At 44.6% G+C, this 71,794-nt stretch overlaps 2 protein-coding genes across 2 annotated transcripts in view; both read right to left on the bottom strand.

Moving 5' to 3' along the window:
• The window catches only part of NUP42 (nucleoporin 42), a 13,143-nt gene extending 1,510 nt beyond the window's left edge, over positions 1-11,633 (bottom strand). Inside the window, exons 1-7 of the mRNA XM_036759357.1 lie at positions 11,300-11,633; positions 9,539-9,779; positions 7,843-7,937; positions 3,835-3,911; positions 3,085-3,171; positions 1,748-1,832; positions 1-111 (exon numbers count right to left, since the gene is read on the bottom strand). The exon at positions 1-111 is cut by the window's left edge and continues 1,510 nt beyond it. Coding sequence (XP_036615252.1) covers positions 1-111; positions 1,748-1,832; positions 3,085-3,171; positions 3,835-3,911; positions 7,843-7,937; positions 9,539-9,779; positions 11,300-11,435 — 832 coding nt within the window. The 5' untranslated portion in view covers positions 11,436-11,633. The remainder of the gene's footprint in view (positions 112-1,747; positions 1,833-3,084; positions 3,172-3,834; positions 3,912-7,842; positions 7,938-9,538; positions 9,780-11,299) is intronic.
• A 1,798-nt stretch (positions 11,634-13,431) lies between these two features.
• On the bottom strand, positions 13,432-66,029 carry KLHL7 (kelch like family member 7). The gene is made up of 11 exons (XM_036759356.1): positions 65,786-66,029; positions 49,530-49,632; positions 48,671-48,764; positions 48,134-48,258; positions 43,057-43,232; positions 41,087-41,261; positions 33,486-33,628; positions 24,008-24,248; positions 21,973-22,174; positions 16,444-16,541; positions 13,432-15,028 (listed from the first exon to the last, which is right to left on the bottom strand). Exons 1-11 carry the CDS (start codon positions 65,903-65,905, stop codon positions 14,745-14,747), a joined length of 1,761 nt encoding a protein of 586 aa, XP_036615251.1. The 5' UTR covers positions 65,906-66,029; the 3' UTR covers positions 13,432-14,744.
• Positions 66,030-71,794: the final 5,765 nt, after the last annotated feature.

Genomic DNA, 71,794 nt, shown 5'->3' with positions numbered 1-71,794 from the left:
GAGACCCAAACACTGATGTGCTGCTGCTAGAAGGGGCAGAACCAAAGCCCGAAGCTGGCTTAAAACTAAAATTCTGAGCACTGCTACTGCTGTTACTGTTCACTGGGAAACCTGCAATGACAGAAAAGAGAAAAGAATCCTGCTAAGTCCAGAAAATCTGCTGGCCTCTTCAGCTTTTCCCCTGCTTTCCTTTTGGCGAGAGGACCTGGCCCTTTGGGGGTCCTGGAGCCGATGCTTCTTGGAGGGGTCACTGGGGGAGGGTCACTTCACCGACTCCAGACTGCTTTCTCAGAGAAAACACTGGGAAGAGGGGCCTGGTGCTATCCACCCCCAGCATTGTAATGATGAAAGTGCTTTGGGAAATCTTAAAGCACCACAGTGGTGGGAGTAATTAAGGGGAAGGGAAAGAGCAGACAAAGGGCTGGGAGGGGGAGAGAGAACAAAGTCCCTTTAAACTGTTAATTATGTCCAGTACCACGGCTGGGCATCTTCGCTAGGAAAGTAAGTTCATACTGAACAATTCCGAAAGGCATGGGATCTGACCACACCTCAAATGCCTGTGTCCCCAGCTCTGGGCTAGGCTGCGGGTGGGCTTGGGAGCAACAAGGACCATGATCTCATCCCAACACAGACCCATGTGCCACAAAGATGAGGCATGGGGATTGACGGGGGATGGGGTGGATGCAGGGCCTCCCAACCTAAACTAGTCTCACACCACTTCTTAAAAAAAAAGTGTTTCCCCCTCCACACGCACAAAAAAATACCAACACAAAAACCCAAAGAACTAAACAAACAAGAACTCTTAAGTCCTGTAAACAATTGAGCAGAGAGCTGTTGACTGAGCAGTGGGTTTATGCATCAGCCCACTTCCCTTTATCTGGCACACCTGCTGGGGCCATCAGCCACCACTTTTATTACAGCTGCTCCCCAAAGCTCTCTTCTCCAGGATCCCGTACGCTTTCTTCACCTCACCAGCCCACCGACGTTAGCCTGTCACCTGCTGCGGCTGTGTCCCTTCTCTTATTCTAACAGACACATCTGGTCTTCTACCTTGGGGGGCACTCGGGGGGGCAGCTTTGAACTTTCAGAGTTCTACAGAGTCAGTGCGAGGGGCAGGAAAAAGCATTTCCCTTGCACAAAACCCTCCACACAGGGGAGTTTGTTAGCGCAGCCATTTCAGGAAGACTGGAATCCATCTTTCCCTACACACGGCGTTTCAACTTTCAAAAAGGGCTGTGGCTGCTGCTCATGTGGGTCTGATTAAGTCAATCCCCAGAGCCGTGGCAACACCAACCTCTGCTTTCCCAATCACTCCTCAGCTTGTTTGTAAGGCCAAAACCTGTCAGATCCTATAAACGCTCTTTTAGAATGAAGGAAAGCCCTAGTCTGCATCCCCTTCATGGCTGTCTGCTGAGATGTTTAACGGAGCCGGGATAAAGGGAGTGGCACTTGCAAGTCTGGTTTGAAATGATGCTAAAACTTCCAACTGCTCTGGAGAGAGGGCTTTAAAATTAGGCTTTAGGTGCTTTACATGTTATATTGTGTGAGCCTCACCCCAGCCCTGTGAGGAAGGAAAACACAGGCATGATCTTCCCCATCTCACAGACAAAGAGATTTAGGCAGAGAGGGAGAGTACCTTGTGCCATAGTATTGTTATCTCCAAATCCACCATTCCATCCACTTTGCCACACTCTCTTCTCCAGTGTGAGAATGATGACAAACTTGTGCAGACTCCTTGGGAACTTACCTGGTGAACCAAATGCTGAGGTTTGCTGACTCTGAAATCCAAATGTAGGAACTGCTTGACTCCCTTCATTCTTCAGTTTAGAAAGCTTAAATGCAAAAATGCAAATACAATTTTCAATTGTTAATTTTGTGAAAGACTTTCTCCATACAAATACCTAGACAGGAACCCTTCACTTTAGTTAAATACAAGTAGAAAAAGGCACATTTCAGCATCTATTTTTGACTGCTCTACAAACGTAGATACGTATCAGGCAACTCAGGTGCTACATTATAAAATACTGAGTCATGATTAAAATCCATTTAATTAAAAAAAAAAGAACACCAAACTCATTAGTTTCATGAGAGGCTAAGTCCAGAAAATCCAAAAAACAGTCTAATGGATAGAGAGCCTCAAAAAAGCCTGGGTTCAAGGCCTCTCTCGGACAGGGCGTGGCCATGAGAACCCCGGACAAGTGGCTCAACCTGAGGACTCCTGCCTCTTTCCTTCTTTTGTCACAAAGTTTTCCTTTAGGCCTGTTAATCAGGATTTGCTTCTTGGTATGAGTTCCTTCCATATTTCTCAGTACGCTTCTTACTATTTTTTTTACAGTATCATTATATTAATATACCATAATTTATTCGATCACATAATTTCTGTTCTATTAAGACGATTTTAAAGAAAAAAAATAACATGAATGACAGGCTATGTCCTATACAGTCTATCCTAAGTGTTATTAGAGACAAATGGGTCAATTTGGAACCCTCTTCTACTAATCAGAATCATTTTTTCTTGATTTTGATAAATGACCAAGAATACATGCATTATCAAGTGCGTTCAGTTATAAAAGACTGCTATTACGATGAATAGATACTTATAGCTAACCATTTAAAAAACCAATTTCTATATTTCTGAAGTACTGAACTTGAAATTCTTGGAATTAATCTAACTTGTTCCAATTCTCAAAAAGTTTAACTAACATTAAAACTGAAAACTTAAGTTTCCTAAGTATTCTTAGGAAAGAAAAAGAGAGAGAATAGACATTTATTAATCACTCCTCATGTCAAATGCTGTGCCAAGAACTGAAGATACATAATTATAATAATAAATAAATAAAATAATATAATAATACAATTATTCTTTAAGATGAGACTAAAAGTTCTTGACTACTAACTTTAACTCAGAGTGCTTTTCTCAAAAACAAAACAAAAACCCCTTTTTGGACAACATTCCTGTGATAATTTCTAACATGCACACTTGTTTAGGGGGAAATCTATTTCCCAAAAAGAGAGGAAACCTTTTTCTTTTAAGGGCAGGCCAAAAGCACCACCCAGGAAGAAAACTCAAACCCCAGGCCTCACCAATGCTCCTTTGGTTGCTGCATTTATGTTTTTCAGCTCAAGTAACCTGCTCTTCCACAGGTTTACCAACTGCTGGACGGAATTTAGCTGAAATGAACACAATGGATAAACATGCTTGTCACTCTTGAGTAGTTTGGGGATATTTTAAATGCTAAACATTAACAAAGGCAAAATCTCTCTGTTATTTAAAGAACTGTTCACGTCAATCCCATTAGGTATAACTTTCTCCAATTACAAAGCTAAACAAAATTGGATCTGCCAGTGCAGCTTTCAAAGGGGTTATAAAAAGCATTTGTGGCCCACCCACAAATGTGCACTGACCCTGCACAGATGTCCCCACCCTCTTCACCCCTCCCTGTGCTAACAGGCAATAGAAGACAGAAACAAAGTTCATAAAATTTTGAAGGCTACTAAATCTCTCAAGGCCTCGCCTTATTTCTTTGAGGTCTTGGACACATCAGGATGTATTCATTTGCATAACATATAGAAAGGGCTTCAAGACTGACATTAATGGGTTTTCTCAGTAAACTAATGATGTTCCAAATTAATAAAGCCACGGTTACCGGAATTTTATGTAACTGGTTCATCTGAAAAAGTTTCTTAAGTAAAAGTTAATAAATAAATCAAACTATCCCAAGGGAAAAAAATAACTAAAATTCATCAACTTTACAAACAAGCAATAATGAACAGAGGAAAGTCAGATGCCTGGTCACGATGTCTAAATACAAAGTGAAGAGGAAATAAACTTACATAGCTTTGTAAGGCATTGCTGATTATACAGTTAGAATATTCCAGTCTCAATTCTTCTGGTGAAATATCTGCAAAACCTGCAAGGAGAAATCAATTGGAGTCTTAAAAGGGAGAGAATCTGAGTAGAACAGCAGGCATTTCTAATAGAACTAGCCCCCCGAAAGATCTCATGAGTTACTAATCAACTTGAACAAAGGTACAAACAAGTTGTCGATTCAAGGCAGTGTTTGTTAAACACGCTGAACATGCAGGCCCTCGGGCAGACGGAGGCCCAGAGGCCTCGGTCAGAAAACCAGGATGGCTGACGGCTGCCCTGGAGAGCGTCCTGCTACTGGCGCAGGAGAATGGGTGCCGGGTGCAGTGCTGGGAATCCCGGGCTTGGATCCTGGCTCCCACACTTGGAGAATTGGACCCTCAGTTGGGTGGGTTTTTTCCAATCAGTAAAATGGGAAGGAAGGATTATGAGACCTCTAAGATCCCTTTCATGAACCTTCCAGATCATTCAATCCAATCTTCACATTTGATTATTATTTAGGTGACCCCAGCGCATGATGTTATGACTTCTTGAAGGAGCAGCAGCCTGGAGAGCAGGTGCGAGCTAGTTACGACTTGCCTAGGAGGCTATAGGGGGAGCGGCATTAATGAGAGAAAATGCCTGAAATGTCCGTGTGCCCATGGGATCTGTGCTGGGTGGGGAGGCGAGGGGAGCAGACAGAGGAGTGGCAGGCAGGCACTTACAAAGGGCCAGGTCAGCAGGAATGAGGCACCAGGCACCGACCAGTGCAGGAGGAGAGGCTGGGGTCAGAGATGAGGATTTCAAAGCCCCCTGAGGTCACTGATGGTGACAAGGGCAGGAAGATGGCAGGGTGGGGGTGGGACAAGACTCTTTTTCCACTACTGGCCTGGTCTCCCACTCCCATTCCCATCCCTGAGCCTGGGTTCCAATGACTCTCCCTTATCTCAGAGCTCTGCTCCCTGAAGGCAGCTCACTGCCCTTTAGGTGACTCCAACAGCAAATCAAAGAGGGCAATTGTATACTTTAGGTCTTTTGGGTTGGTCCTGGTTCTCCAAGCCAACTTCAGGGAGCTGGGCCTAGTTCTTTGCTCCTTCTAGACAAAAGGCCCTTTCGCCTAGGTCTGTCCTCTGAGAGCCCAAGCTGTTTCTGCTTGATCTAGGTATTAAGTTGCTGATTTACTGCCGATAGTGAAGTTGGCCAGTCACCTAGGTCACAGGCTAACAGACGCAGAGCCAGAAAGGACCTTAATGGTCTAGTGTAACCCCCTCATCTTATAGAGGAGGAAAACAAGCCCCAAAGGGCTGTGTGCCTTGCCCAAAATCTCACGGGCAGGATTTGAACCCAGGTCCTCTGACTCCAGACCATAACCCTTTTCTCTGTACTCTGCTGCCAAGCTGGCATTCTGGGGTGGCATCTGAGTTTGTGGCCCCCTGCTCACCAGCCCAAGAGGGCTATCTTTGTTTCCCACGTGAGAAAGCCCCTTTGCTAGCTGGTCTCCTCCTAAATGTATTTTTTCTTCTGCTCATGCAGTTCTCCTAAGGAATTCCTAGGTCAGTGGTAGAGTGGAGAGGACTTACTGTGGACGCCAAAGAGTGACTCCCTTCCCTGGCCACCATGCCCCTACCTCCTCTATCCACGCTACCTCCCTCCATTAGGACACAAGTTCCTTGAGGGCAGTGATTGTGCCTCCAGGCTGAGCAAGGTCTGAATAAGCATTTACCAAGTGCCTACTTGGTGCCAGGCCTTGCATTAAGTAAGCAAGGGGGATGCCTGCCCTTGAAGGGCTCCAGCCTAACAGCTACCTCAACATGCAAACAGCCACCAAGAAGCCAGACAGACCCAGGAGACACCGGAGAGAGTCACCACAGGAGGCTCCTCGTGGAAGGGAAGCAGGATTCGAGCTGCGACAGAAGTCTCACTCTAGTGTCTCTGGATCTGAAGAGTGTGAAAAGCCTGCAGTTCACCAAATGGGCCAAATGGGGATGGGGTGGGAACGACACAGTCAGACCTGCATGGAGGCTGGACCAGAGTTGGGAGGGAAGAGGCAGGGAGGCTGAGCCCAAGGTGTGGGGATGGGCTGATGAGGGCCCATGCCAGGCTAGCAGCAGTATCAGAGAAGGGGACATCTGTAGACAATGCCAACAGACTGGACACAGAAAGTGCTAAATAAATGCTTCTTCTTTCATTTGTGCCTGATCTCCCCATTAAAGAGCTCATTAGGATTCACGGTCAACATGTGAAGTATCACAAGAGAACCCTCCAGAAGGAGAGGACATGGTCCCGATTGCCTGTAACGTAGATGAGCAGAGAGTGGTCAGGCAAGAGAGGCCTGAGTGACTGACAACACTGAGAAAGAGGGGTCAATGTAAGAGTCAAGCATTAGAGGATGGAGGGAAGGCACGACCTAGATGATCTCTGTGAAGTGCTGAGCACAGGGCCTGGCACGCAGCAGGAGCTTAATACTTGTTCCCTTCCCCCTTATCAACTGACAGTGGAACAGGTCTTAAATTAACATTGTGATATTAACTACATTTCAACACGACTGGTTTCATCTGTATCATTCTGAGCTGGGGTTCAGGACACAAACGAAGGGAGGATGATGGGAAGTGAGGAGTAAGTGGTTTCCTACTCCTGGTCCTGTGAGGCTGGTGAAGGGAAAGAACTGCTTTCCCCATTAAATTGGAGCAAGGTTTAGGAGAACTTGCAGAGAAAGCAGAGCCCACTGGGAGGCCAAATGGGGAGAATGGGCTTGAGAAAGGGGTGGGAAGCTGAACAGAGATGAGGGGAGAGGTTCTGCCCAAGGCTGTGAGTGTGGATAACAAAGATGGGAGCAGGTTAGGAGACAGGCTGGGGAGAGATTAGTACTGGGGAGACTTTAGTCATTAACCAGGCCCAAAGAGAAGTGGAATTCACAAGCTAGGAACAATAAGCTGGGAGGTAGAGTCTTTGAGGGAGGGGTTGCCCTCGACCTTGGGTGTTACTGAGGCTGCGGAACAGAGGGCAGAACAGGGCCCTTCCAGCTCCTGGCTGGCAAGAGGGAATGAGCTGAGTGTAGTTGCTGACAGGTCTGCCCCTGAGAAAGGGGCCTCGCCGCCGCTGGGACACGCACAGAACCTGGCAAACTCTCATCCCTCCATAGCCCTGAGCGTCTTGCTCTCTTGATCCTGCTTCCCCGCCTGGCTTACCCCACCTCGTACTTGTCCTGCTTCTGTTCTTACTTGCCCCAACCCGTGGATTGCCTTGGCATGAACTTCAGGCCTCCTGCTTTGGATGACCCCACTGGGGCCACGAGGGGCCAACTAGGGAGACCAGCCTGAAGAGCAGGAGAGCCTTGAGGTCTCACCCTTTGTCTGCCTGAGGCCAGAGGGTGAGTGGCAGGCAGGCGGGCACCCGGGAGGCCTCCAGGAAGCTTCCTAGAGCCAGACCTAGATCAAGGACTGCAGGGCTGCTTCCTAGGGGTAGGTACTGGGGAGAACAAGGTCTTCAGGAGCTGGGATGGGGCCCAGTCTCTCCTGATTCTCTCACTCTTGAAGTTTGTAGTCATTAGTGTTCTGAGATCCCAGATAAGTGATGGCAACAGCAGAGGCAGAGCAGGACAGCAGTCCCACCCAGCCCACCAGGGACCACCAAGCACCATTCCTGTCCCAGGGGAGGAGCCAACTTACCTCCCTAGTTCTTCAAGATAAGCAATAAAGGCAAGCCAAGGCAGCACAAGAGCAGGAAGCACACTACACGGAGCTAGTGACTGTACTTTTTTTTGCTCTCACCCGACCAAAAGACATGGGAAGGGGAGAGATTTCCTCCATCTTTGGCTTGTGACACAAATGTACCCTCACCGACACATTCAGTAGTTGGCCCACAGACGGATACAGAGAACTTCCAAATGAGGAAATTTCCTCTACTGACGCAGGTTGGCACCTTTTTGGCACCTAAGAGCAAAACTGTCAGTAGCAATGAACAATGTATATGTGTATGGAGAAGTCCTCTATTACCTGAGATATTTGGCTTTTCTTTCATCGGTGAGTAAACAGAGAACATCCACTGCCCTGAAGACTCCCACATCTCCATGTCTTCCACTATTCCTTCACTGAGGGGGAGAGAGCAATAAAAATACTTCAGAATGCTGCACATGAAAAAAAATCTACTCTGATAATTTAATGACTTCAAAACACTGAAAAATGCCAATCTATTTAAAACACATATACACATCTTTAGATTTGTCCTGCTCTTTAAAACACAAAGATGTCACTGTCTTCAGGTGGTTGAGCTGAGACAAGGTCTTTGGGAAGGTCTGCAGCCTGCACCCGTCCATCAGGACTGACGTAAACACTCAGCCTTCAGAAGAAAGCAGGCCACCTGCTAGAGCATAAAGGGCCGAAGGGGGGGACGTCTTTCGCTCAGGCCTCTGCAGGTGCTGCTGCCTCCCCATGCTGGCCGTGCTCAGACCTCGTGGGTATTGGGATCAACAATGGACGGAGCGTCCTCCTCATTTCAAATGACAGGAAATTACCATTCAGCAGGCAGGGAACCGAGTGCTGGGGCCGATCAACACATTCTAGTTACCATACACACACTCTACCCTGATGACACATGTCTCGAAAGAATTACAATGTAACAAAGGAAGCAATCCTGAACTTCTCTTTCCCTGTTAGTTTACTATGTGCCTCCCTTACTGTCAAGAATATTATTATACTGGGAAAGTGTTAATGTAATAGCTCATAGAAATGGGAAAAAATGAAAGCTGAGTAACAGGTTACTGTACTGGATTTGGGATTTTATTCGCACCTAACAAAGCATGCAAAGGGGTTGGGCTCAAAATGACCCCTCAAAGGCTGCTGGTGCTGGTCACTAGACTTTCTGGTTGGGCCTAGGGAGGAAAAGAGCCTGTAAGAAAACAGGGGCTTATTTAAGCTCCTCACTGGGGTGGGAGCCTGGTCTGAAGGAAGGCAGCCCCTAAAGCCATCCTCATCACTGACAACATAAAATTCTGCTTCTCAAAAATGTCTTCAATCTCTTTCACAAGAAGCAAGTTATGCATTTTACTACTTTGAATAGGACTGAAAACCCGGCAACAAAGGAAGTGATCACAGATCCAGAAGTCTAAAACTTTTCAGTTTCTTAACAAATTGAAGCACATAAGCAAGTGGTTATCAATTTTAACATTAGTGTCTATAAAAATAAACACAACTAGGTTCAAGCATGGAGATAGAGCGCTGTGCCTGGAATCAGGAGAACCCGAGTTCAAATCCAGCCTCAGATACTTCCTAGCTGTGTGGCCCTTAGCAAGTCACTTCACCCTGTTTGCCTCAGTTTCCTCATCTGTCAAATGAGCCAGAGAAGGAAATGGCAAAACCACTCCAGTATCTGCCAAGAAAACCCCAAATGGGGGTCACAAGAGAGTTGGGCAAGACTGAAATGACTGAACTCCAACACCAAAAGTTTCAATCATCGAAGACGCTTTAAAATGAAAGATGCTTCAGAGAGCAAATCTGAAGACTTTGGTTCTGGTGTGGCCTAAGGCAAACTGCAGCCCCCCACTGAGACTAAAGTTGTTCTGGAGGTTAAGTCAGATAATACACGTGAAAGCTGTGCTTAAAATGTGAAGCACCCCAGAAACATGCGTAATCACTGCACAAATATAAAGAAAGGATTATCACTCTGAGTAGTCATTTTCCCAAAGCCACTTACATCAGTTTATGCTCATCATCTTTCTGCCCATCCAGTTGGTTAGAGCTCAGTGTAGAGAATTTATTCTGAGAAAACCCAGCACTTCTGCTTCCACTACTTGATGCCCCTGAGTCAAAGGACCCAAAGGAGGTCTTCCCTGGATCTCTGCTGCCCCCCCAAGCTGTGGATTTGGAGAAATTAGATGGCTGGATGACATTAGAATATCTTTGAGAACTGTTGCTCCATGCCCCTCTGCTAGAACCTAAAAGAAAAAAGAAAACCTTAATACTATTTTATTGGTCATTCCTTTTTATTAAAAAATCTTTACATAATGCTTACATAAATAGAACTATACACTGTGTTTCATCTAATTGAATCTCTAAGAACATTAGAGAATATGGAAGGATTCAACAAGCATTACATTTCCAGTTAAGTTTTTTAAGTGACAGTGGCAAATTTTATCATTTGCAGACTCAAAGACAATACAACTGATTTAAGCATAATTATCAATAAAGCAAATAGCAAAACTCTGTTTCTATTAAACAGAATTTAAAGTACTACAATTTCAAAGTAAAATAAAACATTAAGACTGGGCTGGCATACGCATAACAATTTAAAAACGGTTCCCCAGAGAACCATGCATAGTGCAGAACTAAAACTAAAGGGCAACCACTTTCTTACATTAATCTCCTAAGTAGCGGATGCCCTTGCTGCCAACTGTGATGTGCTTGGGGCTTCCAATTTTTAATATAGGGACAATGACGTTTGTTCCTGACGGTTTTCAGAAAGATCATATGTGTAAATGAATGTTAGTGCTGTACTTCAAACCCTTCCACGATCAGCAATTTTTAGTTAATGTATCTTTACTATAAACCAATAGTTGACTCTCAGAGACAAGATGATCACCACCAGTCAACTGCCATTTTTCCTTGGCCCTGTTCATTGGGTATTTCTCTTCTCATTAGTTCACTCATCTCATTTATACCAAAATTCCCTAGCTGAGGCTGAAGGATCTGAAGTTCAGAGTGATTCTTCAATTCCTAGAGACTACATTTTTTTTTTTTTTTAGAAAAACTCGACCAGTGTGTTTCAAACCTAAGCTCTAAACAACTTATGAATGAGAGAGGGGCAAGGGGCTATGGGAAGGCCCTCCCCATTGGGGGTTAACAGCACGTTTTTATTTCGCAGGTGACTCCAAGCGCCTGGACGGGTCCCCCCTACGTGGCCGAGGCTCTCCGGGAGGAGGATGTTCCCGGTGCGGCTCTTCCCTTTTTCGGGGCCCACGGGGTCTGTGGACACCCTCAATCAAGTTCACTGTTCCAGGACGAGCCAGAGTTCCCCCAAGGCTTCGGGACAATGCGCCGCTGGCCCCTCCCCACCCTGCGCGGGGAGGCTGGGGCCACGTGACCCTCGCTAACTTGGCTTCTCAGTTTCCTTTTCTGTGAAATGGGAGTAGTCACACGCCCAGATCCAGGCTTACAACCTATTTGGCAGGTGAGGAAACTTGAGACCCCCAGGACTCTGTGGGGGCTACCAGGGCAGTGGCCACGGTGATGGCCCACGCACTACATGAGGGGCGGGGCCTGGCGAGCACGAATTAGGCTCCTCCTGTGTGCCGGGAAATGCTTGATACATGGCGGAGCTGCTCACGCGCAGGGGCCGCCTCCGGACCTTCCCCCCGCCCCCTCGGCCCTTCGGGCCGGCTGTGCTCGGCACACAGTCGGGGCTTCACCAATGCCGGCCCCTCGGGTCTGCCCTGCACCCCAGCCGGGGTCACCGTACCGGAGGCGGCCGCCGGGTGCTGCTGCGGAGGAGGCCGCCCCCCACCGCCGTCCTCGCCCAAGCCATAGGGGTGCTCGTTCCAGCAGCGCTCCCCGAAGCGGCAGCGGCCCTGCAGGAAGAAGTGGCAGATGGTCATGGCGGCGGCAAGGCCCGAGGCCAGACGTGCCCCCGCAGCGGCCTCCCAGGTCGCCCGCTGCTCCTCCTACTCGGGTCGAGCCTGCGTCATCTTCCTGCGCCCGCACTCGCGGGGCTGGGGGCGGGGCCTAGGCCCGCACGCCCAATAGGAGGTGAGCCCTGGGGGCGTGGCTATGACGTTGCATCCTGGACGCCTCTCTGCTAGACTCCGGACGTGGACCGTTAACGGCCTCAAGCCCTATGCCTCAGTAACGCATGCGCGGCTAACGGCCGCGCGTGAGCAGGAGGCGCATGCTCAATGAGAGGCGCGCTCCCGCGCGGGGCCTACTGCCTGTGAGCCCGCACTTTGGTGACTGTAGTGCAGCCTACTTCTCAGCCCCCTCCACCGCCCATTGTGCAGAGGAGTAAATAGAGGACCCCCACGGCAGGGACCTTCTGAAGCCATGAGGATCAAATGCCCTCCTTTTACAGAATGGAAAAATGAGGCCTGGGAGGGTCAAGCGTCCTGTACAGGGTGGCCCCAACTCCGGAGGCTTAAGAAGTTCAGTTTGGATGAAAAGCTCAGAATTTGTGTCACAGTCGTTGGGCAGAGGCGGGTCCTGGAATAAGTTTTAACTAGGAAACCTAGGGTGGCAAGATGGCACCCGAGGCCTGAGCCTAACCAACCCTTCCCCCCAGAGCCTCCCTCAGGCTTATCGGCTGGTCCCAAGTCTGGGGGGGGGCGGAGCGGTGGGGTCAGAGGGACCCCAAGTTTGGCCACACGCCGGTGACCCTGGGCCCAGAGCTGGACCATAGGTCCCTTCTGGCACTGGTCCATGATAAGGGCAAGGGACGGTTGTGGCCAAAGAGGCCGGTCAGGCCGCTGACCTTCCGCGTTCTGGGGACCGTGATGTCCCCCTGGTTCCCATGGGAAGCAGCGAGCGCTTGGTGCGAGTTAATGACCATGGAAGCCGAGCCCAGGGTCTTCTTGGGCCAGCCAGACCTCACCACGAGCCACCCACTCGGGCACCCCGGCCCTGGTATGTCTTATTAGCTGCGAGTTCCCAGGGCCCGCCCTTCTCAGAGGCGCAGCTTCGTCCGCAGAGGCCCTGGTTGGTGGGATTTCAGGGGGGTCCTCGCCAGGCAGAAGAGGCTCGGTCCCTGCCCCTCCTTCCCCGGCTGCCAGGTCCAGAAGTTACAGCTGCTTAAAAGCCGGAGGCCCAAATGCCGAAGACAAACCTGACAGGCCTTCTTAGGAATCACACAATCCCCGTGGAGAGAATAGCTTAATATCCCAAATCATTAATAACCACGAAAAAACATTTTTTACTTCTTATTAGAACCATATTTTATGGCTCAAATTCTCTTCACCGAGTTGTTTCAAGTTGGGTTCAGGACAGCTGTGTTGGTAATCCTACTTTCATGTTTACATGACCACAACAAGGCAAGGTATAGTCAAGAATTCTGGTTCATTGAAACATTTAATAAAAAAGCAGCAAATGTCTCCTTTAATTATAAAATTATGGCCCAAAAATATTAATAAGGGTTTGATTTGTCTGTGCTGCAGGGTGCACACCTGTAGAAGAAAGGATGTAGTGAAAAAAATGCCCTGGCCTTAGAGCCTGTCTGGGTTAGAGACGTCATTTTTGTCACTAACAATTTCTTGTAAGAGTTCCAAGCATACATGCAGTGTCAAAGGGAGGGAATGGACCACTTCTGAACGACTTCCATACCTGTGACTGATACACCAAAAAGGAGGAAGACAACTTTACTTTGTTAGCCCTACTCATCACAAACAAACCGTAACAATGAACTAGGTTTAATGCATTTTATCCAAGTGGATTTAAAAAAACATTAGCAGGTTGAAAAATTAGGTATCTACCAGATCACTCTGCACTGAATTAACAGGATCATACTAGTAGATATCCAATATGGCAAATGGATAGCCTATTGAAGGAACAGATTTTAAGAATGTACAGTGAAAAATTCTACAGTATGGATATGCTCATTGACTATACTGGTTTTTTCTTTTTTTTAATTTCTGAAATTAGGGATTTAGAATAGTAACAACATCATTGAATACAATGAAAATAAAAATACAAAAGTATTTTACAAACTTAAGAAACAAATGCTAATTGAACACAATGTTTATAACCCAGAAAAGGCAAAATCGAGCCCAGTCTACCTTCAGTTAAACAAGGATATTAATTATATCAGCTATGACTATGATGACCGACGGCTTAAATGACTCCTTAAAAATACCAGTAACTAGTTGTTACTAGGAAGAGCTTCATGGAAAGGATTCCTAAAGATGCGATTAGCCATGTAGTGGCAGATATGGAAAAGACATCAAATCTTGAAAGCTGAAATATGGAAAAGACATTAAGTCCTGAAGGTTGACATTTTACAGACCGCTTCAGAGGATACTGGGTAGAAGACATCTTAGGTGAACTCTGTCCTCTAAGAAGAGATCAATAACGGTTTAATGAAGTGTGAAGCTTAACAACTGACACACATAGAACAATTATTAATGTTATCCTTGGCAATCTAGAAGTGTGTTTTAAACAGCTTCATCCTGGGGCTTAATGGGAGTATTCGACTGAAAGCAGAGATGGAAATGCAGAGATTTCTTTTAACCTATGAGTGTGGCATTAGGTATTTTAGCAATAAAGCAAAGAACCTAAGCTTCAAAGTTTGAGTTTACATCCTAGCAGGGTAATATGAAAAGCATTCAGCTGATCTGTATTCGGTAAAGAGTTGGACAAACGTTATTTGGATTTCTATCCGAGACGTGTGTATGTGTGTGCACCATACCTAAGGTTGGACTAAATGTACTTGCCAGCAGTACTCTTTGGGCACTGACAAATGAACTAACCACATTTCCTTAATATTTGAGCTAATATCCAAGTATAAGTAAAAGCCAAGTTGTTCTATCAACTCACCTTGGCCTTGACTCAACTGCTGCTATGATCTTAGCAGAAACTGTGAATTACAGCAGGCTGCCCAGGGCCTTCAATGAGAGCTGAATTACCTCCATTTTCCTAATGATCTCATCTCACAACCCTATGACCACATCTGGCCCTGAAAAGTTGCAAGGCCAAACACACTTGGTCAGCAACTTCTATTTTCACTGAGTACCTGCAATTTTGCAAGTTTATTCTTGCTAGATTGTGAAGGAAGAAAACCCACATAAAACAAGCATTTTATAGGGATTTTACTTCAATTACAAATTTTAGTTTAAAAAAATGTAACAAAAATGTCAGAAGGAAGCACAGGGGCTCGGAGCCATTGTTTTCAGAGACTCAGAAAATATCTTGTCCGTGGGAACACTTCATGTTTCAAGCGTTTCTTCATTTGCTCCACAGGTATCAACAACACAAATTAAACAGCTCGTCACTGGAAAAGCTCGGACTTTTGAGTTGGCAACCCACTTGTCTGTTTCAGTATTATATTCAAGGATGTGTCCTAAACGACCCACACCCTGGAAACCGGCCAAGACATAAACTACGGCACCAACTGCTGCACATTTCACCGTTACGCCCTTCCATGGCATTGGTGAGACCATCTTCCATTCATTCAGCTTAATATCATAATATTCCACATTGTCCAGACCACCTTTGAAAGATGGAAACAAGAAATTACTATATTCGATCAGAATAAATAATTCCAATTTCATAACTATTCTTTCTACAGCCTCTGAACACTGAACACATTTATAAAGACATTCCAATTTGTGTAACTTTTCTGGGCTTAGAAACATACAAGTATTTGCTAGTACTTTTTAAAATGAAGAGACGGAGCCTTTAGGGCAGAATCAGAGAGGTGGATAGAGGAAAATAATCAGTGGGATTTTATTATTGTCCAACTCTCAATAATAAGTATTCAGGACTCCTTATTTCTTTTGCATCCTCCTGGCCTGCCTTTCAAACATTCTACTGATCAGTAAAACAGCAGTCAGGAGAAGGGAAGGGGAAGCTGCTCCTTGAGTCAAATTTGGTGAATAGGTTAAAGTTACAGACTAAAATTTTCCCAGTGATTTACTGATTCACTGATCCATGTTCCTTGTGTGGGAACGCTGCCTGAGAATGGTGGACTGCCTGGTAGGATTAGGATTAGAAGAAGAAACAGTGCCTATTGCCAAGCGCCTTAACTATTAATTATATGAGATTTTATAAACCGTTGCTGCAGTGCGTGTATGACGGGGGGCGAAAAATGTGATCAGAGAAACAAAGGGACGGGGTGGTGGTAGAGTGGGGCTGTGAGCGCTGTGTAACCTACGGACAGCTTATACGCTCCCCTGGGATGCTCACAATGTCAAGAGAAAATAAGAAAGGCTCCCAGCACATTGGGTGGACCATCTAATGTGAACTTATGGGAAGGCAAGACTAGGAGGCCTGGATGGCCCATGATCTGTATCACTAGAGCCAATGCCTGACAACATCAATGACAGCACAGAGCCATAGGAGCGCTACAGTGGATATTGCCCACTTTTTCTTTCCAGGGGAAACTGATATAAATAGATGAACTTCAGTGTCCCTGCCCTGTAGGCCCACCCTCCATGAGGAGACACCCTGAAGGGCAAGGTTGCCAGCTGGGAGGAAGCAAACATGAAGGAAGGAGGTAAGGCCTACGTGGAACCCATGACCGTTGTGCACAAGGTAGATGTGTGATGGGCCTAGGCCATGACAATCCCTTCTTCTCAGCATTAACCCCTACCCAAGTTTCCCAGGACTTTTTTCCTCCATTAACTTTAAAGTCAGGTCATTCTATTTTGCAAGCAGCCCCTTTTTCATGATTCTTCCACCTGGGACAGTACAGGTTTAGCCCAGATTCAGTGTTACCCAAGTTTTCACTTTGAAAACTTATGTGTCACACAATGATCTATTAATTCTATCTATGCTCTATAAAGAATCATAACACAAGCTTCGTGTCCTTCGGTTAGAGAGACTCTAGGGTACTCTGCAATATGGGAGAAATATAGAGAGAAGGGCTTTTCCTAGGCAGCAATGAGGAATAAATAAATCAGATACCTAAGCCATTTTGACCGCCCACAGCAAATATCTTGTCTTTTACAAACACCAGTCCATGATTCTTCCTGGCTTCAATCATTGGACATAGCTCAGTCCACCTGAGAAAACACAAGAAACAGACTTCTGAGTGTTTGGATCAGAGAAAGAAAAAAGGATTTTTACTGTCGTCTATGGGAGAAAAGTTCTTTTCAGTTATCTACAAAAGCTCATTAATTACTCTTTGCTGGTAATGATATGAAATTGTTTGTGCCTGCACACACATATGCACCCAACTGGGTCTGAGGTTGAAGTTGTGCTGTCCCCATCATTCCCAGCATGGTTTCTGGTGGCTGGCACTATCAATACTGACAAAGGCTGACCCATGTCTTGGGCAAAACCGCCCTGGTAGTCACATAGAGATGTTGACCTACTTGAAGAAAATCCAACACACAAAATAAACAAAAATACGAATTCACAAAGCAAACAGTAGGACATGGCTCTTGTTATTAAAAAAGGACTTCTTGCTTCAGAAAAAAGATTTGCTAGAAGATTCTATCCATGTGATACAACCCTTTGTGTAGTTTTCAGAGACCTTTCCCAACCATGACCACGTCTGATTCTCTGGGATAAGTAAGGCATGTGAGTAAGCAATGGCTGTCATGTCATAGGTCGTAAGAACTGTAATTTAAATCCATGCTCAGACACAAATCTGATGCATGACGGATAGCAGGCTCACAGAACTTCTCAGATTCCTCACCTCTAAAATGGGAATAAAAACAACTGTACTACCTTCCTTGCAGGGTTGTTGTAATGAGAGCATCTTATCAAAGTTGTAGAATTATGAGGTAACTGAGGCAGGGGACAGATGCAGGACTACAGTAGCATTTTAACTCGGGAAAAGAACTTCGAGATCGCCTAGTCTGAGCCTCTTCTTTTGTAGGTAAGAAAATGAGGTCTCAGTGAAGAACATAATTTCCTCAATGTCACAAAGTAAGTCAGTCGGACAGGTAAAACTTGAATTCAAGACTTGTGACTCCTCTTCCAGGCTTTTATGTGCCGAGCCATACTACTTCTCCAAACATTTCTATCCTTATATTCCTAGGACCTCTGATGCCCTTTGTGAGTCGGGATGGCAAAAAAAAAAAAAAAATCATCCCCCTGAGGCTCTGCTGGTAACGAGCTTCTCTTAAATTAGCAAAGTCTTTACAGATGGGTACAATGCCCTTTTAGAACCCTGGGTTACCTTCAACAATGGAACTGGAACAAGCGGCACTGGAACAAGAGTCTTTAAATAGTGAGGCCAAAATACACATGGCAGAAATGGGCTGAACCACAAAAATTCCATTTACATGTTTCTCCCCTCAGAAAACAATTATACAAAGTACACCTATGTATGTATGGTGTGTATGTGTATATCCATGTATGTGTATGTCTGTCTCCACTGTAGACTCAAAGATCAGTAAATGTCACAAACATACTTCCTTCTATACACCATATGTAGTGCTTGGACCCGGCCCTTTTCTGCTCTATAGATAGTCTGACTCCCAGAAGCTGACAATTTGTGAATTTCTGTATTTCACAAGTAGAAGCCAATTAGTTTAATTCCCTAGTTTAGGATTAAAATGAAAAAAAAAAAAAAGATAATTTCAAAACTGTTCAGGAATATGTCAAAACAGGTAGAGAAATCTTCCTAAAAAAGTAATTTGGATGTTTGTATTACATTTTAGAAGTGAAATTAGGTCCACAGATGATGTTTTTCCTTTAGATAACTAGATCAGATTATGTGTTCGTAGGAGTTTCATATTTGTGAAAATCTAAGTACTCTTTAAAAAAATATTGAATTCTATTTCAACACACATGCTTTAAAATTGCAGAACAGCATTTAGGTGCCATATGTTTAAAATATTCTCTATACTGAATAAATGCAATTGATTTCCAAAATTCTTAGTGCTATACAATCCCTGAGTAATTGGAAAACCAATCATGGGCTTGGAAAAGAGATCATGAAGTAGACCGCCTCCTCTTGGAAAGGCGAGGGACCTCTAAGGCAGGATGCCATAAAAATTGTTAGATGAGCTCATTGAACTGGGGGCTTTTGCTTAACTGCTTTTCCTTGTTATAAGAAAGGGTTCAGTTCTAGGCACGAGGAGGTGGAAGATTTCCAAAAATAACTGATGCCAAAACAAAAGACATCAGTAAAACTTATTTAAAGATAAAATCAAAATAAAATCAACAGGGATACAGATCTTCATTGCTTTCCTCTTCAGTAATGAACAACTGTAGCTTGGTTTAAACTAAATGTATAGAAAGAAAGACAGTTTGTTTTTTTTGCAGGGGGAGGGCAGGGCAATCGGGGTTAAGTGACTTGCCCAAGGTCACACAGCTACTAAGTGTGTCAAGTATCTGAGGCTGCATTTGAACTCAGGTCCTCCTGACTCCAGGGCCGGTGCTCTGCTCAATGGACCGCCTAGCTGCCCCAGAGAGTTTGATTGTGAAGGTGCTTATAACGTACTTTAGCCTAGAAGAAGCGCTGATCTCCCTAAAGTTTGGGTGATGCTCCTAAAGCACAGGTGTGACGGTATCACTTCCCTAACTCACTTCTTTAACTTCATCATTAAACTGAAACTGATCTCTCCAAAATCACATTGTGATCTCTTAGATGCCAAATCGAATGGCTTCTTCTGAATCCTTACCCTTTTTGACCTCACTGCAGCACCTGAAACTGCCAATCACCCTCTGGTCCTTCAGAGTCTCTCTTCTCTGGGTTCTCATGACACTATTCTTTCCTGGTCTTTCTGTCTGACACCAATTTCCAGTGGTTCAGTTTTCATCATTATACAGATGATTTCCAGATCACACAGATGGTTCAGCCCCGACCTCTCTTTGAAGCCCTCCTAACACTCTCCATCTTGACCTCGAAAGGTCCAGCTCTGGCATTTCTCTCCAGCTCCAACCTTGCGTCACCTACCGCCTTTCGGACACCTCAAACTGAACATGTTCAAAAGAGAATTCATTTTCTCCCTGAAGCTCCGCCATCTTCCTAAGTTCCCTACTATTGCTAAGGGCCAAATATCCTCTCAGTAATTGAGGTTCACATCTTGGGTGTCGTCATCAATTCCTCCTACTTGCTCATGTATCCAATCTGTTACCAGTTCTCCTCATTTCTACCTTCACAATGCAGCTCACATATTTTCCCTTCTCTCTCCTCACACAGCTGCCAGGTCCTCATTACCTCACCCCTGAGCTGAAAGCGCGCATCTGACTGCGCCATTCCCCCACTCGATCATTTCCAGCAGCTCCCTCTCACCTCCAGGATCACAACATGGCCCTTCCTGCTTCCCTTTCCTACCTCTTCTGAGAGTTACTTCCCTCCGTGAACTCTTAAGATCCAGTCGCACCGGCCCCCTCGCTGTTTCCTGAAGAGGACAGTGCACCTTCCAACTCTGTGCCGTTTCACCGGCCATCCCCCATGCCCGGCACGCTCTTTCCCAAGCGCTGATCCCTGGCTGTGTTTAAGAATTAGCTCAAATTCCGCCTTCTGCAGGGATCCCTTCCTGGTCATTACGTCCTCTATTGGTATGTAAGTCCCTTGAAGGCAGGGGCCATCTTTTTGCCTTTCTTTGTATTTGTTGTTGCCATTCAGTTGTTTTCCAGTCACGTCTGACTCTTTGTGCCCCCATTTGGGGGTTTCCTGGCAAAGATACGGGAGTGATTTATCATTTCTTTCTCCAGATCATTTGACAGATGAGAAAACTAAGGCAAACCAGGGTGAAGTGACCTGCCTAGGGTCAAACAGCTTGTAAATGTCTGAGGCCAGATTTGAACTCAGGAAGTTGAGTCTTCCTGACTCTAGGCTGGGTACTCTATCCGTTGTACCACCCAGCTGCCCCTTTCTCTGTATACCCAGCGCTTAGTAGAGTGCCAGCTACAAAGTAAGCACTTAATAAATGCTTGCTGATTGGCTCCCTATTATAGTGCCAGGATAAATACAAACTCCCCAGTTTGGCATTTAAAGCCCTTCACAAACTGTTTTCAGCCTCTCCTTTCAGCCTTATGACTCACGACTTTTCTTCATTCTCTCTATGGACAAACCAAACTAGCCTTTCTGCTGTTCTTTATGCATGACATTTCAATTTCTTGTCTTGGCATCTCTGCCTAAATTGTTCCCCATGCCAGGAATGTATTCTCTCAAGCAAGTAAATGGGAAAAAAAATCTTTGCATCAAGTTTCTTTGATAAAAATTTTATATCAAAGTAACAAAGAACTGACTCCAATTTGTACTATTTCCGTACAGACAAACAGTCAAAAGCTATGAACAGGAAGGAAGAAATGAACCTATTCATAGCCATATAAAAAATGCTTCAAATTACTATGAATCAGAAAAATGAAGATTAAAGCAACTCCGAGGCACCACGTCACAAACAAAGATGATGGGGGAAAAAAGAAAATGTCACTTGCTAGGGGGATTTTGGGAAAACAGGCACACTAATGCAGCACTGGTAGGATTACAAACTGGTCTAGTCCAGCAGTGGGGAACCTGTAGCCTCAAGGTCACATGTGGCCTTCTAGGTCCTTGGCTGTAGCCTTCTGACTGAGTCCAAGTTTTACAGGACAAATCCTTTTACTAAGGGGATTTGTTCTGTGAAGTTTGGATTCAGTCAAAGGGCCCCACTTGAGGACCTAGAGGGCCACATGTAGCCTTGAGGCAGCAGGTTCCCCACCCCTGGAGTCACTCTGGAAACCAATTTGGATCTATGCTCCTAAAGTCACTAAACTGTGCATATTTCAATCCGGTGATAGTGCTACTAAGGCTATACCAAAGAAAGAAGAAAAGGGCCCATATATTGGAAAATATTTATAGCAGCATTTTTTTTTTGTAGTGGCAAAGAACTGGAAACTAAGGCAGGTAACTGGGGAACTGCTGAATGAAGTACACTGTATGAATGCGATGGAATACTACTGTGCCATAAGAAATGACAAAGGGATAGTGTCCAAGAAACCAGAGAAGATTTGTATGAACTGATGCAGTGAAGCAAACAGAGCCAGACAAACAACATTTACAATTACAACATTGTATGGGCGAGCTATTCTAAAAGACAACAGAACTCTGACCAATGCCATGACCAAGCACAAGGTCAGAGACCCAATGCTGAAGCCTGTCCCCTCTCTCCGGATAGAGGGGATGGACTCAAGATGCAGAAAACATACATTTATGAACGTGACCAACGTGAGAATTTGTTTTGCTCAAGTGTGTGTGTATTTGTTAGAGCAGGGCTGCCCAACTGTAGGTTTTTATTGAAACAACAGACAATATATTTTAATTTGCCATTTTAGTGAGAGCTCTGTGGTAGCTCAGTTTCGTTTACGATAGCATTTATGTAAATTTCTATACTTGTAGGTGGGGCCTAAATCGCACTATAGGGCCCCGAAGGCTGCATTTTAGACAGTTCTGTGTTAGAGGGTGTTTTCTATGGGGCAGCAAGGTAGGAGAGTGAGAAAACAAATGCTTGTTAAATGAAAAAAAAAAAAAAGTTCTTGGTCAATACATACGTCTCTGTGGCAGGATCGTAAACTTCACAGGAATTCAAGACTCTTCCAGAAACATTGTTCCCCAGACTTCCACCACAAACATAGATGAGACCATTGGCTTCCACCATCCCATGGCTGCAGCGCTGAGTCAGCATGCTTGGCTTTGTGTGCCAGCTTTCTGTCCTGGTGTCATAGCATTCGAACAAGTATAAAGCAGAGTTTCCTTTAGGAGAAAAAGGCCCCACCAGTGTTTATTTCACTTAGTTATCATGCGTGAATTCAGAGTTTAGTGAGCCAAATCATTAGTGACAGGAGGGAAGAATTTAAGGTTTGGGAATCAGCTTTATTCCTAAGCCACAAAAATTTCATATATTTCAGCATAATGAGAATAAAACTGTTCCTATATCACATGTAGTTTTTCGAGTGGCTAGCTATGGTTAGACAGATATTGGAAAATATGGAAAGGAGAATCTGTTGGGAAGACTATTTCGTGGGTGGCTGAGCTTCAGAAGAAGAATTCTTCTGCTTAATTTTGAAAGAAAAATATGCCTCCAAGCTAGTGGTCCATGAAGGAAGCTAACTAAACCAGCAATGCTTGTGCAAATGGAGGAAAAACAGTCCACCTAAGCCCAGATGGTAAGCCCACAACTAAAAAACTGGAAAAAAGGAAAAACCATTCAGTGGAATTCCAAGTCCTATCATTTAGAATTCTTTATCACATATAATGAACAGTCCCTCCTTAAGTGTGTGCTATGCCACACTTCCCGTGGTCCTGCCTTTAGTGATTGACGTGGTTGGCCTGACAACCAAGGTCATCATTGATCTCCCAGCAAGTGTAGGCTGTGAATTAGGGGCTAGTTTACCTCCCCCTCCTCTGCATTTGAATTGCAAATTCCTGAGGGCAAGACCTGCACATTTCTCTTTGCACCTCCGTCTACAGTGGGAGGCCAGGATGCATTGTTGACAATGTTATTACTGTGAATCACTGCTTTTCTCTATGCCACCTTAGAATTCCGAATCCTAAGACAGCTCCATTAGCCCACGAGAATGTCATCTCCTGAAGAGCAGGGTCTAGTCTTTTTTTTTTTTTTAACATCTTTTCTCCCCATAGCTTAGCACAGTAAATGACCTGTAATAAGTGCCTCAGTAAATATCTGTTAAAGGGCTAGAATTTGGTTGAATCCTAATTCCTTCTCTACCTCCGGACCTTGCACGTGTTAAGACGAGAAAAGAAGTCCATGCTCCAAACATTCAATAGGAAAACAGCCGCAAAAATACTTAAATAGAAAAAGCATCAACGGATATGGCCTGATGCCTTAGTTCTGGGGATCTCAGATGGTTTTCTCCCTCTAGTGACTGCCAGGCCTCTCCATTCTCTTAGGCACTTGTAACTTGGTAGCTCCATCTCACTGACTCTTGGGGAAAATCTGGAGTCCATGGTAGATTTTCCAAACAGCTGGTGTTGAAATAAGAAACTGAAGCCAAGTACTGATGTGGCTGGGTGGGTGCACAAGGACCTCCCAAAGAAGTGTGAGATCTGCAGCATTAGGGGGCAGCTCTGTGCCATCACCCCACATGGGCCATGGAAGGCCCATAATGGCACCATCTACAACCATCTGATGGGCAGAAGGCCATTTTTTTCTGATCAGACAATATATGGTTTAAAACTCTCCCACACAAAACAAAGCTACAAGGTGAATGGGAGAAGAGTCTTGTGTTGAAGGAGTTGGCATATGCCAAGTCATTCGTAAGGACGTGGCTGTTAGATAAAATTATAATGGGGAAAAAACCCTTAGTAAGTATACAGTGCATGTATATAGTTGAACCATAGAGCTGAAAACCCTAAGGCAGCAAATGCAGTATCACATCTCTACATGGTGCTTAATAAATGCCTTTGGAGAATGACCATGGATAGTTCATCGGCTTTAGAAAGCCATGACCTTTTCTAAGAATGGGGCGTTAAAATCTGGTTTACTGACATGGACAACGGACATAAGAAATGCCTACTGAGGCATTCCAAACATCAGAAAACTATAACAAAGCCCTCAGTTCTTACCTACTTCTGAGCCTCCAGATGTATAAATTTTGCCTTCTGCAGCACAGGCTGCTAGGCTATCTCGAGGTGCCGGAGGTCCAAGTTTGGAGTACCAGCTGTCTTTGACAACATTATAGCAATCCATCCGTTTTATAGGGAAAAGCTGAGAACCTCCCAAAATGTAAACTACATTGTCCCAGAAGACACAAGCTGCATCTCTGCGCTTTTCAAAAGGGCAGCGGATGTCGGTCCAGCTATAGTCCTGCAATGGAAGAGAAGCAGATTCAGTTTGATGAGGGTCAGTGAACAGTATACAAGTTTATAAAATAACCCACACAATGTCATATGGAAAAACCAAATACAATCTTGCCCACATCTAAGCATCCAATTTAAGCTGCAATGATTTCTTGAGAATGACTGTCAGTTCGAGGGGTGGGTGGTCCCTACTTCCAGCTCTGAGGTACATCTGGTGAAAAATCTTAGCTGTATCACCACTCTTCCTGTTATCTGTTTATAACAGTGCCCAAGACAAGTGCAGGTTTGATGGTGAAAACATCTTCAGTTTTCTAATATAAATTCACTCCCATACTTCTTTTCTTTTACTCCCACTCCCTCCCCAATTGGTACTAACCCTTGGAAGATCATTGGATAATAGAATTAAACTGCCAGAAGATGCAGGATTGTACTGAAGCTTGTAAATGCCTGCCTTTACTTCCTCCAGAAGCTCCCTGCAAGTGGGGCTGCCTGCCTCCATTCTCTCCCCACTGCAGTCCATTCTCCATTCAGCTGCCAAGGGGACCTTCCTAAAGTGCAGGTCTGATCGGGTCATTCTCCTACTCAATCAATTCCAGTGGCTTCCTATTCCAGGATCAAATACAAAAGCCTCTAGTGTTCAAAGACCTTCATAATCACCCCACCCCCCCCCCACTCCCAGTCTTCTTATACCTTGTATCCCACCTAGTACTGTCCTTCTAGTACTTATATCCCACCTAGTCTCGACACTGGCCTCCTTCTTCCTCCTTGAACAAGAGACTCCATCTCCAGACTCCAGGTATTTTCCCTGACTGTGTCCCATGACTGGAATGCCCTCCCTCCTCATTTCTGCCTCCTGGCTCACTTCAAGTCTTAGCTCAAACTCACCTACAGCAAGGCTTTTTTTTTTAACTCTCTCTTTACTCTAGTGCCTTCTCACTGTTAATTATTTCCTACTTATCCTGTATAGAAATTGTTTGTACATAGTTATTTGCATGTTTTCTCCCCCATTAAATTGTGAACTCTTTGAGGGTAGAGACAATATTTTATATTTGTTTATCTCCTTGACTGTGCCTGACATATAGTAGGTACTTAATTTAATAAAAATTCATTGACCAACTGCATATTTATCAATAATTATTGATGTTTTAATTAATAATAATAATATCTAGCATTTATATAATGTTTCACAGTTTGCAAAGATGTTTAGGTTGATTATCTTATCTTGTCCTCACAACAATCTTGGGAGGAAAATGTTATTGTTATGTCTACCTTACACAGGAGGAAACTGAGGCACACAGAACTTCAGTGACTTGCCTAGGGCCCCACAGCCAGTAACTGTCTGAGCCCAGATTTCCAGTCTAGAACTTTTTCCACTGAACCACCAGCCACCTAGTAGCTATTGGATCTTGGAGGTGATGGGGAGCCAATGGAGATTATTGAGGAGGGGGGTGACATGGTCAAATTTTAGGAAGATCACTCTGACTGCAGGATAACATTCTGGGCCATGTCTGCGTGATGGCACATGAGATTCTTCCATCGGCCGTGACACCAAGAGGTGTCTGTGGACTGGAGAGGTGCCGAACGTTGGGAAATGCTCTGCCGTCGTGTACTGACATAAAAATGTAAATGTTCTGAACCTCTAGGATCCTTTTAAATGACATGTGACTTGATACCTGTGTGATCACCCTAATGGCTAAGATTCTAATTCTGGGACTGCCACAGCTCTTCTGCAACAGATGCTGCCCTTTTCTTGGCCTTGCCTAGAAGCCATCATCATAGTCAGCCTAGGAAACAGGGAGTACGGAACTCTGGCTCTGAAGTCATGGAGACCAGTTCAAATCTAGCCCTAGCCACTTCACAGACATGTGACTTTGGGCAAATCACTTAACTTCTTCTAGACTTTGTTTCCTCCATTATAAAAAATGGGGCTGACAAGAGCACCTATCCCCCAGGGCTGTTGTGATATCAAAGGAGATCATATTTCTAAAGCTCTTAGCATAGAGCTAACTGTGCTAGCTATCATCATTATTACCACTGTTATGTCGGTGTGAAAGAACCCAAGTGATGGCCCACAGGGTGAGGAAGGAGGTAATTCTCACATCCTCCTAAAATCCACTCTTCATTCTAGTTTGGCTAAGGTAACCATGAGAAAAACACAGCAAAACCAATTTCATGAGGAGGGCATGTTGTTGACAAGGCACTCTTCCATTCACCTGATTGAAAGCATTGATTTCTTTCTGGAGCACACTATAAGAGCTAACATTTTTTTAAGACTCAACTAATGAAACTCTCAAGACAACTTACCTATCTTCTAGTCCCTCCCCACCCCCCAACTGATGGCGATCAGGAGATTTAGACTTTTAAAAGTTATTCAGAAGAACCGACTTTCCAATTAAGTATCATTGCAGGGATCTAGAAGCTGCCAAAAGGTTTTCTTTGCCCATAAAATGTTTGGTTGTTTTTGGCCTGATCAAAGGAGATAATGTTATGGAAGCACTTTGAAAAATGTCAAGGGTTATATAGAAGATATTCTTATTCTTAGGGACCAAAGAGACAAATCATTCAGAAAAGATTTTGTATTTGAGGTGAAGTAATTCCCTGTGATCAAAGTAGAGAATGAACAGTTATTTGCAGAATGTGGCAATGCTGCAAAGACTAGAATTCAACTGATATGCTCTACTAGCCAAGTGAAACACAGGAAAATTACAAAAATATAATAATCAGGAGGAAGGCAAACACATTTACACTTACAATTTGATCTCTAGCAGCTCTCCTCTATCTAGAGACCCCCAAGAGGAGAATCCTTAGTACATGGGTCACAGCTAAAGACCATAGGCTAAGATCTGACTAACTGGACATGAGCCAAGTGAAATGAAATGCTGTTGCTGAATGGATTATTTCTCCAGTAAAGAAAAACTTGAAATGATTCTTTGCAGAAAAAGACACTAGAATGCAAAATCATTCAAAATGGAAATTTGGGAAATCCCTAAGAAAAAAAAAACCAGGAGGTAGAAATGATGGGGGGAACGAGAGGAAGGGTAAATCCTTCATTACTCCCCCCACCCCAATTCTCCAGATGTCCACATCTCTCTGTATTTGTGTTGAGGAGCTCATATTGTACATAAGGTAATGCACTAAAACATGTCAATATATGATCAAGTGGGTTGTGGCCTTGACTGTACTGTGGGAATTTGGAAAGGGAAAAGTAATTGTGCCCTGGGGTTAGTCAGGGAAGTCATCACGGAGGAGATGGGCCTTGAGCTTGACAAAAGGCTAGGACCTGAAGTGTTCCAGAGTGAGGAGATCCAAGATATGCAGGGAACTAACTACCACATACAACCAAAAGCCTCTTCCCAATGGAAAGTCCAAACAGTCCTCCAAAGGCCTGCAAACCGCTGACCACCATATAAAAGATTGCTTCACATCACTACGGACAAAGGATACCAAACAAATAGCCCTGTTTGACTTCACACCCAGATAATGGGCAAGAAACACTAGAACAGCGCTCACAGTTGTTATGGTTATCATTACCGCCAACGATGGCTGGGCTGTGGGAAGACTGCCACACTAATGCATGATTGGTGGAGCTTAAAATCAGACCGAAATTATGCAGAGAAAATTACTAAAATGTCTACACCATCTGAACCAGAGATTTTATTGAAAGGCATGTGACTCAAGAAGGTCCACAATATGAAAGTCCCATATGTATCAATATGCTTATAGTAGCATTTTTTTTTGTTGGAGCAAAAAACTGGAAGGAGGATATCCTTTTGAGTGGAGGATGGCCAAAGAAATTGTGGTACATTAATCTATACTGCAGTTTTTATTACCTGAATATCACAAAAGAACTCTAATGTATAATATAGTTTTATAACTAATAAAATGGTCTTCCTGTCTCTAAACAGTTTTTTGGACCAGCTCCAAATGTTTCCAGCAAGGCCACAAATCTTGATGCTGAGAATCTACTTCACTTACTCCTAACTCCCCAAGTCCATGGAGGAAAGGGTTAATAAGCAGCCATGGAGGAAGAATATGCCCATCTTGGGATGGAAGTCTTCCAAGGAAGGTGGAGTCTTAGATCAATGACAGAAGACCCCCAGACTGAGGGATGCTGGAGGTGGCTGGATAAAATTAGGCTTAATTAACAACAGCATGCAAATGAGCCATTCCCAGTAGTTAAAGATCAGCTAAAATAGCAAAGGGTCAAAGGGGATTACAAACTAAGAATCAGACCTAAGGTCATAAATCATAAAAGGCTCTTCTCTTGACCCACCCTTTAAAGTACTCCAAGTACAGTCCCTGCAAGCGAAATCTTGAAGCACCTTGTGAAGGGGGCACCAGGAGCCAGGTCCAGCCAGAGTCTTCTCTGAGCAGTTAGTAACTAAGCAATGAATGGACAGGGAAGGACACTTCTATCCTCATCTTACCTACATCCCATGGGACGTTGCTATGAAATGATTTTCAAATTTCGCTTTGGATCAGTGAGAGACATTGTGACCTATTAGTTTCAAGCAATTATCCTGACTCCATGAATTCTCTCCCAGTCACAGATGCTTTCAAGAGTGGCTGACCTAACAATGCCCAGCTCCATGTGCCCAGCCTGGCTGGTTTTTGGCAGACAATGCCTTCAGTTTTCAGCATTTCTGCCTTTGATGGAGAGAGGCTTTTAATTAAATTAACTTTGTTTTTTTCCATCTCTCATTATCAGGTAGCCTGCTGTATTAACAAAAATCTAGAGAGCTGGAAATCACAGAAATCTATACAGTATTAAAGAATAGACATCAGTTCTGACTTCTTATAATTAAAAAAAAATCCCCCTACTAGCAGATTGATGCCAGGTTAAAACTTCTGATAGAGCTGCAGTCAGGGTTAAAGTCTCAAGGAGTGTGAGTGTGTGTGTGTGTGTAATACACACATGTATGTATGTAAAACATACATATGTGTATTATGCACGTGTGTATGTGTTATGCATGTATATTCAAGTCAAAAACCTCCATCTCCCATTAGAGATCAGTACATTCCCTATGACTCAGTCTTCAAGACTGGGCCCTGAGAGGTTGTCTTCATGACTCTGAGGTCAGCTCTCTATTCACTATGCCAAAGGAGGGGGAAATCTCTGCTGGGGGAAGGCTTTGTGGAGGACATGAGCCTTAAGAGGCACCTTGCAGGACTAGTTTGGGATAAGAAGATGGAAGAGAAGAAGCAAGGGGGTTTATGTAGACAGTATAGAACTTCAAGTCATAAGAGTGAGCCTCTTTTCCCAAATCAGAGCCATGAGCCGGTACTTCTCCTTCCTGCTCTGCAGAGGTGGGGGAATACTGCCTAGAATGACAAACTTTTCTGATATGTTGGTTGTTTTGGCAGAGCTTCCCCGCCCCCCCCCCCCGCCCGCCCTGCCTCTAAGGAATGGCTTTCTGGGAGAGGGGTAGGCAAAACAATGGGAAATGTAAAGAATAAGAACAAAAGACAGAAATAAAAATTTATTTCTTAAAAAAAAGGCACGAGCCTTTTGTATTTGATAAGTATGATTCTATGCTTCATGTAGAAAAGGAAAGTTTTCATAAAAGATTGGTAAAAGATCTGATGACTTTCATGGTAAACTTGAAGAACCAAATCATAGATGGTTAAGGTACCAGGGATGAAGGAATTTAAGACAGTCCCTTAGTAAGTGAAGGACTACAATGAACTTCACATTAAGTGATTCTTAAGGGTCTACAATGGTTCCTAATTGAGAGTCCAGAGATGAGGTCATACAACTTCACGTAAAGCACTTGGTATAGCTACAATGTATTCTAAGGCAGTTCGGTGACAGTGATGGTGGTGGTGATGGTGACAGTGGTGGTTGTTATTGCAGTGGTGGTGATGACGATGATGGTGATGGTAGTGGTTGTTGTTGGTGGTGGTGTGACAGCCCAGTGGAGAGAGCACTAGGTCTGGAGTCAGGAAGACTTAAGTTTGAAATCAGTCTCAGATTCTTACCAGTTGAGTGACCCAACCTCTGTCTGCCTCAGTTTCCTTGCCTTTGAAGTAGGTCTATTAAGGGCCCTACCTCCCGGGGGTTGTTGTAAGAATCCAATGAGACGCACAGCAGCACTTCAACAATGACTCCCTCTTCCCCTTCCCCCTCCCATTTGCTTTGCTTGAATATACATCTGTTATAAGGACGGTTTTTCTCTTATGGGGGGAGCGGTGATAAATGTATTTTTTAGGAGCATCAATCTTTTTTTAATTGAAGGAAACAAAAAGCAACAGAGAAGGAGGCACAAACTACCTCATTCAAGTTAAGCATATTTTTCCTTAAAAAGTGATGTCCATGACAGAAGTCCACAGTTTCTCATCTAATCCTCTTTCTTCTTCTTTCCATATTAAGTTTTTCTCTTTGTTGATGACAGTGTTCACAATAAAAGAGTTCCAACGATGTAAGCAGGGGTGACATTTTTTCCCTTTCATTTCAGGCTTCTCTGAAGCGCCCCCACCCCTCGGCCTGCCCCTCTAATGCTCTGGACCTAGTGAGGGGGAGGAGAGCAGTGGTGGTGGAAGAACAGGGAAAGACAAACACTTGGAATCCCTGGGATCTTTAAGAGGCCTGTGTCTTCTCCAGGGAGAAAGATGAGCCCACGCTCCTTTTTCTTTTCTGAATTCTGCTCATTAGCAGACAGCGCAAAGGTCTTTGCCTCTGCTATTCACGTCAGGTTGGATTCAGGTATCAGCAGCCCTCCCTATAGATTTCCAGACTTACATCTACACAGTAACTGGGGGTGGGGGTGGGGGGAAACAGGGGAGGAAGACCACTGACACTTGGTACTGGCTGAAAAAACAATTCCAAGGGGAAAATCCAGCAGGCTTCAGAAAAATAACTATCGTCTGAACAAAGGCAGCATTTCAACTCAATCCAGTAACAGAATAATCACTTGCTTCCCTCTCAATACATAACCCTGTCCCACTGACTTGCACACAGTAATTAAAATAGCATTCTTCCCCTCCTGTCACTACTGACAGGCAAGGAACCTTTACTGTCTTCTTTTAAAGAGAAATCTCTGGATATTAGCTTAAGGATTATTGGCCTAATTCCAGATAATTCAATCAAGGAAATGCTCCCTAGAACTTCTGTAGTTAGAAATAGTGGCTCCCATCCTTGGCTGGCATGGCACAGGCATTCCTAAAATGGCCATCATCACACTGACTCCAGAATGTTTCTGTGGCGGTCCTTACACAAACAGAAAGGAGCAGTCTAATCGACTGACCAAAACTTCTATTTATCACATACTCTAACACACCTGGTGAACTGCAAAATAAAGCCCCTCAGAGAACACAGATTCAGATCTCACCTCAGTTGCTTACTGTGACCCTGGGCACATTTTAACCTCATGGGCCTTAGTCTCCTCTATAAAATAAGATGGTTTGAGGTCCTTTCCGGCTTGACATCCATGATCTTATGATGCCTATAGAGAATTTGTGCTTTGGAACATTCTTTTCAGTGATTTGTTGTGAGACCAGCTTTTTCATTATTAAAAAGAAGAACTTGGATGAATTTAACCACTGACATGTCAAGAAATCACACTCAAATAACAAAAGATGGTAAAAATAAAAACTTTCAGGATTTAGGCATTCAAAAAATGAAGCAACCAAGGCGGACGCTCTGGACTGGCACAAAGGAATTCTAGTCCTCTGCGCTGCAGGGGAAGCAGGACTACGGCTGAAAGTCTATGGGGACTTGGTCTATACCCCACCCTCCCCAGTGATCAGAGGCTCAATGAGGAATTTCTTTCTTCCATGGATGAAGACAGCTTGGGGCCTAATGGTCTGTGGGGGAGTAGAAAGGGTAAAAGTTCCACTGCTCTTACAAACCGCCAAGGAAAACACTATCTCAGGAATCCTTTAGAAATGTTCCCTTGCAACCCTGGGTCTGCGAATGATGGGTATTTCTTTCCAATTGAACAAAGAAGTAAGTGAAAACATGGGGAAAGCCACACAATTCCAAGTTCATCCCTTCAAACACATTTCCAGCCCTTCTGTCATATTCTTGAAAGATCAACTGTCGACTCCACAGCTTTCCAATCTCCCCCCACTGTCTCATGGTAGGCCAGCCTTGTGCTAAGTAGCATTCTGACCCCGGGTAAAGCTAGATTTGGGTTCTTCATGCCAGTGAACCAGGTGGATAACTGGGGCAACTGAACTAACTTTTCTGGCCCTTCGTTATTTCTTCTGCAAAAGGAAGTTTCTCTATGGTTCCTTCAGTGCTAGCCTGATTTCTACTTGATTTCTAAATGTTCTTTCCACCTGAAATTAGATGTCAGCAGAGTCCTTGGCCTTTTGGTTCCTAATAATGAGAAGCTTCACTGATGGGCCTTCTAATCCTACGGGGATGCAATTATTTCCAATAGCTTTTTATCCACATTGGAATTGAGACAGTGAATATTAGCGGTCTGAAGAAACAGATATACAAGACTAGTAGACTATTTGTAGCTTTATTTTTTTCTCTAAACTCCTCATTACCACTAAAAACCTCTCCAAGTCTCATATATCATTTTTCATCCATAGTAATGTCCCCAAATGGTTATGTCTGAAGCTTCTTTGAGCATGTATAGGCAGTACAAATGTTAACCAGCCGTGTGCTCTGGAGGGGCTGGGGGGAGAACACCAATCTGTCGGGGTGTCAATTCTGCAGGGACCCAAGGAGATGGATTGCCTAGTGCCGAAGGTACCTAACGTTGTCACCACTAGAAGAAACCTACTTTGTTCCTCATGCAGGAGGTTACAAAGAGAAAGAATAATTTGGAAATCTCACCTATGAACTGATCTCTATGGGAGGGAATAGGGGAGAGGGGAGGGGAAGGGAAGGATAAAAGTCTGGTTTACTACGTGCCAATAATTCCCAATTAGTTAATGGCTGTTAATGAGGTCAGACTGACTGCAATGGTGACACCAGAGAAATATCTGGATGGATACTGACCAGCTGATGCCCTCATCAAGAGGGTACAAAAGCGGGAATCTAATGGTCTCCCACATACCCATTCCATCTCATTGTTTTATATACTTTGGGTCTCGAGGTCACAGGTTCCCCACCCATAATTTGGGCAAACACAGCTGTAAGTACAGATGAAAACCATGGATATGTTTAGAAACATCACTGAGGAAAAGGAGAAAGATTTAGAGAAATGCACTCAAATGATGCCCACAGATGTCTGCTCTGCGCCAAAGCTCTGGGCTGGACCCTAGGTGAAAGGGAAGAGAATTCAGTTACCTTTGGATTGAAATATCTACAGGACTGTGGTTGGGATCCTCCAAACAGGGCGATCCGATACTCATGTTTTTTCCTTCGAGGCCGTGTGCCTTCTACCAACTCTTCTCTATCCTCTGGGGAAAGCAGATGGTACCTCATTCCACCTAGAGAAAGACGACTATTTACTGCTGAGAACTTCAGATTTCTGAACTCTTTGAAAGCCAAGCGTTGTAGCTACAACATTACATTTCCTCACTTAACTTCTTAATGGTTTTCCTCCAAAACTGAAGAAGGGGAGAGGGAAGAAGGGAAACGGTAGAAGGGCTGCAGCTGAATTACAGTCTGCCACCACCATCTGAATCACAGACTCTGAACTGGAGAATCTCTAGGGGGCCATCTAGTCCAATTCACAAGAAGACTGCCCTCTCCAATATCCCCAACCAGTGGGCAACCAAACTTTGCATGAAGACCCCTGGATGAGAGGCAGGGCGTGTGGTGGTAGCCTGTTACCTTCCCAGCCCATCCTGCGCTGGACAGGTTGATCATTAAAACCTAACCTGGCCTCATGGAAGTTTCTCCCCTATCCTGTCTTCCACAGTAGTTCTCCAAATCACATGCCTCTGAGCCTTCTCTGGCCTGACAAGCACCATTCCTTTAACTGATCCTTATGTAACATGGCCTCTTCCATTTGTTTCCTACAATCTTCTGGAGATTGCCACAAGCAGCTAAGTAATCCTAGGTCATTGCTTTAAGAATCTGAGGATCTAGTCAGGCCTGGGGACCAAAGGGAGGCAGTAAGATGTTCTTTGTATCTCACTACTGCTCATTACTTAAAGAAATGAATTCAAGCTATTAATGGAAGGTCAAATACTGAAGTCTAAGCTTACGTACTTTGGCCCCATAATGAGAAGATGAGACTCACTGGGAAAGACCCTGATGTTGGGAAAAGATTGAAGGCAAAGGAAAAGGGGATGGCAGAAGATGAGAGGGATAGAGAGTACCATGGAAACAATGAACATGAACTTGGACAGACTCTGAGAGACAGCGGAGGATGGAAGGGTCTGGGGTCAAAGGGGTCATGAAGAGTCAGACACGACTGAACACAACCACTGCTCATCTCCGACTTGCTATTTTGACAAGACTATATCTTGCTTTTTCTGATTCATCCTATGACATGCTGTTGCCTCCAAATTCTGTACATCTTTTTTTTTAAGCTCATTTATCGTCTCTGTATAGTCCACATTAGTCTCTTTAGACTACTCCCTCCTTTTCTTATCAGAATTGTTTTTTTTGTGTCATCATAATTTCATCCCCAAGTGTTTCATATTTCTTTCTGGGCTGAGTTCTTCCATAGCACCTATGGGATCCCACCTGAGCTTTCTGTGAAACCTCTGAAACCCTGACTACACATCATACTCTTTTGGTTTTGTCCTTCTCTCTATAACAAATTCCAAGATTGAATGTTCCCTTTTCCCCAGTTTCCATCTTTTCTACCCCAGCAGTGCCTCTTGACTGTTGGAAATCCAACCCAGAAGAGCAGCAGCCTGAGTTGAGTCCTCTACTGGAAAGTGCTCTCCTTTGGGCTGAGCTGCCATGCCAGCCTTGTGCCCTGCGGCCCAAAGCCCTCTATTGACTCTTTCTAGCCAGATGGCTTATAGCTTATTCTGATGAGGACAGCCTCTCTGTGTCTGCCCCTGTTCATCTTCACCCAAATGCTCTCCACCAGATTTCCTCACAGGAACATATCTTAATATGAAATGAGACTCCCCACTGCCCTCTAGTCTTATCCTTTAGTGGAATAAGGTTTCACCTGCTAGAGCCACCTTCCAGTAATGGGTCCCATCCTGCCAGGTTTCAGACACCACTGACAGGGCCAGATTGGCCTCCCTGCTATACTCTGTACTTGGTGTACTTACTGCCTATCTGCTTTGGTCTCAATACAGGATTGCATGTATATGAGCAAGGCTAGCATCATTGTACCTCTAGCCTATGGGGCACGGGGAGGAGCACATACATGAGGAGGCAGAGGGACAGGCAAGATGGCAGGAACAGAAAGCTGCTGACTCATTCTTCTTGGCACTCTGCTCCAGTCAGTGGGAAATAGCAGCTTACTCCCTTGCTGGCAGCCTTGGAATAGGAGAGTAGATTATTTGGGCAAAAATTTTCTCTTGATTCTCTCAAAATGATAGTGGGGAGTGAAAAATGTAAGTCAGTAACAGAAGTTTCAAGGTGCAAAGGATGCCAGGGTTCCTCTAGTACAATCTGTTCATTTGATTAGATAAGGAAATAGGTCCAGAAATGAAGCAACTAGCCAACAGTCCCAAAGGGGCAAGTTAGGTAAGCTGGAGAGCTGGAATTTCAACCCAGGTCTTCTGATGATTTCAAATCTGGCCCTCCTTTCACGGTATTATGGTGCCTTCCAGCAAAGGGAATTTTAAAAAGATTTGGACAAAAAATAATTACTGATACAGTGTATTTGAAGCTGTTGAATATGGTGACACCAACACTTGATCTTAACCCTTTCAAATATCTCACAATCTAAGTTTAAGACTCGTTGGTGAAGAGTACAATCATCCAAATACCTGAAAAAGACTCCGTATGAAAGGTCCACCTTCCACTGCTAATGGGACTCATTTAGTCTGACAAATTAAACAATGCTCTTTGTTCTAAATGAGCCACCTCAGGGAAATTTTAGTGGTATAACTCGAGTGCCAAGCAATGCTATCCAATGCCTCTTAGAGCCTAGAAACCCTTGGAGATATGACCGAGTGTCTAACCTTGACATTCTGTACAAAGTGTCCTGCTGGCACTCAGACCAGTGGGACACGACAGTCTGCAAATACCTATTTAAGGAAAAACCAAAGACCACCTCAACTATTCATTGGCCACAGTACACTCACAATACACATCTGTTGACTGAACTGACAAGTCACTTCATCAAAAAGTATTTTAAGCAAAAGAATAACAAACAGGCTAATCTCTTGGATGCTTTGAAGGTTCTAGAGGCCAAAGATTTTGTACTAAATGAATGGCTTAGTTACATGTGAATTTCTCACTGCATCTATCAGACTGGAGGATTACAGTATTCATTGTATTTCTAGCCTCAGCACCTAGTACAGTTTCTGATATAGGGTATCGGGGGTGGGGAACATGCAGCCCCGAGGCCAAAGATTCCCCTGCCCTGGGAGATCTTAATAAATGCTTGCTGAGTGATTGACATATAATGCAAACTTGAAAATTCTGAAGCCACCAACGAGCCAGTAATTCACCCATTTCTTTAGTTAGATAACAAAAATAAAGTACTATGAAGACTGTAAGGGTGAAATGTCTATTAAAGGGGGCTTTTGAATGTTAGGCGATGGTCTGCTTATGTGGACTATTCATTGCTTGGCTTATTTATTAAGTATAAGAATAATTAACAGAGTATAAGTATAAGAAAATTCCAGGACTGTACAACAAAAAGATCTCTCCTTAGGAAGAATGAGAAAAACTATCTCACATAAAAGAGGTGTGGAAGGAAAAAAGCTTTTACAGTGTAGAGGAAAATTGGAGGGGAGGGGCAGGCAACTTTTGAACTTCACTCTCACTGGAACTGGTTCAAAAGAAAGAAAAAAAAATATATACATATATATACACACACACATATGTATGTATGTATATGTACACACACATATATACATACATACACACACACACACACCCTTCAGGTGGGTATAGAAATCATCTTCCCCCACAGGGAAGTAGGAGAGGAAGGGGATAAGAGAAAGTAGGAGGTGGGGTGACAAAAAAGAGAGCAGATTAAGGCAAGCAGTGGAAAGAAGCAAAACAGATTTTCCAGCAGGGACAGGGTAAAAAGAGAGAGATAAACGAAAGAAAATAGAATGGAGGGAGATAGACAGTAATCATAACTGTGAATATGAATGGGATGAACTCACCCATAAAAGGGAAGTTGACAGCAGAATAGATTAGAAACCAGAATCCAACAATATATTGTTTACAAGAAATGCATTTGAAACAGAAAGACACACATACAGTGTTAAGGGGCTGGAGTGGAATCTATTAGGCTTCAGCTGAAGTAAAAAAAGCAAGTGCTGCAATCAGACAAAGCAAAAGAAAAAACAGACCTCATTAAAAGAGATAATGGGGAAGCTATGTTTTGCTAACAGATACCACAGACAATGAAGCACTATCAAAAAAAATTATAGCACGTTTCTCTGATAAAGATCCAATTTCTCAAATATATAGGGAATTGAGTCAAATTTATAAAAATAAGAGACATTCTCCAATTGATAAATGGTCAAAGAATATGATCAGGCAGTTTTCAGGAGAAGAAACCAAAGCTATCTATAGTCATATGAAAAAATGCTCTATATCAGTATTGATTAAAGAAAGGCAAACTAAAACAACTCTGAGGTACCTCCTCATACCTCATAGATTGGCTAAGATGACAGAAAGGAAAATGATAAATGCTAGAGGGGATGCAGAAAAGCAAGGACACTAATGTATGGTTGGTGGAGTTGTGAACTGATCTAACCAATTATGGAGAATAATCTGGAACTATGCCCAAAGGGCTATAAAATGTGCACACTCTTTGACCCAGCAATGCTATTACTTGGTCCGTATTCCAAAGTGATTAAAGAAAAAGGAAAACGACCTATATGTACAAAAATATTTATAGCAGCTTTTTTTTGTATGTGGTGGTGGAAAAGAATCTGAAATTGAGGAAATGCCCATCAGCTGGGGAATGGCTGAACAAGTTACAGTATATGATGGGAATGGAATACTATTGTGCTGTAAGAAATGAGGAGCGGGATGCTTTCAGAAAAAACCTGGGAAGACCTACATGAACTGATGCAGTGAAGTGAACAGAATGAGGAGATCACTGTACACAGCAACAGCAACATTGTAACGATGATCAACTGTGAAAGACTTAGCTAGTCTATCAAGACAATGATCCAAGATAATTCTGGACTCATGATGAAAAATATTATCTACCTCCAGAGAAAGAACTGATGACCTCTTAGAGGAAATTGAGGTATAATTTTTTCATTTTCAAATCAAAAAGAAAAAGATCTCTCCTTGAAGTCGGTTCAATGAATTATGAGATCTGACCTGTTAAAAGAAATTAGTTCTTTTAGTACCCTTGCTATTTGTAGGCTGAGCAGAGGAACAGGAAGAGGCACCGCTTTTTACCAAAAAATACTGTAGTTATGCAATGGAAGCTGCTTTCACCACACGGACTTGCCATATATAGACTGGAGATGAGTTCTTTTTGAAGACCTTAAAGGAACCAGAACCAGAGCAGGAATACAGAGCTGCAGTAATGAACAGCATAATTCTGTGGCAATCTTATAGCTTTATTCTGCATCCTAATGCACTTCTCTAAGTTCAGAAGCCAGAAAAGAGCCTGTATTTTTGCCATCAGTGGGTCTGTTTCCTTCTATCCATGGCAAAAATTGGGCTATAAAAGTCATTCCTTCAGTTTCTGGCCCTAGTGCTTCTTGGCTAGGGTCTCACACTGACTCAGGCCTCTGGGCTGTTGCCCAGGGCATCTTTGTAGCCTAGCTTTGTGCCTTCTCTACTCCTGCTCCCAGGAGATGGGGTGCTACTCAAGAACCTCATGACACTGGAGCAATAAAAGGCTCCTTTACACATCTTTGGGGACAGCAAGATTGTACAGTGTACAGAATGCTGGGCCTAGAGTCAGCAAGACTCATCTTCCTGAGTTCAAACTTGGCCTCAGACACTTACTAGCCATGTGACCCTGGGCAAGTCTCTGAACCCTGTTTGCCTCAGTTTCCTCATCTGTAAAAAGGAGCTGGAGAAGGAAATGTCAAACCACTACAGTTCTCTGCCAAGAAAACCACAAATAGGGTCATGAAGAGTCAGACACGACTGCAAATGACTGAGCAACATCAACCCTTCAGTCTCTAATCCCAGATGCGTGTTAGGTGAATTGTCAGCAGTCAGTGTTCTGAATGCTTCTCACTGTCCTCTCATACCTCAATCCCACCCCCCATTTCTTCAGTCTCTGCAATAGCCTCTGTTCCCATTGCATTAGAGGATAAGACGGCTGCTCTGTGAGTTCTCAGCCTCCCGCCCTATCCCAACTCATCTCTGCATCTCCAATGAGCTGCTCTTCCAGTCTCAGACGTTACCTTTCACTATTTTTGCTCTCGTGCGCTCAATTCCGCTCCTTCCTGACTCCACCAGCCGTCCCTTTTTGTGTGTGCGCCTTTAGTTTCTCCCTCTCAACCGGCTCCTTCCCTTCTGCCTTCTAAAATGTAAAGATACTTTTATCCTAAAAAGCCCTCCCCTCGAGATCGCAGTAGCCACCTTGGACTGGGTAAACTCTCCTCTCATCAACAGTGCCTCCAAAGTCGTGGGCATCTGACAGTCGGCATCCCCCCTTCCCACGCCTCCTTCTGAATCCTACGCACACTCTGACCCCAAGTCGGCCCATCCAACGTTGCTTTCTCATTCTTCTTGGTTTCTCTGCAGTATCTGAAATCGCTGCCCATACCCTTCCGCTCGATACTCTCTTTATCACTCTGGTTCTCCTTCCATTATACCGTACCTTCTTTAGTTCCTCCTCCTCACTCCACCTCCCCACCTCAATGCAGACATTTCCACAGGTTCATTTATTAACCTTTCTTTTCTTTCTACGCCCCATCCTTTGACTGCCTCATCTCCCCCCTCCAACTATCGCGGTCATGTGAATGAACTCCCGAATGCAGCTTCTCTGTCCAGCTCCAGATTTTCATCAGGCTGTGGCCTATCTCTACCCAGATGTCTTACGCGTTGCTCAAACACAGCATGTCTAAAACGGAGATGGCGCCATCTGTCCTCCTGACTTCCCTACTAATGTGACCGCCATACTATACTCTTGGTTGTTGTCTACCAGGCTCTGGAGTCTCTTACTCCTCCTCGCATCCGGCATCTTTCAATTCTGCCTTCTCCTTTGCACTCACATTATTATCAGCCTACTTCAAACTCCTGCTGCCCCTCCGATGTTCTTCTTCCTTCTTCCTTCAGCCCATCCTATATACACTCTTTACCAGCGAGATATAGCTAAAATACAGCTCTGATGAAAACATTCTCTCAAAATAAAGACCTGAAGTAGCCGCCACTGTTAAAGAAGCTCGTTTCCTTAGTCTGGGGTCAAGGCCCTTTAAAGCTTCCTGGCCTTAGATCTTACCAACCCTCTACATACAACCTACTGCCCAGCCCAATGGGACCATTCTCTGCCCTGTACTTTCCCAATCTCCATGCCTTTGATCACACTATCCCCTCTGTCTTGGTTTGCCTTCCCTAGCAGCTTCTCTGCTGATTTACCCATCCTTCAAGGCCCTTCTCAAATTCCACCTCCCTCAATGGTGTCCCTCTGCTCCCATTAGCCGAGAGCAATTTCCCCCTCCTTTGACCTCACCAAACATTTTTCACATTCCACTGTGCATTAGCCTTGTTATGTATATATACAAACTATTTCTCTCCCCTGGATTGTAAGCTCCTTGAGGGAAGGCACTGGGTTGACCTTCACTAAATATTTATTTAATGAACAGAGAAGAACAAGTTGGTTATACGGCTTAGCTTATAGATGGCTATGAAGGCAACTTACTTACTTATCACCATTTTAAGGCACTCGGGATTGTCCTGAATTAGTGGTTCAGCTTGTACTGTTTTACTTAAGAAATTCTTTGATATGAGAGGAAATCTGACTTTAGCAAGAATGTCAACCATGAATGACTGCCGGTTGGGTTCATCATATTTCAGCCACCTGACTGCAGCATCATAGACCTGAAGCCAAAAAAGAACAACGATAAAGCACAGTCAGAGTCCTGCTGGGCAAGGTGCCCTGGATAGAAGGAAGGTGTTATTTCCCAGGTGGCTTTGTTGGCCCCCACCAGCACACAGGGGAGGCTCAGGTGTTAGAGAGGACCTGGAACATACAGGTGACATGTCCCTATTTTAGACAACTTTATATACAAGTACTTGTAAGGCGCTGGTCACTAAAAGTAAATCTACTCTTGTTCTGAAAGAAAAAGACTTGGGTCATCAAACCATGAAATCGTTCTGGCACATCCACAAAGCCTCAACTCTTGCACTTCTCCAGCAGGGCCTTCCTTGAAAGTTGTTGTTTTTAAGGTCAGTGGCGCGCACTTAGCCTCTCTGGGGCTCAGCTTTCTCATCTCTAAAATGGGGACAATGATCCCTAGAGTCTCTTCCCTCTAGGGATACTGTCAGGATCAAATGGAAATGTGCACAACGTGTTCTGTAAATCTTCAAGTGTGAAATAAATGTCAGTTACAATGATGATCACAACTTTTACATCTATCTACACATCCCATTTTTAAGGAGGTTGTCTCTCAGGGTCCCTATGAAATAAAATCACATATTGATCTCCAAACCAAAGGTCACTTATTGTGATGCGATAAGTCATTTTTAAAAATAATGAGAATTGCCACATGCTCTTCCTCAAACAAAATCCAAGAGGCAAAAATTCTACTTAACGAAAAGCTACAATTAGGAGGCATTGATTCATATCATACATACATTTATAACCTTCAGTGCAGATGCCTTAAATAGAGCTCCCTAAAATGCGTTTAAAATATCCGCATCACAAAAAGGTCAATGCATATCCAGCCTTTTCAGAACAATTCTATTACTTAAAGCAAGAGCACCTGCAGATGGTGTGTATTTGACACTTTAATCAAAAGCGTGTGGCAGCCATCATTAGCTGGGAAAAATCCAGAAAGTGAGTAACATGGGCATGATGGAAAACCGCTCCCCAGGGCAACTCCCATATGAATGTGTGCTCCAGGCTGCCAAGGGAAAGGAGGCAGAGAAGAGAACTAGAGCAAATCTGTGGCCAACAGGAGATGCAAAGAACAAAGCTTCTTGCTGGGGCCTCCCAGCATCCTCTTGACAAGTGCACATCCCAGCCTGGCACTTAGCAGCCCTGCGGCTGCTCCTTCTCTGGGTCTCATTTTCCTCAGGGACAAAAGGAAAATAACACTATAACATTTTCACCTAGGGTCGCTGGGAGGAAAGTGCTTTGTAAACCTTAAAGTTTCCAGGTAGCATCTTAGTGTTTGTTGGCAAAGCACCATACGTATGCTTTCTCATCTGACCCTCACAACAAGCCTGGGAGATAGAGGCTATTATTATCCTCATTTTATAGAAGAATAAACTGAAGATGGGAGTGGTTAAGTGACTCGTCCAGGATCACACATCTTATTAAATGTCTGATGCTTTATCTACCTTGCCACCAAACTGCTCTGAGAAAAAGAACAACTTCATTTACAATTCTGTACCAAATGGCCTCTCATCGGGCCTTCTAGCCAAGGTCAGATCTTTAAAACTCATTTCTCCCATCATTTCTCATGCCTTTGGAACATCTTCCACTTAGGACCACTGCCACACAGAACCAATCTTTCCTGATCTCTCCTTTTGCACATGCTCATCTTATTCACATTTTGAGATTTACTAAATGCTTTAATGGGGAATTGGTGATCGAGGCCCCACAAATGATCCAGTAATTTTCAGTACACAGGACCCTCTCTCCTCCCTCCAAATGATGTCAGAATCTCACCTGATCCTCTGCTCTCACAGTCAAGGTGTCCTGGTTCAGAAGGTGGGTTACACGTTTGACATCAAGTTGCAGGAATTCATCTGTTTTGTAAACTTCAGTGAAATGCTGATGAATGAAGTCATCAGCTGTAGCCTTCAGTTCAGGGCAGTCAAGGCACTCAGCTAGAACACTTATACCTACACACAGCAGGAAAATGAAAAAGACAAAGAAAAACAACCAATGAGCTACATTCAGAAATACTGAAAGCCCAGAGAAATAGGAACTGTGGCTCAAGCAAAATTAGGCCAGCATAGAACAATTTCAGAGATTCAATTTTTCAAAACAAAAAAAGGGCATCAAGCTTCTTTGAGGGTGTTTTAAGCTCATGTTAAAACAAACAAACAAAATTTGGATTCAGAGAGGCACAAATAATAGATCCTAAGTTGAATCCTAGCAGTGACACACATCCAGAGGATGGGTAAGGAAGGGATGATTCCCATCAGCTAACTTTGTTATTAATATCTTTAAGCAAAAATTTAATAAAGGAGAAAAACACTCTTATTTTTAAAGACTGTTTTCAAATCAAAAAGCATTTGTTAATCCATCAACAAGAACATACCATGTGCCAGATACTGTGCTAAGTTCTGAGGACAAGAAGAAAAAGCAAAAACAGCCCCTGCCCTCTAGGAGCTTACAGCCTAATAGGGGAGATGTTAGTTGAAATGAAATGGATTTAATGTATCCATGGCATCCCTATTTTAACTGAGAATGGATTAAAACAGAAAACTCCCTAATATGTGCTTCTCAGCCCAACTTACATGCAGTGTGGTGGCCTTCTAACCCTCTGCCAATATTTTATCAATAAACTACAGGGGGCACTGGGCAGTGGTATCTAAAAACATACCATTAATGGAGACAACATTGGAGGGGCTTAGCGGGGCAGGGGGAAGAAAGGAAAGTATGAATATATGAAGGTGACTATGAGGGAATAAATAAAGGAACTTTTCTTTTGGTGAAAAAGGGGGTTCCTGGGTATATAATGAAGATACTGCCTGTATAAAAGCAGACCATTCACTGAAGCACTCAAGGAACGGTGCTGTTGTCAGCATGGGAGAGCCTTGCACCAGAATGTCATTCACATGTACACACTCACAGTCACACACATTTACATACACACATACTCACATACACATTCACAGTCACACATACCATTCCCAACCACTATCTAGACCAGAAGAAGTAGAAACTAAAAATATGTATGTAGGCTTAAGTGTAATTTCTGGGCTTCCAAACAAAATACTCAAAAAAGAATCCCTTACTCTCTCTGTGAATTGCAGAATAAAATAATAATGCTGGCCAAAGTCTCCCCAGTGGCAGCTTTCTCTTCACTACAATTCATGGATGGGCATAGGAAGAGAAACTGTTCCTTACACAGTTGTCTCCAGGAATGCTAAAAAGGACTTTGGCAAGTTCAAGGAATGAAAATATCAACTAAAACTAAAACCCTTAGGACATGGAGGAAGAGAACTGCTGCAACAAGTATTTATTTCAAGTGTTTACTATGGAAAATGTCCCTATCCTTTGACCCAAAGATTCCACTAACAGGCTTATACTACAAAGAGGCCAATTAGAAGAAAGTCCTCATATATACCAAAATACTGATAGCAGTATTATTTTGGTAACAGCAAATGACTGGAAATAAAGCAGATGCTCATCAACTGAAGAATGGCTAAACACATACGGTCCATGTGATGGGGCTGTAAGAAATGATGTGCGTGATGAATACAGATAAGTATGGGAGGATCTCTATGAACTGATGCTGAATGAAGTCAGGAGAACCTCTAGAATCTACACAATGATGACACTAATGCAAAGTGCTACCACACACATACAATTCACAAATGGTACAAAACTATAAAGAACAAGCCTGGTTGGAAGAAGAGATGTGAGATGCACCTTGGCAGAGGTGGGATGTCCACAAGTGTAGTACATTGCATGTATTTGCAGATTTGTGCAATGTAATGATCAGTTAGGATGGTTTTTTCTCTTCTTTTTTAAAAAATATTATTTGTTATGAGGTGTAGCTCTGGGAGTGGAAAGGAGAGAGATTCTAGGAAAAAATCAGCGCTATTTAAAAAACCAAAACTTTCTATTGACAAAACAAAGACTCTACTTTGGGTAAGGTACTACTAAGAGCTACACACCTTAAAGCAAAAATAAGAAATTATGAGATCATAGATCTAGAGCTGAAAGGAAGGAAATAAGCATTTATTAAGAACGTATGTACCAGGCAATGTGCAAAGCCTGGAAGGGAACTTACAGACCATTTACTTCAATCTCCTTATTTGGTATATAAGAAAAATGGAGCCCAGGGGTGATATAAACTTGCCTGAAGTTCCACAGGGAGTACCAGGGGCAAGATTTGAATCCACATCCTCTGCCCCTGGAGTCCATGCTCTTTTTGTCCTAGCATGCTGCCTCCAAATATTTCTAGTAGAAAATTAGCCTGGATTATAGTGCCTGATGGCTGCAGATGGTGAAGACAAATTCACTGTTGTTAAAAGCCCCTTCAAGGAACTCTGAGGTCTTCTTGCCCTAACAGCCATCCCGGGTGTCCTGCTACTATCTGATGCTCTTCCCTGAGGCTCACTCAGTTTCTTCACTTGTAAAATGAGGGAAGTGGCCCACAGGAGCTTTAGGATCCTAGTATAAGACTCTTGAAATTCTGATTCTGTGAATGTTCTCTCTACACAAAATCCAAAGCTCTGTGCATTAGGGCCCAGTGAACCATCACCATTCACTCAGGCAAAGAGAAAGAATGTTCCTTACAAAGTTCTCAAGTAAACATTTCAAATAGTAAAAATAGCAAACACATTCTTTTCTTTCTTTTTCTTTTTGCTGTCAAAGATTTTTGATCCTTATGAAATCCCGGAATATCTTCCACCACCATTCTCTGGCTTGGTTCCTGGATATACAGGTAACACAAATAAGTCATGTTCAGATTTGTCCAGGATTCTACTTTAGCCAGAGGTCTCTAGCCTCCTAGAGCATGGTTGTCTCCGCCACATTGCAAAACTGGCCATCTACCTTTCAGGGCCCGAGCAGTGCCAGACATTCAAATGAGCAAGGACACGTGGCTGATTAGTGGGAGAAAGAAGGAAGCTGAGTTAGGTGCAAGGAGCACATAAAAAAAGTAATCTCTTTAAATGAATTAAGCTCTTAAGGTCATTCAGACTATTTGTATGAGAAGAAAATCAATCTCAAGCTAAGATTCCTTAGCATCAAGCCCTCTACAAGTTGGCTGCTTTCTAGTCTTATTTCATATTGTTTCCCTTCCCAAATTCTCTGTTTTCATTATCCTGGGCTCCTCATTTGTATAACCCTGCTCCCTTTAAAGCCCAGTACAGGTACTGCCTCTTCCACAAGAAGAGTACTTTCTTGAAGAGTACTCACAGCTATTAGCATATTCTCTCTCTTGAAATTACTTTACATTACAGTACCACCAGCTTCAGGAGCCTTACCTACTGAGAGCTACTGTATCTTTAAGGGAGAATAGGATTGTGAAGTTATAGTTTGTCACTCTTTGTGGAGATAGTTTTTACTTTGTTTCTGTTGAGTTACTTGTCATGGCTTGAGAGAGACGGATTACCTCTGAATAAGGTACAGAGAGAACCTCTTTCTTGAGAGAACTATTTTAACTCTACCTTAGAAGGAAAATAAAGAGAAGACTTGAGAAAAGACTTTAATTGGTCTCCTGAGAGAACTAAATGGTGGGACCATGTTTCCAGAACTGAGAAGTCAGCAGTTGCCCTGATGGCTAAAGTTGATGGGTTGTGAGTTTTCTCACAGATGATACTTTGTAAATACTTATTTGGGTCTTTCTTTATGGGCCTTGTTTGTTCCACTGCTAATAAACTGTATAGCCAGTGGATTAATTTAAGGGATTAGAGAAGAGTGGTGATGAGCAACATATGAAGGTGGTAGACGCTGAACCCTAATACACGTGGATACTGTAAGCAGGGATTATGAATATTTTTTTCTTTCCCACAGGCATTTTCCTTTATATCAACTACAAGCGCACACACACACACGCACACACACACACACACAATTTATTTGCTTGTGCTCCTGTTGCACCCCCTCTGTAGAAGATAAGCTCCCCAAGAATACAGATGGCTTTATTTCTGTCTTTGTGTCTCTAGCATCTTGTACATAGTAGGTAATTAATAAATGTTTGCTAAGTTGAATCCCAGAATGTTAAAAATGAAAAGCAGCTTCCCAGATCTTTTAGAGGAAGAGACTAAGGCCAGGAGAAGGTAATGCCCCAGCTCACACAGCTAATTGCCCACAGAGATGCTACCAGAAGACAGAACTGCTCACCCTTCCCTTGTACAATGCTTTTTTCTATCTGGCAATGAGTGATGAGAACACGTGCCTGGCCTTTATGCCTCCTGGGTTGTAGTGAGGCTAGAAAGCGATAACAAGGGCTAACGGGATGTGAGCTGTGATTATTCTGCCAGCCCCTCCTCGTTCCCTCTTTCCCACCATCAGTCTGACATTGCCTGTTATAAAAGGACTCATTAGGAGCCACAAGACACAGAATCTGGTGCCAGGCCCCCTGTAATGTCACCTTCGTTACAGAGCCCAGGGAAATCTCGATGTTGACTAACATGTCGACGGAAATTATGATTGAGTGCCAAGAGCTACTTTGAAGAAACATGCACTATTACGCCACAGAAGGCTCCTGGTTGACGTTCTAAAAGCAGTACACTTCAGAATGATTTGTTGCCCTACGTTAATTGGGCTCCTGTGCTTACAGAAAGTCTTCAGTTTTAAATGGTCCACCAGAAACATGTCATCGGACCAAAAGTTAGAGCAAAAAGAGAACTCGGAAACCATCTATGTCCAACCCCCTCACTCTCCAAATGAGGAAACTGAGGGAGGCACACTGCCATGGAATGATTTGTCCCAGGTCACACGATCAAGAAGTAGCAAATTCAAGATCTGGACTCAGGTCTTCTAAGTTCACCCCTTCCACTTCATGACATGAACCCAATCCAAACTGCCCTGAAAAGGAACTGACTTCTAACTTCCTTACCAAGACAATTGGAAGCATCAACTTGTTCTTTTAAAAAATCCACACACATCTTCTTCACAGGCTCAATCTGATACTGGTTTGCAGCATCCAACAAAGATTGCACGTTGTTACTATTCACGGAGATCCTGCAGGGACAACGCTCAAAGTTAACACTGGATTTCCATAAGCCACTTACATCATTTAAGTGTCTTCCCCATGGAGGCTTCGGCTCAAACCAACATTTGAATTACTGAAGACTGATTGAGCTTTGCTTTGTTTGGGCACCTACAACATTGGAAGCCTTCTCTCTGTCTTCCTCCTGCTGCCTCTACAAGAAGCCCCATTCAGTCTTTCTGGAGCAAAAAGACATTCCACCCTCCCCTCCTTCCACCAGCCAACCCAGACCTGGACAGCAGATCCCTTTGGTGTACTGCCATGGGAACATCTTGGAACTAAATCTAAGAAGTACCTCAGCCACAATCCAGTGCCTAGGCCGGAGCACTTAAACAGAGGTCATATGGTTGTCCTGAAATGGGAACCCTTCCCTTCTTCACTTACCGGGCAGTGTAAGCAAACTCCACCAGCTGCTCAATGATATCTGGCTCAGCATCTTTGAGCTCAACTTCAAAAGACTTTGATTCCAGCATGTTGGCTAAAATTAGGAGAAAAGACAAATAGCTTGAGCTTGACCCATGCCCAGCTCATAAAGGCCTTGTACATGTGTTTAGTGAACAATGGGGACATTCCAGATGCGGCTAATATAGAAAAAATGCAACCTACTCATTTCCCAAAAGGTGGCTATCTCAAATGGCGATCACACGGAGACTCAGAGCTATCATTTAGCTAGTGCTTTCTGGCTTGCCAAGCTCTTTATGCATATTATCACACTAGAGTCTCCAGTAAGTAAAGATGCTTTCTACGCAGAAGATGGCTGTGTGCAGCACCTTTGGGTTTCCATATTACTGACAAATACCTTTGAAATAGACAGTAAATATTACCTTTAAAAATGGCTCATTTGGCTTCCACTAATCCTAAGATACCTTTTAGTGTCACACTTTTGAACTGCAATAGGCCAAGTGAGTTTGGAATGGTTTAAACGTCTACAAATCTAATTCTTGGTTAGAGGCACCGCTCGGGTCAGAGCGGCATTTCTCTTTTTTCCCCTTCACTACTAGATCTCAAAAGGACAACTTCAGGAGAGCCCCAGCAGGGCCCCAAGTCCATGGCTAGGACTGATCTACTTCCAAAGCAATAAAGGCATCTGGCCTAATGGCCTGACAGCTAAGGATTCCATGATGAATCACCACCAAGGCCAAGACTCCATCCTGAGTGTATCCATCACCATCACCTTTATTTCATGGTGCCCTTTAGAAAAAGGGGGTCAGGAAAAGGGTATTTTTTTACTTCTGATACTTACTTGTAAACATTAAGTTAAAAAAATGACTGGCCGCAGCAAGAACAACTCGATGAGCAGGGATTTTTCTCTCCTGGACCATGAGAATCACATCACACAGAGTTTTCTATTTAAAGAGAAAGATCATGGTATTTTTTTTAATTATAAAAATTGTTTATTCTAAACTTAAAGATCAAATAAAATGAGTATTTCCATATGCAAAATAGAAAAGGATAACACATGAAACTGCCAATCTCTATTATGCCCAGCTGGCTTTTCCTTTCAATCAGCTGATAAATTTAACACCTAAACTTTCAAGGATGTAACATCTTGCTTATCTGGGATTCTTTCAGACCTTTCTGGTAGGATCCTCTGTGCATTAAAAAAATTTTTTTTTATTATGTGCCAGGCACTGTGCTTCTGGGCTTCAATGATTCTCTCTTCCTTTTTGGCACCCCTAACACCAACTTCCTCTCTGTCCTAACATCCCCACCCCTGCAAATGAAAATTAAAAAAGAGAAACAAAACCCTAGTAATATGCATCATGGAGTAAAGGCATTTCCCATCTTGGCCATGTCCAAAAGTGTCTGTCTCTACACCTCGGGTCCATTGCCTGTCTGTCTGGAGGTGGATACCATGCTTCCTTACTGGTCCTCTACAATTGGATCATATTCATTTTAAAGATGACTTATAGAGTCTGATTTTGCAAAGCCATGTAAACTGGAATTTACAATGTGCTTTGTGATCAGGATGACACATATAAATGTGTTGTTCTCTTAGAAAAACATTTGCAGAGCCCTTAAAAATGCCCCCAGGGATGGGAATATTTTTCCATTTGCCATGTCACCTCCGGCCCAAGAAACTTCAACGGTTCACTAGCAACTCTAGGACAAAATACAAGTGTCTGTGACCTTTAGAAACATTCAACATCAAGCCCTAACCTATCTTCCCTGACTGATTATACAATATTCCCCCTCATACTTCCGATCACCCAGATTGAGTTACTTGCTGTTTCCCTTACACAACTTTCCATCTCCCATCTCCCTGTGGAATGGAAGGTCCTTGAGGGCTGGAGCTGTCATTTTGTCTTTGTATGCCAGGCCCATAGAACAGTGCCTGGAATGTAATAGAAGCAAAACAAAGGCTATATTTATAACTTTCTTTAACAATGAATTTTAAAAGATGAGTTCTTGCCCTAGGGGCACTCCTTGGACATCAACCCATAGGGCTGGACGTGTAAACATCCTCCTTCCTCACAGTCAGTCACCAAGTCCTGGCTGATTCTTCCTTCAGTGTTCTCACATCTTTTCTAATCCCACCATCACCCTCTCTGCTCTGTATCATCATCTGATGTCTAGACTATTTCAGACGGCCTCTCCACTAAGCCTGGCTAATCTCTCTAAGACGTCTCTCAGTATGCCACTCCCTCCTTCATAAACCACCATTGGCTCCATGCTCTCAAGCCTAAAGTTGTTCCTCAGGGGCCTCTATGCTGTACAGTGGACACTCACTCTAGCTGGGCAGGTGCTCACCATGCTCCTGAGCACACCTCAACACCTTACCTCTGCCTCAGCTCATGCTGTCCCTGTCTTCTAGATGGCTCTCCTTTCTGGCCCATTTCATAGAATCACAAAATTTGACAGGTGGAAGGTAGATCAGTGGTGCAATCAATCTAGTCCAACCTATAAGCCAAAGGAATCTCCACGAGAACATACCCAACAAGTGTTTGTCCAACTGGGGAACCTGTGGCCTCAAGGCCTTCTAGGTCCCTGGGTGCAGCCTTTTGACTGAGTCCAAGTTCTACAGAACAAAGCCCCTTTTATCAAGGGGATTTGTTCTGTGAAGTTTGGATTCAGTCAAAGGACTGCACTTGAGGACCTACAGGGCCACATGGGGCCTTGGGGCCAAAGGTTCCCCACCCCTGTTCCAACCTCTTCTTGGAGACCTCCAAAGGTTACCTCTTGAGGCATGTCATTCCACTTTGGGAGGAAGCCTTTACTGTTTGGAAGCTTCTGGAATTTCCCTCTTCAGCTTCTCCCTCAGGGCTCCTGCTTCTGCCCCCCAGGGAACAAACTGAACAAGGCTAATTCTTCACCAACATGAAAGTCCTTCAAATACTGAAGTCGGTGATGGAGCCCTCTTTGAGCGTGCACTTCAGGAGAGCTCTATTCCTTCGATCCATCCTCCTGTATCATGGACTTAAGGCCCATCTTCATCCTGTTTCTGTCCCCTGGAAACTCCTCAGTTGTGAACTCCCGAAGATGTGGCTCCCAGAACTGAGCATGAGACTCCAGATACATCTGAGCAGGGCAGAGGCTGGGGCAACTAACACCCTCTATGCCTGGAAGCTAGGGCCCTCTGAATTCAGGCTGCAAGTAAAACGACCCATGCTACCCCTGCCATTGCCTTGGCAACCATCTCCCCTTAGCCCTGGACCCTGAACTGGAGAACCCTGGGAACAGCCATGCTTCCAGCCTGGTACCCTCAGGCATCATCCTGCAAAGCACCTATGAAGACAGAGCCTGGCAACTGCTCCTGCAGAGTCTACAGCCACAGCTGCTTAAGACTCAGAAAAGAAAGTTCTCATCACCCAAATCCATGGGTCCGTCAAGTGGTTCAACATCAGACACTGAGGATTTTGTCTATGAAAATGACTTTAAAGACAAGGCATTAATATGTGCTTTGCTGCTCCACTCTAAGGACCATGAGACCTTTCTAGCTGACCTGTGGCTGTGCATTGTTGGTGGGCTGTGAGTTGGTACAACCAGTTTGGAAAGAAATTTGGAATTATGCAAATAAAGAGAGACTAAAATGTCCATAGCCTTTAACCCAGAGGTTCTCTTACTAGGCCTATACTCCAAGGAGGTTGCTGATAGAAAGAAAATCTCTGTGTATTACAAAATATTTATAGCAGCACTTTTCACGAGAGCAAAGAATTGGAAACAAAGTAGATGCCCGTTGTTTAGGCTAAACACACGGTCGTCCATGAGTGGAATGGAATGTTATTGTGCTGTAAGAACTCTTCCCCCATCAGAATATGAGCTCCCTGAGAGCAGGGATGCACTGACTTTCCTATTTGCATCCCCAGAGCTTAGCATTGTGCTTTGTACACAGTGAGGGCTGCATTCATTCCTTCGCTTCTTCAGCTGCCACCTCACAACTGTTGAGATTGCAGTGCATGAAAACCCCAGATCTTTTCCCACACCAGTGCTCTCTCCCCAGGTCTCTGCCATCTCACACTTGTGGAACTGATTTCTTGTACCCAAATACAAGACTTTCCATTGATCCCTACTGAATTTGATTTAGCACAAGTCTTAAGTCTTAGTGCAACTCAAATGTCACCTCCAAATCCACCTTGGCTACAGGGGTCTGTCTGCTTTGATTCCACCATCACTACTCATTTTGTACCTGCTTGAGTTAGTAATTTTCTTATTTGCATATGTCACTGACAAAGCAGGACTGTAAGCCTCTTGAGGGTTGAGATCATATCTTAAGCTTCTTTATATAACCTACAGAACCCAGCACAATGCCTGATTCTTAGAGGCAATGGATATTATTCATATGACTGGAGGCTGCCAAGCTCTTCCCAAGTCCAGTTTATCTCCTTTCTTTATCCTTCCTCTCCCCAAATATACACACATGTGCACATGCACAGGCTCATGTGCATGCATGCACACATACACATACACACACCCCTTCATGCCCTGCCCATGTGATACTCCCCACCCTTGAACCAATACTACTCCATCCCCTTCTGTTTGCTGATCCCAATCCTAGGCATCCCTTAGACTGAAGATCTACCTTCTCCAAGAAACTCACTAGCTCCACCCAAGAGCCAAGCCCACTGCCTTCCTTCTTGTGGTACTTATCATCTCAACCACTTTACAATTACAAGATCACAGACTCTCAGAATTGAAAGGGATCTTTAAGGTCATTGAGACTAACCCTTTCATTTTACAAACGAGAAAACTGAATCCCAGAGAGGTTAAGAAAGTTTTCCCATGTCACACGTGTAGCAAGTAGTAGAACTAGGATTCCAACTCTGGACTGAACCCTATATCCCGCCATGTTTCCCTTACACTGAGCCATCTCCAAGAAGTAACAGTAAAAGCACAACTGTGTCGCTTCCCGCACCTGAGAGCAAGGGGCAAGTAAGGCCATTGGAGTCATCATAATAGCTCGAAATTGACTCTCAAATGTTGCTATACTGCTAACAAATTTAGATTTATTAACTGGTACAGTCTAAGGGTATAATCTTCAGACTGCCCACACTAGAGAGTTCATCCTCTTCTTCCCAATTTCAATCTCTGCTGACTGGAATCCTCCTCATCTCTGAAGGTCCAACTTGAGGCTAGAGCCTCCTCCAAAATTTCCTTGATCTCTTTAATGCAAAGATTTCTTTTGGGACTTCTCTATGCATTTAACTATGAAACAAACCAAAATACAGTATTTGCATATAACTTGTCTTCTCTACCTTACTATAAGCTCATCAAACAAAGGGAATATCTCTGCTGAATCTAAGGACCATTTATTAAGAGATTCCTACATGTAAAACACTATTCTGAGCCACAAGCTAAACGACAAAGGCCCTGTCTTCACAGAGCTTCCAATCAAACAGTAGAAGCAGGGCACACACACAAATATTTTTTCTGTATTTTGCATTAAAGGGCCAGGAAAGATAGCCAGTGCTATGCACATTTCCTAATAGACAAGTGGCCAAATATGAACAGTTCTCAAAAGAAAAATTGCTGCAAGAAAGGACAAATGTGGTGAACTGATGCAGAGTGAAGGAGGCAGAGCCAAGAAAACAAAGAATACAATGATTCCAAACAAATGTGAAATTACAAAGAACTCAAAAAACATGGTCCCTCCTGGTGGAGGTCGGGAGATCAGCAAGTGCTGTATGATGCACATATTTGGACTTTACGCTGATTTCTTCTTTTTTCTTTGTCTTCAAAAATATTCCTTATCATATGGGATGGCTCTCTGGGATGGAAGAGGGAAGAACAATGGGGGAAAACTGTGGTGATATAAAAAAGGCATCAATAAAAATGTATTATAAAAAGTGCTCTAAGTGATGTCTGAGGGAGGAAGTGTCATTTCTGACTGAGGGAAAAATCACAAAAGGTTTCAGGTAAGAGATGACATTTGAACTGAGCTTGGATGAATCATAAGATCATAAACTGAGACCTGGAAGGGACCTGAAGAGGTCATTTTACAATTGAAGAAACCAAGGCACAGAAATCTTAAATGACTTGCCCAGGGCTGCATAGCTAGAATCCGAGATGAGATTTGAACCAGTTTTCCTTATTCCAAGTATAATACTGTCTTCACTATACCACACTGATGGTCAGGTAGTAAACAGGACGAGTGGTGAGGACTTGGATAAAGTGTCTGTAGTTGTCAGGGAGGGATAGATTGTGGGATGTAAATGGTACCAAAATATAGTAATAAAATTTATTTCAAAGAATCTTTTCAAAGAAAGTGGCTAAGGAGTCCATAGAGGTAGCAAGTGTGGCCTCCCCACCCCCTCAAAGTTTAGAATCAAAGAGGAGAGGGGTAAGATGAGTGAAGGAAGAGTCAAGCAAAGATCTGTTGGTGTTTGGGGGTTTCGGTTTTTTGGTTTAGGGGGATCCTAATGGTGTTTATAGTCATTGTAGAAGAGAGAGACTGAAGGTTAGAGGCAGAAAGGAAATTTTCAATGGGCCAGCATTGCTGAAGAGCTGGAGGATGACAAGATCTAGCATACAAATGATTGAAAGCCTTTGAGCAAAGAAGTGACATGTGAGGCAGAGAGGGACAGACAGATCACGAGAGGACATGAGACAGGCAGGCCCCTTCCTGGCTATCTCCTCGCCCCCCCTCATCAGTCCTGGTCCCACTCTCCTATTCCTAGACAAATCTCCCCATCTTCCACTTCCTAATTACCCTCATTCTTGGCAACTGCAACATATAAAGGGATATTCTCTCAGCTGCTCTAAATGCCCAGTTTCCCAACCTCTAGAATGCCCATGTCCACTTTTCTCCATGCTACCTCAGCTAGACACAGGAATGGTTTTACCCTTGACCTTGGCATTAAACCCAAGTTCTTCCTTTCCATGTTCCAAAGCTAAATTCCCTCCATCTGAAGCTAATCTTTCCTCTTTTCATCTCTTCCTAGGCCCAATGACTCCTAAACTTGCTCTTCCCCCTTGCAATGACCTCTAATCCCTCCCTCTATCCCTCAGGACTATCCCAGGTCATCAACTCTGCGCTGGCTAAACTCTCTTTCCTTCCTAATCTTGACCTTGGTGAATTACTTCCACTCTACACTGTCCTAGCATGCTGAGATCCTAGTTCTCTTACCTTATCACTGCTCATATGTCACTAACTCCCAGCCCTGGATTACTCCTGCCATCCAACTCTTTCACTCCTAATCACACGGTGCTGAACAGAACTAGACGAAGAATATTAAGTTGACCGGGACAGTTGGGGGGTGCCATAGTGCATAGAGCACTAGGCCTTGAGTCAGGAAGACTCATTTTCTTGAAATCTGGCCTCAGTCATGTAGCCCAGTTTGCCTCAGTTTCCTCCTCTGTAAAATGAGCTGGAGAAGGAAATTCAGACCACTCCGGTCTCCTTGCCAAGAAAATCCCAAATTGGGGTCACAGAGAGTCAGACACAACCGAAATGACTGAACAACTAAGTCTATTATGAAGTGATGTTAATCTCAATAGAGCCTTCAGAGCAGAAAGGCAATCCTACTCCTCCTTCCTAATTGACTTCCTGTGCTCCACCTTCCTCACCATAGCAGTTCTTCCAGAACTTTTCTTCTCTCAGCAGCCAACAAGCATTTATTAAGCTTACTATGTGCTAGGCACTGTGCTAAGAGTGCTAGGAATACAGATTCAAGCAGAAAGACAGACACACTTTCCATTCCACTGTCTTTCCCAACCTCTCCGCTTCAATGAAAACAAAGTTGAGGCCATTCACCAAGAGCTCCCACTTCTTCCCCCTCCCCTATCACATCCCTGCCTGGGACATCATCCTCCATCACTCTGCTCCAGTCTCAGATGATGAGGTGGCTCTTCTGGCTGACAAAGTCAAACATTCTTCATGTGCCCTTGCTCCCATCCCCCTCCCAAAGTTACCCTCCCAGTCATTCCCTACATTTCTCTGATTTTCAGATTCTTCCTTTCTATTAGTTTCTTCTTTTGTTGCTTACAAAAATTTCCCAAGTCTCTCCCATCATGAAACCCCGCCCTCAACTAGATTTGACTAGATCAGGGGTGGGGAACCTGTGGCCTTGAGGCCACATGTGGCCCTCTAGGTCCTCAAGTGCAGCCCTTTGAATCCAAAGGTCACAGAACAAATCCCCTTTGTTCAGTAAAACTTGGACTCAGTCAAAAGGCTCCAAGGATCCACCTGTTACCATCTTAAATCTCTCCTTTCTTTCTAAGCTAAACTCCTAGACGAAGGCTGTCTACAATCTCTTCTAAACTCTCTGCAATCTGGCTTCTGACCTTATCATTTAACTGTAGCTACCCTCTCTAAAGTCACCAATGAACCCCTAATGGCTAATTCTAATGGCTTCTTCTTAATCCTCATCTTTCTTGATCTCTCCAAAATGTCTGACACTGTTAATGACATCCTGGATACTCTAGGCCCTTTAGGTTTTTGTGACTCTCCTCTCCTGGTTCTCCTCCTACCCAACTGCTTTTAGTCTCTTTGCCAGGATCTTCATCTCGGTCGTGTCTTTTCCTATGGAGATCCCCCAAATCATCTTCTCTTCTCCCTCTATGCTCTTAACTTTGATCTCATCAGCTCCCATGGGCTCAACTCTTGGATCCATATACCCAGACTGAATTTCTCTCCTGAGCTCCAGTCCCACATCACCAACTGCCTCCTAGATATCTCAAATAGGACAGCCCATAGACATCTTCTACCCAACATATCCAAAACAGAACTCATGAGCTTTGCCCTCAGACTTGGCCCTCTTCTTAACTCTTGTTATTACGAGCACCACCCAGTTCCTAACCTCTGTGCTATCTTCACCTCCTCCCTCTTGCTCACTGCATGTATCTGATCAGTCATTAAATTTTATTCTTCCTCTACAACACCTCTCACATTGTTTCTCCTTCTCTCCACTCACAAGGCCACCCTACTTTAGGCTTCCATCACATAATGGTCTTCTGGCTCTTAGTTTTCCACTTTCCTCTCTATCCTACACATAGCCACCAAAGCACTGGGATGCCATGTCACTCTCTCCCTTACCTCTACAATGGGATGGCATTTCAAAAGCTCTACAGTTTGACCCCTTCCTACCTTTCCAATATTTGTACCATTCATCCTTCATCCACACATGCTATATTAGGGGCCAGACTAGCCTAATTACGGTTCCTCAAGAGTGACACTCCTCTCTTCTCCTGTCTTTACCCAGTCTATTCTCCACACCTGCAATGTTCTTCTTCCCAACCTCTGACTCTCAGAATAAAGTTCAGGCAAGGTGAGGCTTCTCCTGGCCTCCCAACTGCTAGTGCCTTCCTCTAGTTACCTTCTATCTGCTCAGCCATCCTGTAAGTTCGGGTTTGTACAATAGTCTTTCCCTCATTTGAATATAAGCTCCTCAAGGTCTGTTTCATTTCTACCATAGTATTCCCAACGCCCTCAATCAGTGCTTGTGGTTGACTGACTGATCTGGTTGGTACACAAAAGAGCTCATGCCTAGTGGCCTCACCAATAACTCAGCAGAAGAGAGCTCCTAGAGAACAGAGCTAGCTTTTGCTTTTGTCTTTATTGCCCCAGCCCAAAGCATAGTGTCTTGCACAGAAGAGGCATTTAGTGAATGCTCTTCACATTAGGTTGGTGGTAAAACTGGTGGCAGGAAGATGAGGTACTTTCCAAGGAGGTGGGAGGTAATATATAAGGACTAAAGTGGGGGGAGTAAGGGGTGGGGGGAAGAGAGGCAAAGATTCCAGAGATGTCAGCATTTTTCTTAGGGTTTGCCTCTAGCATCAGGAACAAGAGACTGAGTGGCATCAGATTGGCAAAGTGGGCAAAAAAGGAACTGACAAATGCTGGAGAGGCTGTGGCAAAATAGGCACATGAATGAACAGTTGGTGGAACTGGGAATAGATTTGGCCATTCTGGAAAATGTTTAAAATGAGATTCATAGCTTCCCCCAGCCCCCTTCTTCCAAAGTCCTGACTTTAAATTCAGGACATTACTGGCAAGCTGGCAAGTAATTTAATCTAAGGTAAGAAAGCCCCATAGTGCTCTGTTCAGGCTTGGGTAGAGATACTCTTTTGTCTAGGTAGCCCAAGGCTGGAAGTAGTCTGGTATACAGATATTTTTCTCTGTCCCGGGGTGATGGGGTAACATTAGCTCCCGTTAGAATGGTATATAAACTGGGCACCCTAATCCCAAAATGAACCCAGTTCTAGACTGGCTCCCATGCACGCATGCTCCCCGCTTTGAGAGAAATAAACAATGGATGCAAGTTAATCCTGTTTCTTTCTTAGACCAAACTCTTTGTTAAGGTTGACAAAAACAACATGGAACATGCCTCAAAAGCTATAAAACCATGCATACCCTCTGACCCAGCCATATTGCTATTAGGTCTATACCCCAAGGAGATCAAAGAAGAAAAGGGCCCATATGTGTAAAACTGTAACAGCTCTTTTTGTGGTGGCAAGAAATTGGAATGAGGGTGACTGGACCTGGACCCCTAAAAGTTAAAGATCATGTCTTAGAAAGCAACTCAGTGGTTGAATTCTCCCATAGATTTCAGCAGCCCAGATCACTGGTGCCTCTGCCCAAGGCAACTGACCCAGCCCAGCTCATCCATATCACCAAATCAGCTTACTTGACTTTCGTTTCACAGCAGTTCTTGGCCCACTTCAGACAACAAGCATCTACTCCTTAATCACATCTCCATCACCTGATTAGCCTACTTGATGTCCTTTCACCATGGCACCAGGCCCACCCCTCCTTAATCCCATCCAGATTCTATCACCATCCCTTAGGAATATAAGCATCACTCTCACTCTCCCATTAAGTTGCAGGTTCACTAGGAACCCTGCCTACTTCTATTGGAATTCTGATAAACCTCACCCCGAAGGAAGAAGTTTTGAGAGCATGAATTCATCCATCCTAGGTGGCCGCTGCTGGCAGCCTGACATTCCAGTATTCCCAGCACCCCTGACTGAACAAATATGTGGATGAATGTGATGGAAGAAGACTATTTTGCCAAAAGAAATGATGGAGATTTCAGAGAAACCTGGAAAGACCTGTATGAAGCGATACAGAAATAAGAGAGCAGAACAAGGGAACAATTTATACAAATAAACAAGCGAGACAGCTAGGTAACCCAGTGGATAGAGCACTGGGCCTGCCATCACAAAGACCTTAGTTCAAATCCAGCCTTAGATACTTACTAGCTGTGTCACTCTGGGCCAATCACTTCACTTGCATGTGCCTCAGTTTCCTCAACTGTAGAATGATGTTAATAATAGCAACTACCTCATAGGGTTGTTGTAAAATCACTTAGCAGTGCCTGGCACACAGTATGTACTCGGTAAGTCTTTCTTTACTTCTTTCCTGCTCTTCCCCCACCCCACCCCCTACGAAGGATAACTGGAGAAGGAGAAAAGATAGGTTTGCAAATGAAGGTGAAACTATTCCAAAAAAGGAGAGAAAAGTGAGGAAAGAGCTAAAAGCGACATCTGAGCTGGGCCCTGAAGAGAGGGAGACAGAGAGACAGAGACAGAGGAGAACCAATGACAGAAAGATCAGCTGGAGTCAGATCACGGAAGTCAGTTTTCTCCTACAGATTTTGAACTTAACCAGGGGAGGTACAAGGAAGGGATGGGAATGAATGAGAGACCATCAGGAATGAGGGCTGGAGTCAGAGAAAGGACAGTGGAGGGTAACTTAGTATCTCAGTAACCCAAGGGAAAGGGGAGTATCAAGAAGGAACAGGGAGCCAACAAGTCACCTGTGGATACAAGCCAAGAAAAGGCTACGTATAAATGAACTTTGTATCCCTGAAGTGGGATGTAGTTTTCCCCAAACAGAGCAAGCATTTAGTAAACATTCCCTTAATGGGATTTGGGGGGTTTAGCCTCCTACACTCAGCCTCATTGCTGCCACCTGGGAGAGCCACATGGCCACGAGATCGAGATCTAATGCTAGAGCAATAAAGATACAGGAGAGCGAGGTACACAAGATCACAACCCAATCGGGAAAACATCATGATGTCCTCTGCCCTCTGGATCCGTGTTTGCTGACCGGCAGAGTCCTTGGCAGCTCAACAGTCTAGGATGCTACTCAACTGCAGCAGACAGGGTGGCCTGGAGGTGCCAGCAGTCATGAGGGATTGATGGGTTGATTTGTTCTAAAAGCCTTTCTTGGTTCTGTTCTATGGGGGAGGGGTTGAAAACTGACAAGGATGTTTAAGAAAAATAGAGTATCAATAAAATATGATGCCCACACTCCTCCCCCTGGAAGAGCTAATGGGACTTTCTCCACAGCCATCCATCTTTGAGAAATTCTCTTCTGAATTCAGGTCTCCGGCTGGTCTCAGCTTCAGGAGATCCCCCAATTTCTCCACTCTGCTGAATGATGTCAAAAGAGGATGATGATGAATGGGAATTTCCCTGTCTAATCCTGGCTGATTTGAAGAAGACAAAGGATCAGCTCAATATAATGTTGTGGTATCTTTGTTTTTAAACAACTTAGATCTCTTAACGGTGTTCTACTCTTGCATCTCAGTGCCTCTGATGCCAGCAAGGGCCAACAACTCCCAATGGATGGGGCTGCTGTGCTACCTCAGGACAAGCATCAGAGCTTACTGGTATAGCCATTAGCTTGGAAAAGCAGCCTTTGAGAAACTTCTCATTTTCACCTTTCTGCATCTGAGCAGCCTGCTTTTACCCTGGAAGCCACAAAGAGCCCTAAGCAGAGTACTGCCACTTACCACCAGCAAGGCCTTGGTGGTGCCACTTCCCAAGGTCAAGGCTGGAGGAGTCTGTTTTGTCATCTGAGAAACAAGGGGCTTGGGGCAGGAGACGCAATAAAACATCCCTTCCAGTTCAAAATCCCTGGGACCTTGGGAGTTCACATAGTCTGACTTATTTATAGTCAATGAAACTGACCAAGATGCCAGGTAACCTCTCTTGCTAGTTGCTGACACCCAGCAGGAGCTCTGTCCCTGACACCCAAACCACTGGGCTTTCCAGTCAACTAAGCTAGTCCCCATTTCTTCCATAAAAGGTGGAATGTTAAGGTTTTTTTTTTTAAAGAAATCAAACTTTTGTCCCTTATGAAAAAGAGGATATAATAACTCCAAAAGCAACGTCTAGGGAAGGCCTAGGGAGGGCATTTTAGGCACTGAATGATTTGGACACTTGTGCCTTGGCAGGAATTCTTTGACTGAGGGAGGAGGGAGGAAATTGGGAGGCATTAAGGCAGTGATCCATCTCACCCCATTCAAATTATGAGGGCTAATTAAAGGAGGTTAGCTTCACTTCTGCCTAGCCAAGTCAAATATCAATGCAAAGGTTAGCCAGTGGGGTGATCCTCAAAAAACTTACACTCTACTTGAAGAATGTAACCTGGAGAATGTCTATTCTGATGGTGCCAAAGACAAGGAATACTGATATATTGATATATACATTTAAATGTGTATGTGTGTGTGTGTGTGTGTGTGTGTGTGCATGGGTGTTGGTGAAGCCCTATGCCCCTTTCCACCAAAAGACTCTCAAACGCTTGCTGCCGGGCAATTCTCACCTGCCTGGACTCTATGATACAACCTACACACATTAAGATCCAGTTTATTGATCAAATAAGATTATCTCTGTAAAGTACTGAGTCCAACGCCTGGCACACAGTACATGCTTAATGCATGCTCGTTCCCTCTCCTCCCCTTCCAATTTTTGCTTTTTTTTTCTCCTACTCATCCTCTCTCAAAATCTTTCTATGTTATTAGATTTATCTAAATAAAGCAGAGGGTTCTCAGCCTGTGGTCCACAGACTTTCTGGGGGCTCTATGAACTAGTAGGGGAAAAAACCCTGCACTTCTATTTTCACTAATCTCTAACTGAAATTTCGCACTTCCTTCAATTCCTTAACAACCTAATTCTGAGAAGCATCCACAGGCCTCACCAGATTGCCCAAGGGCTCTGTATCCACGCACATGGACGAGGGCTTTGGCCTCTTCCATGGGGCCAGATTCTTGATCAGCTCAGACAGGGGAGCTTTAGGCCTTATCTTGCTGGGACACAAAGCTCCGAGCCACTTTCCCAAGGCTCCTTGCCATGCCATGCCAGCTTTCTAGGGCTGCCGTATATGTTGTCTTCTCCCAGCAGAATGTAAGCTCCTCAAGGGCAAGGGCTGTCTTCCTTGCTGGTATTTCTATGGCCAGTGTTCAGCCTAGTACCTAACACAAGGTAAGACCTTAACAAATCTAGCTCAGTTAGTGAAGTGGGCACCTGGAGAGATGGGGCAGCAAATTCAGGGACCTGCAGGCCCCAAGCAGGAGCCACCCACACAACCATTTCAATCCAAATAGAGGAGCCATCACCCGATAACACCTGAATCCCAGAAATCACTGCATTCAGACCCTTTGTCCACAGGATGAAGGGATATCATCCAGCCCACACCCCAGGAAAAGTGCCTCCACTATCAGAGGTGGGCACACATTCAGCCTTGGCCTAAACAACATGGGTGAGTACCAGGAGATACAGCTCCTGGAGATGACCTGGAAGCTTGTCCGGACCCTAAGCACTAGGGGCCTTGTTGCTACCTCTTCCCACTGCTCCCATACTCCCACTGCATACCCATAACTCCCAGGATTCTCTTCTTCAGGCAGAAAGTTCCCACTTTTTCAAGCAGCCTCCTTTGACATGGACTCTAGGTGCTTCACCCCACTAGATGCCCTCCAGCTTGGCAAGGTCCTGCCTACAACGTGGTACCCTGAACCCCCATATCCCAGGGTAGAAAACGGCAGGCCCAGCTACCTCCTCCCCCAGCCTGGACACCCCCTATGGCCTGCCAGAGCAGTGTTCAGCTATCAACCTAATAGTGGCTTTTTCAAATGAATTGCTGCTCCATGCCTCTCACACCTTGGACCTGTGAAGAAAACTTCTTGACATTCACCCCCTGCATGATCTGGAGCAGGTCAGGTAACCCCCATGGGCCTCAGCTTCCCTCTGCACAAAGCAAGAGGGCTGCATATACTCCAAGGCCATTGGCTCACTGAACAGAGCAGGAATGGGCACTCAAGCCAAGGCTCTCTCCATTCCACCATGGGCATGGACCAACTGTACAAACATAGCTTTGATGTCTTCACAGAAGTCCTAACGGTCCACTGCCCTACCATGGTTCATGTTCCTGATTTCCATTGGTAAAAGCAATGCAGACATTGCAGAAAGAAGGCAACCATTGCAAACCTCATCTGCTTTTATCTTTTGATGCTGGAATTGGCGGTGGCAGCACAACTCCACAAACATTTATTAGGTGTCTACTGTGTGCACTGGGGGTGGTCTCCAGGGCTCAGTCCTGGGCTCTTGGCTCTGCTTTCTAACCCTGACCCTCTTTCTTGGTGACCTACTCAGCTTCCAGGGGTTGACGGAGCTCTGTGCAGGTGACTCCTGGGTTTCTACATCCAGCCCCAATCTTTCCTGAGCTTCAGTCCCCCTATGCCAACTACAAGCCTGTTGGATGCCTCAAACTGGATGTCCCAGAGTCATGTCCAAAGCAGATTTCTCTTTCTTTCTCCCCCTGCAAAGCCCCTGTCCTGTGCTGGGAATAGAAAGATGATAAACCAGTCCCTTCCTCAAGGGGCTTCTTCTAGTCAAGGACACAAGACTCATACAGGAATAGCATGGTTCAAGAACATGTCCTGTGAGTAGTGCCGGCCAAATGCTGAGGTGTGTGGAAGCTGACCGGTTTCTGCCACTGCGGACAGGGAAGGCTTCTGGGAGGTGATCCTTGAAGTTAAAGGTATGAATATAATTATGGGAGGGGAATGAGTTGGAAGGAGAGTCTGTTCTGGGCCTGAAAGGACAGCAAGAGGAAAGGCTTGTAGATGGGTGAAGGCCCAGTGTGGCTGTTAACACCATTGGTCCTGGAGAGCTGCTCCAGATGGGGGATGGGTAGAGGAAGGGGAAGTCTGAATAACAGCTCCTAAGTATGGAGTACTCTAAAGTTTATACTCATCACCAGAGTTTATTTCCAAAACACACCTTCATTTCTCCACCATCCCAGGGAGAAAAGGTGGTACCAAGGCTACATGAGACTGTTTCCATGAGGCACCACCCCATTTATTAGTGAATGTCTGCTCCGGATAAACATAAACAGAAAGGTTTGTCTTTAACTGCTATTAACATTCTCGCTCCCCCTCTCCCGCATCAATATTTAGTAGAATAAAGAAGCCTTTCCTAATTCCCTCCCTGGCAGCATGATGAGAAACATGCCCACAATCATTAGCTCATAGCAGATGCCTACACTGGAGGGGACCTTAAGGGTAGGAAACAGGGGGCAGTGAAGTCGCTTGTCCAGGCTCACACAATTAGGGAGTGGGAGAGAGGATTCAAATTCAGGTCTTCGGATGCCAAGGCATCCATTTGGCATTCCATGGCACCATTTACCAGCCGGGATGGAGGGAAAGGATAAGAATCCCTGCCCAGCCACCTGGGCATCAGCTGCTCTCCAAAGAATGAATGCTCCCCGGGGTCAGGAGTCTGTTTGCCTAACCCCCCCCCCCCACCCGTAAGCTCCCCGAGGGCAGGCTCTGTCTCCCTAGCTCTTTGCTTCTCGGGGTCAGGGGTCTGTTTCCCTTTGCTCTTGGGATTCCCCCACCCCCACCCCAAGCTCCCCGAGGGCAGGCTCTGTTCACTTTTGTCTCGGTACCTCCAGCATGTAGAGTGTGTGCCTTCTTTTTTTAAACAACCATAAATGCTTGTTTGACGCAGAGCGCTAGATGGGAGTCACAAGGCCTGAATTCGAATCCCAGTCGGGCCTCTCACTCCCTGGGTGACCTTGGGCAAGTCAAGGTCCTTTCTCGCTCCTACGCCAGGAGACTACGACTGGACGCGTCCTCCGTGCCCGAGGGTTTCCTTCCGAGGTCCGACTCCAGGGGGAGGAGAAGGCGGAAGGGGTCAGCGCTAACCGCGCGGGCTTCGAGGGGCGGGCGCCCTAGGAGGGTCCGCCGGGGAGGGCGCCCCATCTTTGCCCCTCCCCCCTCCCCGGCCCTGCCCCTCCCCCCTCCCCGGCCCTGCCCCTCCTCCCGGGGGCGGTACCTGCTTCCGCATGTTATTCATGACGCCCATGAAGCTCGCCAGCAGCTTGGCCTCCTCCCGGGCCGCGAGCTTCTTCTCGGTTTTCTTCTTGTTGCTTTTTTCCGCGCCGGACGCTGCCATCCTCCCTGGGCACACGCGCGGCACGACCCCGCGCGCACGCGCACACGCACGCACACACACTCACACTCACCCGCGCAACCCCAGGAGCAGCAGATGGAACGCCCCGGGCCCCCTCCCCCGCCCCTCGGCCCGCCCCGGGGCCCCTCCCGCCCCCGCCCCTTGGAACGCGGCGGCCCGCTACGCTGGGCCGGCCGAACGCGAGCCAGGCCGCCGAGTCTGCGCACAGGGTCTCCCGGAGGGCCCGGGAGAGAGGAATAAAGGGGGGAGGGCCCGCCGCGAACCCACGTCACCGCCGGGCGCAGGCTGCGCGCCCGCGGCCGAGGGGGTGAGGGCACGTGGACCGGCACCCGCCTTCTGCAAGTGGGGAAACTGAGGCCAAGGCCCCTAGGAAGAGCTGGAAGGGCCCTTGGAGCTCATCAGGTCCAACCCCACCCCCGTCATAGATGGGGAAACTGAGGCCGATGGGCCAGGCCCCTAGGGAGAGCTGGAAGGGCCCTTGGAGCTCATCTGGTCCAACCCCACCCCGTCATAGATGGGGAAACTGAGGCCGATGGGCCAGGCCCCTGGGGAGAGCTGGAAGGGCCCTTGGTGCTCATCTGGTGCAACCCTCATTTGCAGATGGGGAACACAAGTCCCTGAGTTAAAGAAAAATCCAGCGCATTTCCCACCACGTGTCAGTGTCAGGGTCAGTGGTAGCTTCTCTGCCTGGAGGTGGAGAGAGGAATGCAGAATCAGTCAGGGGTCCTTGGGTGGACTTCCAATGACATCTGCTCCAATTCTGGGAAGCTGAGTGGATCGTCATTTTGTTTTGGATGCTGAGATGAAGGGGGTGGAGGCATCTTGAGAAAGCACAGCCATCTCAAGTGAGCTTTTTCCCAGCCAATGAATCTTCTCTTGAGCTAACAACTCTCCTGTCTGCTTCCGGTCTGGTTGGAACCATGAACAGCATTTCTAGCCCTAATGAATGTTGGTATGAATGTCATGAAGGGTGTAAGGCCAAAGATGGGGAGTATGGGAAGGACTGGTAACACTAAGGATCGATTCCCATGAAGCGCTTGTTTGGGAATCAGAGAGTCAAGGTTCCAATCCTGCTTCTGATACTTATGACCTATGTAACCCTGGACAAGCCTCCCAAGTCTTAGTATACTGGTCTGTAGAATGGGAAAGTTGGACTCAAAGCTGGGGCCTTTCCACATCTAAATTCATGGTTGAAATTACAGAGGCAGCGGACTTTGATGCAGTCTAAGGAAAAGAATGTTAAATCACATTTTCAAAAAGCAGAACGCACTGCCTCAGAAAGGAGTTGGCTCCTCGCAAGGTTTCAGCTCTAGTTCAGCTTGGCTGGAGGAGGAGAAGGCCCAAGAAGCCCTTTCAAATCCTGAGATTCTGAGCAAAGCCAAAGACTTGGTGAAATCTATGAAATTCCTAATCCCCCCATGTTGTGTGTGAAGGTTAGAACTGCCAAGCATGTGCGCACCACACCCCCACCCCAGCAAAAGAGCTCCTTTCTTAATCTAAAGAAGCATATAAATTTCATAGCCACACCCACTGGTTACACCCTCTAGGCAAAGCTTTCATATAAATAAGCTCAAGGACCCCAGGGCCTACTCCATGCTCACATCTGTGCTCCCACTGTGTGTGCACCCCTGATAAAGCTCCAGTTGCTCCCCTTGCAATGCTAAAAATTGCATTTTAAAACCCCTGGTTTTATCCAGGGCAGCCAGCCTCAGCCAGAGCCAACTCGGTCACTAAGGCTGACTCACTGGTGGGATAGGGTAACCCACCCCACTCTGCCCCAAGGGGAGCCACGATCCAGTAGCCTTAATGAGGTGATACTGTGCCCCCTTAAGCATGGCCAGCTCCTGGCAGACAGCTCCAGTCTTGTCCAACCCCATCCCTGGCCCTGGGCATTTACACTGGCCTTTACAGTAGACATTGTATATTGGGCATCACTTCTGATTAGACTCCCAATTATTCACAGCACCAGCACATCAAGTTTTGACAACTTAGGAGGAACATGATGTGGTCTTAAAAGTTTCTGGAGGACTGTCATGTCTGCCGGGCCTCATGGGGAATGACTGGGAGTACTGAGGAGAAGATAGAGAGACATAGACTTTAGCTTGACATGTGGAAAAGCTTCCTAACAATTAGAACCGTTATAAATGGGCTGCCCTGGGAGGTCATGGGGGCCTCCCACTGGAGATCTTCAAGCAAAGGTGAAGGACTTCAGAGAGCCCATTCTTGGGTAAGTGCAGCCTGGCCTGGACGGAAGATTCAGTCGATCAGAGATCCCTTGGGAGGAAACCTCTCCCTGCTGAAAATGTAAATGATACATTTTTCCTTGCCTACTATGTATCAGGCTCCACACTAGACCCCCAGAGGATACAAGTGACAGACTAGGTGTAGGGCCCCTTGAGTTCCCTAAAGGAGATCCTATAAAACTTAGACTTCGATGCCTCAAGGATCTGGGGTTTTCTCATTGTGAGTGCTCCCTTTAGGACATATTGGTAGAAGTGGTGTTCCGATGTTTCTGTAGACAGTTAATTGCACTGTGGCCAACTGGGTCAGAGCTGGCCTGAATCTCACACTCCTGAGGTACAATCCTTTGCAGAGGGCAGATTCAGAGTTTAGAGCAGGGGTGGGAAACCTGCAGCCTCAAGGCCACGTGTAGCCTTCTAGGTCCTCGGGTGTGACCTTTTGACCAAGTACAAGTTTTACAGAACAAATCATTTTATGAAGGGGATTTGTTCTGTGAAGTTTGAAAGGGCCACACTTGAGGACCTAGAGGGCCACAGGTTCCCCATCTCTGGTCTAGAGACCTTCTCAGAAGAATTCAGTCAGAGATGTAGGCCCTCAACCAACTTCATAGTAACATCGTTCTTGATGTTGCTGATGTTGCCGATGTTGCGTGATGCCCCTAATCCAAACTCCTGGGGAGCTCAGAGCTTCTTGTAGGGAGGGAGGAAACTTTTCATGGATAAATGTTTCCCAGAGTCCAGCCAAGGTGTTGAGAGTGGGCCCCTAGCTCTATGAAAACAGATCTAATTAACTAATTTACAAAGTCTTCCAAGTGGTGAGTCAGACTCTTCTCCCCCCAAAATCAAAGCTCAGGGATTGCAATGCATCAGTGAAGCAGGAGAGGCATCCTACCACACTTGCTTCTCCCCTGTCCCAGGGAATGGGATGAAACTGGTGAAACATAACAAGAGCTAACATTTCCCAACCTTTACATATGTTATCTCATTTGTTATTTACATTTGTTTTCTCATATCTGCTTCTTACAACAACCCTATTCCGTAGATGCTGTTTAGCAACCCCATTTATCAGATGAGGAAACTGAAGCATGATTACTAAGTGCCTGAAGTGAGATTCCAACTTCAAGTCTTCCTGGCTCCTAGACTGTCCACTGTTTATCCCACTATAGCAAGCTGCCTCTCATCACTGACGTCTCAGAGGTAGGACCTTTTCTGTATAAAAAGGAAAGTTGGAAAGGCATCTCTGTGGCCATACTCCATTAATTGATCTTACGTAGCAGGCAGCTAGCTGCCCAGACAGTGGAGGCCCATCAACCACGCTGGTATCCCTGCCAAGAATGAGATCATGAAGAATCTGACTGAGCAACAACCATGGAACCTCAAGAACCAGATCTGATGAAGTGGCATTCTCAGCCTGCAGCCCCCCTGAGGCCTCAAGCATCTCAAAAGAAATCCTTCAGTAAATCTCATTAGCATATGTAGATTTTGTGCTTGGGCTTCTTCCTTAGTGTGGCTGCTGACTTACTCTCACCATCCCTCCCCCTTCCCCCTTCCCCGCGGGGGGGGGGGGGGGGGGCCCCCACCAAATCAAATAATCACTCTTATAGAGAAGCATTTGTTACTAAATAGTAGGGTAATATGGACCAGAGGGATTTTCTCCTCTGGGGGATTCGGAAACAAGTAAACAAATCAACAAACCAGGTCATCAATTCAGACATTCCATCTTATCTGGAATACTCTTCCTCCTTATCTCCACTTCCTTGTCCATTTACTTCTCTGTTTAACTTGTATTCACCCAGTAGAATGTCAGCTCCTTAAAGTTAGGGACTAATATTTGTCTTACTATCACCAATGACTAGCATAGTAGGTGCTTAATAAATCTTTGTTGGATTAAATTGATTGAAAAATGTCAGAACAAATTATCTCATGTTGACAGAATTGAATCTTAAAATTAAAAAAATTAAAATTAATCATTAAAATATTGAATATAAAAATTGAATCTTAAAATTAAAAAATCATCATTAAAAATGATAAATAGGAAGAACACGGGGGTGGGGGGAACCACTAATAAATAATAATACAGGGCAAAAATAATTTCTATCTCAAAAACAGAAAATGAGTTGAAGAAGGAAATGGCAAACTACTCCAGTGTCTTTGTCAAGAAAACCCCAAATGGGGTCACAAAGAGTTGGACAAGACTAAAAAAATGACTGAACACCAACTAATACAGAAACAATAAAACTATGTGTAAATGGACAGGAGACATCAGGAGATGGAATAACCAAGTTATAATGTTGGAGAAGTGTATTTTTGATGTCCATAGTTTTAATTATATGGCTATACTGTGTTGTGTTCCTTCTCTTTAATTTAGTTTATCTTGTTGGGATTGATAGATTGATAATCTTTTTAAAAATTGAGTCAGTGGAATTTGTGGATACCATAGGAATTGACACAGAAAGGAGCCAGAAATGGCTGAAGATCTGTGCTTAGGTGCCACTGCCAGAAGGAGGAAAACCAGGTCCAGGGGAAGCAGGGGAGAGATCAGGCTCATGTCAGGAATGTTGAGTTAAAAATGAGGATGAGGCATCCTTGTGACAATGCTAGATAATGAAACACATGGGCCTGGAGACCAGAAGAAAATGGAAAAGCAAAAAGGCTTTCTGTTGGTAACAACCTTAGGATTGGGTTGCCAGGCTGTCATGTTCTAGGCACTTTCTGTGATTCCTTTCTATTTTGGACATAGAGACAATGCCACCTGCCAGATTCATTGTAGGCCCTTCCTGGACCCCAGTGGGACTCTCTTTAAACTTGTTTTTTTTTTCTTTTTTTCTTTAATTTTTATCCCTGATCTCTCAAAACTACTTCTCAAGTGAAGCTTGAGATCACATGGCACGTTAACATCTAAGAACACTAACCCTAGAACCCAGATTTCCAGATTATAAAATTAATCCTTCCACTATACAACCTGCTTCTGTTAATTTTCCCAATACATGCAGCTTAGTGTGGTGGAAAGAACACTGGATTCAATCAGAGGACTCAGCTTCAAAGCCTGGGGCTGCTAATCACTGTCTGTGTACCCAGCGCAAGTCAACTTGGGGCAGGCATCATGCTCTTTGCCTTAGATGTCGTTTGTGCTCCTTGTCTCTCCTGCAAAAAGAACTAGTTATTGAATTTTTGAAAGGACAAAGCTGAGTCAGAGAGTTAAGTTAAAGATCTGGAAGTAAGATGGAACTTAGCATCTTCTTCTACCCCTTGCCTGCTCAGCTCCCCCAGCTTGGTGACTTGGAGAGCAAAGGACCCAGGCCTTAAAGGCAGAAACCTCAGGGGGTAATAACAGGGCTGCTCCATTTGACTGCATTAGCAGACAGATCCCTTCAGGAAGATATTGGAAAAGTCCTTTTTGGCAGAAGAGAACACCTAGATTCAGACAACCTGGAAGGTTCCCTCCTTTTGTCTCTTCACACTTTGAAATCCAACTCAAATGATGCTTTCTCTAAGTAAAGGCATGAGGGAGGGGGCAGAGGTTGGGGGAGAGACAGAGACACAAAAACAGAGAAAGGGCAACATTTCCCATAAAGCACATGGAAGGGTTATAAAAGATCTAAGTCAGGATGGCAGCCAGCTGTGTAGGGTC

Source organism: Trichosurus vulpecula, chromosome 5 (genome assembly GCF_011100635.1).
Source record: "Trichosurus vulpecula isolate mTriVul1 chromosome 5, mTriVul1.pri, whole genome shotgun sequence".
Lineage (NCBI taxonomy): Eukaryota > Metazoa > Chordata > Mammalia > Diprotodontia > Phalangeridae > Trichosurus > Trichosurus vulpecula.
Note: the sequence above shows the minus strand (reverse complement) of the source record. Positions and strands in the feature narration are given on the sequence as shown.

What these genes read in the sequence shown, in the direction of transcription:
- KLHL7 (XM_036759356.1), bottom strand. Translation starts at nt 65,905, where the DNA reads ATGGCAGCGTCCGGCGCGGAAAAAAGCAACAAGAAGAAAACCGAGAAG. An exon ending in CTGTGAGAGCAGAGGATCAG is followed by an intron (nt 41,262 to 43,056) that starts GTGAGATTCTGA and finishes TTTTGGCTTCAG; the next exon opens with GTCTATGATGCTGCAGTCAG. An exon ending in ATCTGGAGGCTCAGAAGTAG is followed by an intron (nt 22,175 to 24,007) that starts GTAAGAACTGAG and finishes TTTCTCCTAAAG; the next exon opens with GAAACTCTGCTTTATACTTG.